The 69427-nt window shown below is 37.2% G+C and overlaps 1 protein-coding gene across 1 annotated transcript; it reads right to left on the bottom strand.

The window, feature by feature from the left end:
- Positions 1 to 15584: 15584 nt before the first annotated feature.
- Positions 15585 to 49168, bottom strand: DCN (decorin). Its single transcript, XM_062491448.1, has 7 exons — positions 48456 to 49168; positions 33222 to 33334; positions 23200 to 23413; positions 22898 to 23011; positions 21629 to 21722; positions 16872 to 17010; positions 15585 to 15779 (listed from the first exon to the last, which is right to left on the bottom strand). The coding sequence occupies exons 1-7, from the start codon at positions 48661 to 48663 to the stop codon at positions 15585 to 15587; spliced, it is 1077 nt and encodes a 358-aa protein (XP_062347432.1). The 5' UTR covers positions 48664 to 49168.
- Positions 49169 to 69427: the final 20259 nt, after the last annotated feature.

Below are 69427 nucleotides of genomic sequence, written 5' to 3'. Positions count from 1 at the left end.
ACAAAATCATTTTGTATTTATGAACCAGTTTTTCTGTATGTCAAGTGTCCACCCTTTTTCTCATTCTGATAAAAGAAATACAAAACATGCATATCTTTATAGCTTACAAATCTTATGAAGTAAACTGATGGTATTTTGAAGTTAGCATATGGTAGAAGCTTGGGTCACATAAAGTTCAGCTGGGACTTGTTCATTCATGTAGTTCCTGTCTTGCTGACTGTTTTAAATTAGCTATGGAAATTGCACAGTCAAAATGAAGAACCACAATGCCTTCCAAGTTTAAGATATAAAACAAGAGATTTTCCTCCCTTTTAAATAAGATTTTTGCCATCTCTCCCATCTGTTATTTAATACTGTCCCTTTGGCATAATTTTTATGCTTTTCTTAATCTTACTGTTCTGCCTCGTGAAGCTCTCACCTCATGAACCTCTGTTTGGGAGAGCAGGTAGGTACTACAACCCAGCAAAGGAAGGCACTGCTTCTTCTGCAACAGAGGGTGGGACTGTGGTTGGGTGATTTATTTTTTTCTGGCCCTAATTTGTGCTCTGTGAAGGGGCTCTTTTGGTAGCTCTCAGAAATCATTAAACAGCATGTGAATTAAGTCTAGATAATTTTGAAGGAATACACAAAATAAAACGTAAGTTCATCTATGCCATCTAAGTTGCAAACTGGTTATGAATATGCTTCACACAGATTATGTCAGGACATCTTAATATTTTACCTTTACAAATACTATACTCCAGTTTGTCTTCAAAATTTATTTTCTTTTGTACCTTATTCATCTTTCTTTGATAGGAAATATGATCAAAACCTATTATAATCTAATTTTCTTTGTCTTGTGATATATGAATAGAAATATTTCTTTTATGTGATCCAAAGCTCTTTTCTTTTTTTTTTTTTTTCCAATTCATATTTTCATGGCTGGAGAGGGCCAAGTCTTATAGGCTATAATGAAAGAATCTGAAAGCATAATTCACTGCAAGTTTATCAATTTGAGCTGGCTGAAATCTAACCATCAAATACTGTCGAGTTGCAGTGTCACCATTTTGTTTCTACACTTATCAGTGATATCCTCTCTGCTTTTTCTCTCCAGTAAAACTGCCTTCTTTATAGCTCCTATACACTTCTGCATAAATGGAAGTGCCTCCCAATCAATTTGCATTTAGTATCTTTTTCCCCAAAAGACTCAGATTGCCAAAACTTAATAGATATTATCTAAGCCAACTGCTGCTTTGCTTTTGTCTTAAACCTTTGCATGCATCTGGTACACAGAGCCAAGAGATTTGGGTGCCCAGTATCAGGAATAGGGTATTTTTGCCATGGGAACATATAGCTGCAGAAAAATTCCTCCTATAACTTTTCACACTGCCACATAAAATGAACATGAGGTTTTACCTCTGATCACTCAGAATTTAAAGTAAATATTACTCTCAAGATGAAATTAAGATTAGCTCATTGTAGATGGCAACCTGCAGCAGGGGTTAAGAAAGCTCCATTAAGGGAAAAGGCTGTTCCATGGACACCATGCAGCAAACCACTTAATTATAAGGAGCTAACATAATGTTTATACATGTTTTCTATGTCTCTAAACACTGAAAATACAGCCTGGTAACCTATATATAGTGAATAAAAAATATTATAAGATTAAGTATTTCTGTAAATTTCTGCAGCTTTTTGAAAGCATTACTGCAGGCTGACTCATATTTAATGAGTTCCACTAAAAACAGTTCTGTTCCAGATTCTGGAGGTTGTAGGTGCTTATTTTCATCTGAAAACTTCCATTTCTCCCAATTGAAATTTTATTTTTTCAACCTCTACACAGGATTTACATGTTAAATGGAAAGTTTTAGAGCACATACTATAAGCATTACCAAATTTGTGGTGATCCAAATCCTTCTTTTGCTTTCTCCTAAAAAGGAAATACCAGCTTTGGAAACTTACAAAAATGGTAATAGTGTCACAACCTATTAGCAGACCACAATAGATACTTTAGTTGAGCATGAATCTTTGTTTTTCTCCTTTCAAAAAACTGCTCACTGTTTTTCCTCAAACTTGACAGTGTCCATGTTCTAGTACTCTTATACTCCTCTCTGTTGCTTTTCAGACTGTCTTTGGTTTGATTCAAATAGTCAACAGCAAAATTTCTTTGAGTTGATCCAAAGTCTGATGAAAAGTTTTTTGGTTTTTTTTTTTTTAATGAGGACTAAACATGAAGGCAAGAGCCTGTTTGTTTTGTCATAGCATTTAAAATCTGCTGATCCACGTGTAAGAGAAAATTAGATGGCCTTGGAGCATGAGACAATTCAAATGGTTCGCAGTGTAAAGAATCCAAGAGTATCTCAAGGAGCTGTTGAATTTGTAAGTTGTGGTTACAGGTAAAAATTATAGCAGCACCTCTGTATTTCTGTATTGTAGACAATACAGATAATTTATGGAAAAGGGAGAGTTGGACTTGGCAGACTTGGTTAGTTCACCACCTATTATTTGTTTATGTTAATGCAGTACCAAAATAGACCTGCTTTGAAAATCATTGGGTGCTAAACACCTTCCCAGAACCTGAACATTATCAATGTCTGTTTGCACTCAGATCCCTACAGTTTAAGGTCAGAAGGGATGTTAAATCTTCTGGATTCTGCCATACAACTGAAATATAGCATTTGGCCTTCTCCTAGTTTATGTGATCCTGGACTTAAACAGATCTACTAAGTCATAAATAATCTTTGCCATGAAGGTGGGACAGTTTGGGAACCATTTAATCAGCAGCTTTATAAATACTGCCCACTGTCATTTCTAAAATAAAGCACCTTGGGCAAGTCTACTGCAACTACAGAAGATGCTTTTGCCAAGTTCAAAACCTCTTGTGCAAGTGAAGCTTGATAGATTATAATTATTATATAATTGGCTACCAATATTGGAATATATTTTACATATTAGTTGTCACTTAGTTCATTACCACCTGACTGGTGTATGTGATTTTGACATTATTTTGCTGAGGACTGGTGGCAGGTTATTAGCCTTGAGGTAGAGACAGCATCTACCTATTTAAAATCCATGAACAGTAACAATACATCAGTGTTCTGACAGTCTCAGGCTCATGAAAATGGACTCTAAATGAACCAAATATCTCTTACATGTCTTCCTGTCAAGTTTAAGTACAAACTACTATGACAAAAAAATCCAAAAGTATTTCTCACTATCAAACTTTTTTTTTTTTGTTTTTTATTTTCCGTTAGAAAGAACATGATATAACAAAAATACATCAGTGTGAAAAAAACCACATCTACTCCCCTCCAAATGCAGAAAACAATGATTATTCATTTTCCATTGCTAACCTTTGTCTTGGTCTCTTTAGTTGTACTTCTATAACATTACTAGAATTTATTTTCCTCATCCAAATCTCCATCTTCTTTGAACTATCTTCTGCCGTGCTATCTGTGGATTTGTCTCTGGCATATTCAGTGCAACTGTTTTATTTTTTTTTCTTATTACTAATATGTACAAGGACACTATTATTTAATCTTAACTTTTCATTTTTTCTTCATGTCTCATAATTTTTTCCCCTTATGATTACATTTTGGTTTTCAAGTGAAAAAAATAAAAGCCAGTTATGGTTAAAACTGGCCTTTTTTGGGCGTTATATCAAGAAACAAGAGGTATTTGAGGACACAGTCTTAATTATGTTAAAATGTAGGTATTTTTATTTTTCTTATATTTTTTTTCTTCCAGACAAATTTGTTCATCCTTTTCCTGTTTGGAGACTTTGAGCTCCTCTGAAAGACTGGCTGGAAATATGCTTTTGACCATATTAAATGGTCAGCTTTGGCAACCACAGATTCCAATCCAGTGATTTAATTGTCTTTATTTTTTATAGGGAGATCCAGAGCGGATTAACCTCATGCTGCATGAAACACCTTTTGTCTTAGGAATTGTGCATTATTAAGAAACTCTACTAATGCTTTATACAGGCCACGTGGCACTGTTAAAAGCATCTCACAAAATCAAATTTCTCATTAGAAAAGCTACTTTTTAAAAAAAGTTACTCCACGTTATATCTCACTAAGTTTGCATCCACTTCTCTGCAAAATGCAGACTGTCTATTACTATAAACAGTGTCAGGTGTGGGACTCATCTGACATTTTGGTCCTGAGAAACAGCTGACACAGGCATCTTCATGTGTGATAGGAGTCCAGGCACTCCTCAACATCAGTGGGGATGTAATAAATGGTTGTGGAGCCTGGGGAGCGTTTCAATTCTCCAACAAAGACATTACAACAGTATTGACTTACCTAAATGTAGGCATCCAGTATTATTTGAGAGGCTCTCAGGTGTCTAATTCACCTTTACAGATCGTGGGAGAGGACTTTAACACTTGTGGCCTTTTCAAATGGTAGCTGATGGCAAAGCAAAGAACTTCACATTACTTGATAGGAAGACATCTGCATTTAGGTAATTGCCTGTGATCAAGGGGTTTCAGTCAGGTGGTGCAAGGACATCTAACTGCTCTCTGACATGTCCTGGGCTCTACAGCACAGCCAAGGGAGTCGGGCTACTTTGACTCTAAGGTGACCTGTCCTGTTCTGAAGTAGCAGCAAGATGCCAGGCACATACAAAGAATCCAGAATAATATTAGACACTTATGTTTTGGAACCTAAATTGTGCCATTAGAGCTCCAGTCCAGGAAATAATCAGTCTTCTAAGTAGTAGTCTCACTTTTTGTAAACTGTCTGAATAGTATTCTCCAACAATTTTCTCCACAGTCTTCTCTTAGCTATGTATTCAGCAGAATATCTGCAAGGAAATGTCACAGAAATAGAGCCAAGCAAAATGGGATGTACAAGTCTGGAAGCAGTCATGGTCTATTAACCCACAGGTATTTTCCATTTTATTGCCACCTCTAAAAATCACAACAGTAAAAAAGCCAAAACAAACAATTCTCTGAAAGGTCAACTAAAAACTTAGAAGACCGTTCTCTGAATCTATTAGACCATCACCTGAGGCCTCACTGAACAGTTTTCTTTTTTTCAGTCAAGCAAAGCTTTTCATACATAACTATATAAGTTATATACATTGGAAAAGAGAGAAACTATTTAGGACATTTTGTGTCACAGGTGTTCAAAAACTTATTTTGAATGGACACAAATGTGCTTAAGGTCTAAGTTGATCTCCATCCAACTCAAGAACGGTCCAGCTGCACAAACTTTTTCTCATTCTGCAATGTTTTAAGGAGAATACAGCATTTCCCAATTAAACTTGTTCACCTCCCCTAGATTTCAGACCTCTGTCTACTTAGCATAACTCTTTTTTCTTCACCTCATATTTTTTCTTCACCTCGTATTTTTTCGGACTTCAGCAAGCACTTAGTGATTGTATTTGGATAATTCTGTATCTGTATATTTTTATAAATGTATGTCTATTTGTTAAATGGTAAACTGAAATGGACCAAAAGCTGGAATCAATATCTGGCCCTTTAGCTTCCCAGTAGAACTTTTAATGCTTTCATAATATTTTAATTTTTATATATATATACATATATATACATTATGCAACAAAACAGATCAACATTTTGAAAGATGCTGCATCTTTTTTTGGAATAGTGATAGAAAGCTAACTCAGAAGGAATGCCTTCCCTTCTCTCTTCTCAACTGGATTGCAATGGCTTTTGTGCTGTGGGTATGGAAAGTAAAGTACTGCAGTCAAATACTGTAACTCTTCCCAAGTCTCAGTCAGATCAGAACACCGTATTATCAGCTGTTCAAAGATATAAAAAACCCAAAGGTGAACTTTACCATGAAGGATTGCAGAAAGCACTACAACTGACTGAGTAGAAAAAGTAAGGAAAGCATTCAGATAACAGGAAGATTAACAGCATTTTCAATATTTGTGTAGATAAATGCAAAATATTAATGTCACTAAAAAAAAATTATTGTATGAAAGGAAATTGATGAGTTCTCTCCTCTTTAGGTTTTACTTACACTAATAAATCACATGTCCCTGACACTGGCAAGTTATTCTTTGCAGCATTAGGATATCAGAATGGGTTTTTGCATGATTCTAACCTGAGCTAGATTCCTTGCCAGGGTTTGGGACTTATCACTCTCAACAAAGCTTAAATGAAGCCACTTTGTTTCAGGAGGCAAGAAAGCCTTACAACAGAGATGGGACTAAGCCATGTTTGAAAATGGCGTGATTTCACTTAATAATACAGATGTAGCCATAGACTCTGGAATACAACCTAAACCATCAATAAGAAAACAGACATTCAGGTACTCAGGTTTGCTGACATTCCCTGATCCACAGCATGTTTTTATCAAATTATAATTTCACAGTTTCCACCATTTTTTCAAAATTTATGTGTGTTTGTATGTGTGTGATTATATTTATATACACTTTTGCCTTACCTTAAGGTTTTGAAGAAGATACAATGGATTATTTTTAATTTTCAGAGGAGAAACAAATATGCATGAGAAAAAATATCTGATTCCAAGATTAAGAAGAGTAATAAAATTTAAGTGGAAAAGATGGTTTCACATAGAACTGCTGGCATGAACTTAGCTTCTAGATAGAAATAGATAATATGACTAGTCAGCTGGGGTATAGCAAACACATTGCTCCTATTCAATTTCATGAAAATAGAATGAGACCTAGGATCACATATTTGTAATAACTTCATTCACAAAGTGAAGGGTTTACACTGTGTTTTAGCAGTTAAATCTTTGCCATTATTATGGACCTTTTAACACAACCATAATCGAATAACCTTGAGACCCATCAGATATGCGTTGTCTCAGAATGCTTATCCAGGGAGCCCACATGAGGGACATTCTTTCAAGCAAATAAGGAATAGATACGCATGTGATAGCCCACAACATTTTGACTCAAAGCTTGGTGAAGGCAAGAAGGTGTTTGCCTTACCAATAAGCAGGAAATCCTTCTTCTGAAAGCCCCCACTAATGACTTGCCACATACTCACATCAAAACATTTTTAGACAAGTGCCTTCCAAGGCCTGGGAAAACAGGGTTTGGGTTCCTAATTAAATCAGGTGATGGTGAAGATTTTACTCCAGCCTCATCTACATTCTTCAGCCACACTGCCTCCACCCATTGTCCAGCTGCTGAATTCCAGCTGAATCCCATTCCTAGCTCTGTTCTAGGTATGCTATGCCTAGTTTTGTACCTGGCATTGTATTTATTGACCTGCAATCTGAGCTTGCCTTTAAGCCTGGCCTCTCGGTGGACATCTGCTGCAGGGTGGTTGCCCCACCATGGTTCCAGTCACCCAAACAGCTTTGCTGTGTTCCATTGGGTGCTGTGGCACTGCTACCTCACTCCTGAGGCTGCTGCCCTGCCTTGTGTAACTGCTGATTCCCACCTTGCCTTCTCCTGCACTGCTGCTCACTCCTGCTGAAACCCAGCTGTAAGCTCAGGGGAAGGACAAGGAACTGAGGTTAAATGTAGCTCCTGGACAATGAGCAGTAGAAGTCTAGGGTGGGCAGAGGCTCTGGAAGAGCTGCTCATGGCAGCAACAGCCAGCTGGTGTACTCAGGGCCCTCTTATTATTGCATTTTGAATCACAGAATGGTTTGGTTTAGAAGGGATCTTTAGAGACCATGTAGTCCAACCTTCCTGCAATGTGCAATACCTTCCGTGAGGCCAGCTTGCACAAAACCCAATCCTACCTGGCCTTGAACGCTGCCAAAGACAAGTCATCCACAGCTTCTCTGAGAAACCTGTTCCAGTGTCTCACCAGCCTTAATTTAAAGAATATCTTCTTCACATCCAACCTAATTCTACCATCTTTCAGCTTACAACCATTGCATCTTATCCTGTCACTACAGGCCGTGGTAAAAAGTCTCTGTCTTTCTTAAAAGCTGTTTTATATAGTGGAAGCTGCAATAATGTCTCTCCTTAGGCATTTTTCCCTGGAACAATTCCAATTCTCTCATAATTTCTTTGCGGGAGAGTTTCTCCAGCCCTCTGACCCTTCTTGTGGCTCTGCTCTGTCTTGCTCTATCAGCTCTTTCCTGTGCTGGGGAGCCCAGCACTGTATATGTATATATAAGTATATATATGTGTATATATGTATATCTATATGTATAACTACAGGTGAGTGGTTCAGGAAAGTGGAGAAGAGGAGCGAATCAGCTCTCTGGGTGTGAAGGCCACGCTGCTTTTGATGCAGGATATGTTTTAATTTCCAGGCCACATGTGCACACTATTGGTTCATATCCAATTATTCATCCACCAGTATCCCAAAATTCTTCTTTGCAGGACTGATCTCAGACTATTCACCACCCAGTCTGTACCAATGCTGGGATTGCTTTGATCCTCATGAGGTTCACATATGTTCATGTACAACATGCTCTCATACCAGCCCAGAAGCACTCCATGAGCTAACCAAAGGCTAGAAAGCTCTTTTATCTCAACTTCCTCACTTGAAAGGTGAGGGAGGGTGGAGCTGGGCTGGAGGCATCCTCAGCTTCCTCCTCTGTAGGACAGAGCTTTGGTAAATGGGACATGTGCTCCTCAATTCCTATTGCTATTTCTTCCTCAGCTCTGCAGAATAATCTAAAATCCTTGTGCTGTTGCATTTGTTTTTCATAGTGTGAAACCACTCACACTGTTTAAGAAGTAGGAAACATGACAATCCTGTATCAGAATTCTAACAAGACAGTTCAAAGGAAGTATTACCATTTCATTGTAATTTAGTCCTTTGACAGCAGTAAAGAATTAATATATTGAAGTTTTTCCATAACAATCCAATTATCTGTATCTGTTAAAGAGAAATTCACACAATCTTGCCTATCTCTCTGTAATCTACACATGCAGAGGCTCCCCTGTATACAAATATTGGTATGTCTTTAAAGAATTTGGTGCTGAAAATGTGCCGTAAAGGATAGAAAACTAAAATATAGCCAAAATGCTAATGTTTTTGTTTAATTTTCATGATGGCATGATGGAATATTAAGTCACTTGAGGTTTAGGATCCCTCAATCTCTCTCTGTTAGCCAACACTCCAAAGTCAGTGCTTTGTTTCAAGAATTCATTGCAATATTTGTGTGTTTTCCTTCCATGTTAGAATGACGTGTATGGACAACTTCTGAAGGTTTATTCTCATAAGGGAATAAGCCTTTTTAAGTGTTTCAATTGTCTAGAGTTTCTGGCATAAGCAAGCAGCAGTTAAAATTATTCTGTCTTTCATATTGAGATTATTTTATGCATCTTGAAATTTCATTTTTTTCTATACTCTGGAATTTGGTTTATTCTTCACAAGTCTTTGATTCCTGCAAAGAATCAATACCTTGAAATTAAAAGTTTAAAGCATTCAGCATCAGAATGCTACATGATTAGCTTTAATTGGTTCTGAGTTTTTCCTGTTGAAAGGGCCTTCTAAGATGTGCTTAGTAGCAGACACATGGTCCCTATTTTCCCTGACTTAAGGGATTTGAACACTTTCAAAAATTACTGTGTAGAACAGGACTAGCCTAATTTATCTCAATTAAAGTCTTCATCTGGAAACAGTAATGTAACATGTATAAACTTGTAGTTTCAAAAATAGCAACAAAATTCCTAACGCTTTTTTATTCAAATATAATATATGCTTTAATATACTAGTTGAAAATAAATTAAAGGTGTAAGTATGAATTATCACAAAATATATACTCAATGCTGTTGAGACAATAACATAAAGAATTGGGAAAATTTTGTTTGTTTTAATGTTGGATATGAATATAGAAAGTTTTGTGAATTGTAATCATTTATATAGAATCACAATTGGAGGGGACCTCGAGAGCTCGTCCAGTCCAACTCCCCTGCCAAGGCAACTTAGAGCAGGTTGCACAGGAACTTGTCCAGGTGGATTTTGAATCTGCCCAGAAAACTGAGATTGCCCCCCAACCTCACTGAGCAGCCAGGTCCAGTGCTCTGCCACCCTCAGTGTAAAGAAGTTTTTTCTCATGTTGAGATGAAAATTCTGGTGGTTTAATTTACGGCCACTGCTCCTCTCCCTGTCACTGGGCACCTCTGAAAACAGTCTGGCACCATCCTCTTGACATCCACCTTTGAGATATTTACAGGTGCTGATCTGACTGAGAGGTCCCCTCCCAGTCTTCTCCAGAATAAACAGGCCCAGCTCCCTCATAAAAGAGATGCGCCAGACCCCAAATCACCTTTGTGGCCCGCCGCTGGACCCTCTCCAGCAGCTCCTTCCCTTTCTTGTGCCGAGGAGCCCAGAACTGGACACGGCACCAGGACTGTCCTGCCAGGGCTGAGTGGAGGGTCAGGACCACCTCCCTCGACCCGCTGGCCGCGCTGCTCCTGACGCAGCCCCGGATCCCGCTGACCCTGCTGGCCACCAGGCTGCTGCTGGATCACCGTCCTCTCGTGACCCACCAGGGCTCCCAGGCCCGTCCTTGAGGAGCAGCTCTGAGCAGGTCAGCCCCCCTCCCTCAGCCTGTGCTGGCACTTTGAGCCGTTCCTCCCCGCGTGCAGGACCCTGAATTTGCCCTTGTTGCACCTCGTTAGGTTCCTCTCTGCCCAGTTCTCCGGTCTAACAAGGTCCCGCTGAATGGCAGCGCAGCCTCCAGCTGATCAGCCAAAAAAACACAACCCCCCTCCTCAGTTTTGTATCATCAGAGAAATTTCTGAGGGTACGGTCTATCTTTTCCAGGGAATATCCAGAATAAAGCAGCGCATCTGCTACCGCCCATTCTGCCAAAAGCTAGGAACAAAAAAGTTTATCAATTAACATTTGTGCATCTAAAGAAAATATCTTGCCATTTATGACTAGAAATCATGATTTTCAGATATTCACCTTCTCTCCTTCTGAGTGTGGGCCAAAGGAAGTACCTGAAACATTAACTGGCATGAAAATTTCCTGGATAGAGGTGTTTTAGACAGTTCAGGGTTTTGTTTTGTTTTGTTTTGGTTTTTGTTTGTTTGTTTGTTTGTTGTTTGTTTGTTTGTTTAAAAACAACCTTTTGTATTTAAAGCGTGGACGGCAACTTCTAAACATTTTTCAAAATTTACCTTCAAAATTGATGCCAAATTTTTTTCAGGTCCTCCGAGTGAGAATATTGGAGCTTTTCATGTGGGGAAGTGTTTGCAGATGCAAGGGCTACAATTATTACCATGTTTCATGCTACAGAAACACACATGGATACAGAAACACAACCATCACTGCTTCTCATCACACTGCTATAATTTTGTTCTTAATTTTCTGCTGTGGTCTAAAAAGGTGTGCGAAATATATAAATAAATAAATAAATAAATAGAACAATAAAATTCCTCATAGTTTTTCCATTCTTTCTCCTGCAGATTTAAATCCAATTTAAGCAGGCAGTAACAGAGCATTAACATTCTTCTGCTCTGCTGACTTAAGACACCCACATAGAAGAAATCTCCAAAGCTTTCAAGCAGCATAACGTACACAACGAGAAAGAAAACTGCCTGACAAAGCAGTTATGAAGAAACTATTTCTTTATATCTCAGAAAGGAAAGTGTGGTGTTTAACAGGCAGGGTAAACAGCCTTCTGTAGTGCCTGTATCCAGACTGATCCTCCTATGCACTTGGAGCACACTAACAGCCCTGAGCTTCCAGAGCAGGAAGCGGGGCAGGAGGCCAAAGGCTGGTTTGTGTCACTTAAAATGCAGCCATTGATGAGTGTGGCTGTTTGAGTGTTTGTGTTGAGTGTAATCCAAACAGCTAAACAGTTTCTGTGCCTTTTCAGGACATCCACAGAAATTTTGTTCTTTTGCAGATGGAGCTGCTGGGGCATTGGTAAAAATTATCAACTTTTTAACATTTCACTATTTCATTTTGAAGATGAGGTAGTTAATATTGAATGTCTATCTCACAGCCCATATTTCCCCTTCAGTGCTCTGCAACTTTTCACTAACATGACTCTAATTTATTTTCCTTTTTTTTGAATGAACTACTTTCAGCTAAATTAGGGCAACTCTTCTGAATGAAAAAAAAACCCAACAAAAACCAAGAAACACAGATGTAGGCAAGTCTCTGAAGCAGAACTCACTTCAGAGCAATGAGTGAATACAGAGAGAACGAGCAAAAACCCATCTTGTTCAAAGCAAAAATATTTGATGGTGGGTGTACCAAAAGACTGTTGATTTCACAGCTCTGCACCTCTGACTTAAAAAAATAGAAGACAAAAACAGCAGTGTATGTGAATTTGAGCACCCTCTTCTCATAAAGCTTCATAAACCTTTTTCTTTCTGGTTTTCTCTAATTAGCAGTAACTTTGTTGCTCTCCCTCAGTGACACTAGATGGCACTTCAGAGTAGTGGTGGGATCAGAAAGTCCATAATCTGTTTTAGTTATTCTGCATATGATATAAGAAATACATTAAATAAATGCTTGCTTTGAACAAACACACTTTGTCAGCTTTCTCCTCTTTTTTACATATGAGTGTGAGGTAGAAAATGTTATCTGTTTTCAAGAATAGCTGACATAAGCAGAAATAGATTATAACAGAGTGGTTCACTAGCAGCTCAAAATAAAACAAAAACAAAATCAAAACACACAAAAATCCACCAACCCCCCCCAAAAAACCTCAAAAAACAAACAAAAACCCCAACAACAAAAAACCAAAAACAACAACACAAAAAAATCCCAAACAACGAAAAAAGCCCCAAAAAACTCCCAAATCAAATTATAGGCCAAAGAGCTCTTGCCAGACCTTGTGCTTAGAGAATTTTACAAACAGTGTGTGAAGGCAACTGAAAAAAAAAAAAAAAGTGTATGGTCTTGGAAATGAGAGCAACACAGTTGCCAAGGATTTAGGAGCCGATGCTTTCCTGGAAATGAAATTAGATTTAGTGTCATTTATACATCAGCAGTTGAGTTTCTGATGACTGTCCATCACTGGCTGCACTGCAGGGGAAACCAGGCTAAGTGATGGCCACACCTTTATGGCAGTAAGGGGTAAGATGTTTTAGGCTGCACCAGGAAACAAGGGTATTATTCTTTATGTGTTTGAGTCCAAGTGTTGTGACCATTTTACTGCCTTCATACTTTATGAAGAAATTGAGGATGCACTGCAAGGCCCAAAGCCTTTCTACTTTAATTCTCTTATTTCTTTCCACCCAGTTGTTTATAGATTGTTTTGTGTTTGTTCTTTTTTTTTTTTTTTCTTTCCTTGTTTTGTTTTTAAGATGGAAAAACATCTGTTCTTTATTTATATGAAAAGCAGTTTTAAAAGTATTGGGCTTCCCGCTGCTTTGAAGTCTCTGCAGATGCTGTGTGTGGATAGAATCCCATCAGCCAAACATTGTTGGTGTGGCTGCACAATTTATGGAAAGCCAACACCGTTTACTTTTTAAATTTGTTATGATCTTGTTAGGTCTCTTGTTATAGGATTCGCTTATTCTGTTCCATTGAGAAAGATTGGGAATCAGGAAAGTCCTACTATCTTTGCAGCCCTTGGCTGACAGAAGGGAATGCATTTTTTGAGGAATAACTTATGATTTAGCAGCAAGAAGCAAGCTTGACAGGGTATTACAGAGGAGGATCAGACTCAAAGTTTGGTCTAATTTGAAAGAAAAGCCTCAGTATGTGAGATGTTTAAAATATGGATGGAGAAATGGAAAGTTTGTTCCTATGTTTACATGATGACTTAGGTAGGTTTTTTTTGTGTGTGTGTGTGAATCTCTTTCTGTACATACAAACTCTGTGGAGTTTTTCAGGCTAAGACAATGGCTTTGCTCTTGCTTGAAATGCCAGCGCTTAGTTTTCTGTGTGAAGTCTGCACAACCAAGAACCAAAAAGAAAAAAAAACCAACTTAACTGATGATTTTCTGGAGGGTTTTCCCTCCTGCGACAGAAAGATATCAAATGCTGTTTGTTTTATTTAAAAATAACTCTCTGAAAACGTGAAACCTAGAAGAAAAACAGACAGAAAGCAGAGAAATCATTGGCTACTATATGAAGAAGATAGCTCAGAAGTGTTGAAACCCTACAGCACTAGCACTAGAGTGCTTTTTCACTACACCATGTGTAGTGGTTATAGTGATTGATAATTGTTTCCAATCATTTACTACTGAATAAATGACAGCTATAAAAAGACTATACTTGTTTGCTCCTAAAAAAATACCTATGAGAGTTAGGCATGAAAAAATTCCTTGGGGCAAAAGAATTTACACAACTTATTTTTACTTTAGCTATCATCATGACAAAGATATTCCATTTTCAAGACTTAAGTTCTGACACACTGATGTTATTTTATCAAAAGAAAATAAGAATGACAAACACTTTGGAGTTTGCCTGTATTACGTTATTCTTTAATATAAATGACATATAAGTTTTACAAATTAGAGAGATTGACCTTGGAGTATTAAGAGTCTGCAGAAGATTGTTTTCAGGTGAAGTTTTTATTGAGTATATGTTTAGCTTTGAAGATTGACAGTAGAAATGTGCAGCCTACCTTTGAGGTGCTTGCTACCTGCTGGGATGGGTTGAAGAATTCTAATTTACAGAGGGGTCCAAATCACTCTAAGTAGATACATCTACAAATGATGTCCCAACAACGTCCACAAATGAAGTTATTTCACTTTATATATTTCCATACTCATGGTTTTCCTTCTATAGTCGAAATTCCACAAATTTGTCAGACTGAGGAGCCTGCACATCTCTAATTCACAATTAATTCATTCTTTAAAAAAACAGAACCAGTAAAGGATGCTGACAAATGTACAATGCAGAACAAGTGAAAAGTGAAATGCTATGCTTTTTTTTGTTTAGATAAATACATGGATTGATAACAATTACTAAATCCTTATACCATACTCTTCAAGGCAGTACAGTCATGAAAACTGCTCTTGTGACTACGGTGAGAAGGATTTGCACTAGAGAAATTTACTCATCGAGTTCCAGATATAGGTTAAAAGGTTTTTACTGCAGACTACTCAATATTTTTTTTCATTAGGATGATGTTAGGCTAATTCTGAATAGCATTGCTCTAGAAGAATGGCAAACTTTTAAGAACTATGTGTACAATATGAATTTATTTTATTTTTCCAAAAATAATGACATTAGCAACAACTTTATTTGCCTCTGCTAAATAGATACATTCAGAATTATCTTAGAGTTATAGTGGATATTTTTAAACCTCCAGGGCTTGAAATAAATTTAAAGGAGGTAACTCTTACCTTCTCAAGTCTCAAGATGATTTGAGTCTTTTTTCCCCTCTGCTATTTTTCTGTGTGTGGCTATAAAAATAACCTCAATCACTATCTTTTTTTTTTTTAATATATCATAACTTGAAAAATATTTACTCCGAATTTCATATACAGTGGAAACTGAAAACCTGTAGCATTCAGCAAACTGAAAAATGCCACAGAAAGCATGCTGGAAAAGAAGGCTGAAATAAGTCAGTTTAAAGCACAGTTGGCAATTCTTATTGATGGTATGCTCACTCTTGTACGTCTGTAATGTCTCATTTATTCTAAATCAATGGATCATCTCCACTTTATTGTGAAGTTTCTGGCATTTGGTGTTAATTGTTAATCGTTTGAACAGGCCTATAACGAGAGATACTTTAGCTGGAACGCAACCAAACCCCATCTTTAGACATCTATTTGTAATTTCCAATCTGTACTGCAGAGCGTTCATGGATGCACCGGAAAGCAGAGGGCTGGATTTCCCAGTACTGCACGGGGTTGCTGAAGAGGCTCACACCAGAATAGCTGGCCTTTTTGGTGTTGTAGCCAAGAGGGCAAAAGTCGTTGATACCAATGGAAGCAATTTTGTTGTTATGAAGATAGACCACCTGAAAAGCATACAAGAACTGAAGTAAGAAATTGAGATATCACGGCAAATAAGATCAGTGATTTCATACTCAATGCTTCCTATGTGTTTTGGCAACATTACACAAATACATCTTCTTTCCGAACAAATCCTTGAATCTGTTTACTTTTCAAAATACCTAGCATATACCCAATTGACATAATTTCTACAGAAGGTGCACAAACTGTGCAAGGCAAGCTAGTAATGCTACTGTCAGCTGGTGGTAATGTAGCAAGAAGAGGAGCCAAAGATGTAAAATTGTTAGTACAGCGCCGTGGCTCAGGAGCATGTGCTGTATACAGAGAATGCATTCAAAGCTAATTGCTTTATCTCCAGCTCTAATATTTCCATTCTCATGAGTGCAACTATACAGGACTCAGAGCCAAAGTAACCACTAATGATGATTTAAAATAGCTGATGAATATTATTTTGTTCCAGATTCACAATTTGTTGAGAATTTTTTCAAGCTACATGCAAGGGGTAATTTACATTTGGGAGTCTTCCTTTTTTGGGAGCTTTCTTTCCTGTAAAATCTTAGTCTGGGTGAAGACAGACTTAAATTGATCCCAGGAGGCAATATTTCTAGATATCCAGCCAAAAGGACATCAAAAATACTGGTGATGTGAAATGCCTATTTTGTCTATTTGCCCACCTGATGACACAATTTTGTGACATAACAAAGGAAAGGCTATTGGGAAAGGTTGCAAAATGTTAGTAGAAGTGAAAAAAAAATAAAAAAATTAAACTTCTTAGAAATTATTTTTTTGAGTAAAGAGGAAACCAAAGTACACAAATAATCCCCCCTTTTTTTTTAGTGGCCCCTCAAACACACGGAGACAACAAATTTATGCCTCCAGATCTAAACACCTCCATAACAATTTCCACACAAAAAACCAACAAAAAAACAGAATAAGATCTTCCTGTTGTATTCAACATTTCCTTGATAATTCAAGTGTGTATGAAACTTACATCATTAAAAATACTACGCATGTTTCTGTTCAAAACTGAATAAACACACAAATACCACTAGGAATCTTTCAACTATTGCTCTCTGAGACAGTATTATAAACTTTACCTGTATATATTTGTGATCACCCAGTCCACTGGGTACTCTGACAAGTTCATTGTTGTTCAAGTGGAGCTCCCTCAGATGAGGTACGTTGTTAAGAGAGCCATTCTCAACTGAAGAAATACTGTTGAAACTGAGACCCAATCTGAAAAATATGAAACACGAACAAAAACAAAAGAAAACAAAACAAAAACAGGGGAAAAAATTGTTAAATTTGCCCACATAACTATCTTCCTTGAGTTGATTGCTTCTCCACACTACTGTTGCACAACACACCAGGCTAATTTTCAGAATTACGTGTGAGCTAGGTAGAGCTAGCTTAAATAAAAAAATAAATAAGATTGACATGTGATGTGAACGATCATAATTACATCATTCAAGTTGTGATACTGCATACTTTGATGAGCTGTATGACTAATCCTGGTGTAGATAGGTACTGAGCACCTCCATAGGCACTAGTTTCTCTTTAAAAGCTGAAACACTGAATAAATGATACTTGTAAATTTAGGAGCATTGTCTTAAACATTTAGTCCAACTACATAACCAGTATTCCCAGAACTGTTGAGCTTAAAACTCCACCACATCCTTCTAAGATAGTTAAGTAGTTAAAGCCATGTTACATGCTGGAAACAGGAGCTCAGTCATCCTTCATGATCCCTTTAGTAGGACACAGAAGGGAGACTTACACATTTCTCCTAAATTCCAATCCAGACTTTTCGTGACAAAATCATCCTTTCTGCTTTACGCATTCACATACTAGCTTTGTAGAGCAATTTAATTTCAATGTGGATAATCTGTTTCTATCTCTGTATTTCTGTGTTGATAGTATTTTGGCTTGCAATTACTAAACTACAGAATTTTTTTCCAGAGAGTCACATAATTTACAATACTCTGTGTTGCAGTAAAGAAATCAGTGACCGTGCTTCAGGAGTTGTCACCATCAGAAGTATTGTAATTTTAGAAAATCATTTCTATAAAGGCTAAACTTAGCTCATCTATTTTTCTTTAAACTAGGTCTGTTTTTCTCTAAACATTTTTTTTTTAATGTGGAAGGGGAAAATGCTCTGAGGTTAATAGCTTAATTGATAAGATAATTTATTATGGGTAATAAGAAACCTCATGTTAAAACCATTTGTTGTGGAGGAGTACTTTTAAAGAAAGTCTTCTTTACAGTTATCTAAAAACCTGTAATTCTTTGTGGCTTCTAGCAGTTTCACAAGTCAGGGTCTGAAACAAGAATAAAATCACAAAACTGAAAACTCTGCTTGATCTTTATGGCTGAAAGGATTCCTAGTATTAATTAGCATTACATATAATGCAAATAGTCTTATCATACTTATTTAAATATCGCAGGGTTTTCAAACTATTAAATGACAAAGGAGAATTTAATGAGGATGTCATAGAGATGAAGTTACTTCACTCAGAAATCAATTCACAGTATCCCATCTCCTAGTTAGAATCTGATAATAAAGAATTTTCATTAAATATTATTCAAATGAACTTTCTTTTGAAAAGAGTGTACCAAGATTTAGGAAGCCATGATGAATTGGATCCTGAAGAGCAATTAATTCAAAGTCCTACAGAATTATTACAAAGGACTTCAGTGATGGGTATTCATAGTGAATGTCTTAGAAAGGATTGGGGAAAAAAAACCTCCACATTTTGTCAGAGGGCTATAAATTCTTGTTTGACACATATCTAAATATGTGCTCACTATGCATGCAGGTCTACAAGCAGATGTGTCAAACCTGGGAGACCAGTATGAAAAAAAAGCAGTTCTGACTCTCAAATTAGTCTGTTGAAGAAACACAGTCCTTTTCACAGTCTTCTAGGGAAAGAATGAAATTAGAGGAGTTAGTAGTGAAATGTACCTAAATCCCAGGAGGAGAGAAATCATATGCAATGACATCTCCTCCAAATGTCTTACAAAAAACTCCCAGTCACTTGGGGCTATGCTTACAGATGAAGAAAATCAATATTATTGTGTAAAATAGAGGGTGATTAAGAGTTTTTGGAAAGAATATGGTCTTCATCACTCTTCTCATAGGAAAATAGGGGAATAATTTGAAAAATCACTCTTGCTTCAAACATTGATATATAATTTCCTTTTTTATTAGTGAATAAGTAATATTTTCCCAGTGTTTCAGTAGAACTCATCCCAGTGCTCTAAATCATTAAGCATCATAAGGACATCATCAAAAACATATCTCAAAATCGAAGAAATTCTCAAATACTTTTCCACCTTTTTTCTCCAACACGTCTGCCAAATCATTTCCACTACCTTTTTAAAAGAAACTTCATGATGCTCAACACCAATATTATCATTATGGGCTTGGAATAATAGAATTATTAAGGTTAGAAAAGACCTTTAAGACCACTGGGTTAAAAAGTTAATGCAGCCTCACCATGTTTACCCCTAAACCGTGTCTCAAGGTGCCACATCCACATGCTTTTTGAACACTTCCAGGAATGGTGATTCCACCACTTCCCTGGGCAGCCTGTTGAAGTGCCTGATTACCCCTTCAGTGAAGAAATTTTTCCTGATACGGAATCTAAAACTCCCTTTGTTTGGTTCCAACTTCACTGTATGGAGCTAGACCATTTCAGTGAGCTTTATTAGAATATAGACACTAGTAATATCAGATGTGTAATGTGAATGTCCTCCTGGAGCTCCTTCCTACGTGTAACCAGCAAAGTCTTTGTTGAGTTTACTTTCATAAGATCATTATTTTTTCACTGAAGGACTCTATGAAGTCTTTTGAAAGACTTAAGAGCAATTTTACAAGGAAAAAATAAAAACAAACAAAAAGGACAAATATTGTGCACCTACTAGAATTCCAGAAAACTCAAATGAGAATGAGCAATTTGCTTACAACAAGCTCTTGTATGAAATATTTTATAGTTTAAAATTCCTTAACACAGTCACAAAAATCGCCTGTTTTTCAAAGTTTATCTGTGCTTTAGGTCAACTATTAGACTGCCAAGCTTGAGTTGGCACGAACAAGGTTATCTGACCCTGTCCTAATATCTCTGAAAACTTAGATGTGTCAATAAAAACGGGGGGTTCTTAAGCTGGGCTGGAGCTCTTCCATAGCTCCCTCCTTTCGTCATCTGTCTGTTCTGCTTTGTTCAGTGTGCTCCTTGCTCACCAATCTGTGCTTTTCCTTACTTCTCACCTTTGCATAGGAGCATCTCTGACCATGCTTAGGTTATCTGCATAAATCATAGGGCGCAGAGAGGTTTAAAACTTGGAGTCTGCTCTGAGCAGCTTCACATTTCCTCATCATGGTCAACAGAATATCTTGTTGCTCCATACAGTACAGGCACAATAGAAGCAGCCCAAGTTTAGATATTTTTAGGAGTCCATTGGCACTTCCTGTTTAAAACTTCATGTCTTAAGGCAGACTTCCAACAGTGTCGTCCATGTGATGCTGCCTGTGATGTTTTCCAAGTGTGAATGAGAAAAGTGGAAAAACTGTGTCATCTGCAGAGCAGTTAACATGCCCCACAACCTCCAGTAATGTAAATTACTCTGTACTTGAGTAGTTATCATCTTGTTTTGGAAGATTTCTTCATAATTTCTCTGAAGAATGTTATATTCTATACTAAGCCTCTCTAACAAAAAATATCTGCTTTATAGTCCTCTAATCAATAATTATAGTATTTTTATTTTTTCAATAAAATGTAGGACAGATTTTTTTTTGAGTCTGTGATAAAATATTAAAATAGAAGATAATTTGAAATGTCTTAATTTATAAGCTCTGAAAAGCTGTTCTAAGCTTTATATCTTGGAATTTTCAGATTCAACGTAAGTGTACGTTGCTATATACTTCATTGTATTGAACTGCTGTCCAGTCTACTATAAATAGCAATAAACAACTTCTGCTACCCAGTAATCTTTCTCTGATTTCTCTTTTTTACCCTCATTATGAAAAGCAGAATTAATAAGATGAAAATCCATTAATTAGATCCATTAATCTGGTTAAAAGTCTGACTATCATTCTTTTCTCAAACTATTTTCATAGTAAATTTTAGAAGCATTAAGTTATAAAATTTACTTGTAGGAAAGGCCCATTTTACTGTGCTACCTGGTTTTCTACGTGAATGAATTCAGAAATCATTCTCTATAAGGACCTTTTGGCCTTTTATTTTCCTACAGTTAGAGACACATATTCAACAACATAGTCACAGATTAGCAAAGTCACTCTGACAGTAACAATTTTGCAATTAAATTTTATGATTTTTTTTTCCTTAGTCTTGTACCTGGACTCATTGCAGACTTGCCTTTCTTGGGAAACAAAGGAATCATTGTTGAAAGAAGTTTTGGTTCCCATGTACTTTTTTTCCTCAGTTTCCAGTCAAACTGCATGAGCATTGCTGAGTTCTGAGAGAATTGTATAAACCAAAGATGGACGTGCAATGAAAGAAATGTGATATAAAAGTGTAATTGTTCTTGTTTGGTTGTGGGGTTTTTTTTGGTTTTTGTTTTGTTGAGTTTGTTTGTTTTGTTTTGTTTCATAAATCAAGTAAACAGTTGTCCTGAGCATATAGCACTCATAATTGAAAACAGATGAAAAGTTTTGTCAAGAAAATAAAATGTTTGTTTTCTTGAATCGCTACGCAAATCCTTACAAGCCTTTCCTGCTAAGTTATGATTATTTCAATGATTCTAATACTCATGAAGCCCAGAATGATGTTTTATAAGTGTGTGTGGTGACTTCAGTTTTATGTTTTTAATGTGAAAAGAAGAAAATTATTCTTACTTTGCCAAGTTGGTGAGTCCAGACAGACTTTCAGCATCAATTTTGCTGATTTTGTTGCCATCAAGGTGAAGTTCAGTAAGGGATGGAGGAAGGCCTGAAAGAGAGAACACCATCAAATTACTTTTGATTAATCTGGATTCTTATATTTTTTAAAAATACTTGCACTGTATCAAGGTTCTTATTCAGTTGACAGATTTTTTTCTAAACATGCCCGTGAGCAATTCACTAAGTGAAATAAAGGACTTTCACCATAAGAGAAAGAGAAAACAGCTAGTTACAATTTATTTAGCATGCAATGAAATAAGACCAAGCTCCTAGAGTTATTATTAAACAGTCAATTCTTGAAAAATACCTAAATTAAATTCTCCTCACTCACTACTTCTAGTCTTCATGATTATGTAGACAGGACGTGTAAAGAACTCTTATTTTAGCCAGACTATCCAGATACATAAATGTGCAAACATGTGGCATCTAGATATTTAACAAGAAACTGCAGTAGAAAATGCAACTGTAAGTAAGAGGCAAAATAATTTTAATGTTAATTTAATGTTAGGGTACTACTTTACAAATTCTGTTTATCAGGAAAAAAAAGGCAGAAACATATTTTACCTATCTGAGGTCCCTCAAAAGAAAATCCAAAATAGGAAATATGGGAAAAAAAGAAAAACAACCAGTATTATCTTTCAAAAAGTTTTCAGCCATTTCAAAACAATCTGTTGGCTGAAGTATGAATAAATTGAATATAATTTCCTCTGAATTGGAACCATTCTTGTTTGTTTGTTTTGTTTTAAATAAATTACAATGAAATTGTTCTTATTTTGTAGGAATTTGCAATTGAGTGCCTTGAAAAATAGGAAAGTTTTCTGTTTTGTTATAGGGACAATATTTTTGGCTTCAAATCCACAGGCATGTGGAAGGTTGATTTTATGCTTGTATAACTTCAATTAATTCTACATGAGTTTACAATAGTGTAATGTTAATCAGGCTCAATAACCAGGCTTGGAGGCTGAAAACATTTTTTCATTTTATATTTCAGCTATGAGACAAAAAAATCAAAAAAACATAAAATGGCATTTTACAATGCTCCTCTCACGGAGCTTCTTGTAACCAAAAGCCAAAATTTTCCAAACTAGTAAAAGTCATCTGATCTAGAAATAGATACTTTAAAGACAGACTCAAAAAGCTTCCATAATATTTTTTTTCCCAGCTTGGTAGAAGTTATCACACTATACCCATGCATATCTCTGACATACTAATTGAATTTCTTACCCTTTGGGATGCTTGTAATGTTGGTGTCAGCGATACGGATGTAGGAGAGCCTCTTCATCCCCTGAAAAGCTCCATTTTCAATGCCTGAACTCTTGATTGGATTGGTGCCTAGTTCTGCCAACAAAACACGGTTGTGAGCTGTGCTGCAGTGTAGGTACCTGTATTCTTCAGGTCAAAGCTAATTTGGAGGTACAATTTATTGGGGCATCTGTTGGTTTTCTACATGTAATCACTGATCAAACTAAAAACAACATCTTGAAAAAACACCCAGTTGTGTCTTTTACAGTTTATCATGCTCATACCTAAGACAATCACTTGATTCAGTCCATTAAAGACAGCTTTCCTCAACTTGGAGATCTCATTCTCATGAGCCCGTATCTCCTGGAGAGACTTTGGCATGTTTTCTGGGAGTTCCTTCAGGTTGTTCTTGGACAGGTAAAGTCTTTCCAGTTTCTTCAGAGGAGCAAAAGCTAATGGGCTTATTTTGCTGATTTTGTTGTTGACAAGGATCAATGCCTGTGGAGTAATGATCAAGGAGATCTCAGATGATCAGGTGGAAAATTATTTGTGATGAAACATTTAAAAAAATATTATTTATTATTATTTATTATTATTATTATTACTACTATTACTATTAATATTATTATTATTCTCTAGTGCCTTTTGAGGTCTTCTGACAGCAAATTTAGTGAGCTGAAGAAAATGCAATGCAGTACTAAAAAGAAAATATTATAAAGTGAAAACAGTGAAAGATAAGTCCTATAGAACAAATACAAGTGTTACTTCATTGTTGAGACTGCAATGCAGATTCTGAGCGCATCCATAATTTATGTTCAAGAATAAGTACAATCATTCCATTTGAAAGCTGTGAAGAAAAAGACAGATAAAAAAAAATATGTAGTTTTTATTTGTTTTTTTTTTTTTTTTCCTGATTTTTTTTTATCCTAGGGATACTCTTATACCTTACCCATCACCACACAACCCTTCTAACCAGTTTCTCCTGAACAGGAAATTCTATTACTCAATAGAATGGAGGCACAGCCCAGCTTAATAAAAATATGCATAACTTTGTCTTGTTCCTCTTAGTCTTATAAAACTGCACTTGCTAGATTTCTGACTAATAACAACCTCTTTTTTTTTTCTTTTTTTTTTTTTTCCCTCCAGGCATATAAGCCATCTTTAGAGTAAGTAAAATTTTGTAATGAAGAGGAACAATATTATACATCATGCTCCAAGTCCTGCAGCTGGGAATCATGGACTATACTTACTTTGCCTTCCCTGGATGCTTAATCCAGTTCTCACAGTTGTGATATCTGGACTCAGGGTAACTCTAAGAAGATCAGATGATCTCTGTGCAGCCAGAGGAGAAAGACCCCATGAAAGCACTGTTACCTGTAATAGATGTTCTCTGCATGCCTCTGAAATTTTACATTTCTTCTAAATTTCCTTAACCAAAACACGAAAAGGGAGAAGGTCTCATTACTGTCAGGACATAACACAGTAATGGAGAGTATTTCATTACTAATAGGTACTTGAATTGCTCTTATCATTCCATCAGTTTTCTCTCTACTTATCAGATTTACAGTGCTGCATGTTTGTGCACTGGATTAGGTAGAACAGGCCATATAAATATGGATATAATATCTACTTATATTTATTACTAAGGCATTTTTTTTCACCATCTCCATTACACTAGTTTCAGAAATGGAAGACAATAGTTGTTATAAATACTACAGTGAATATCCAGAGCATTTTCGTACACTTTTAATATTTTCAGAATTACACTTTAGTCTGTTTCTTGGAGGAAAGCTGAGTGTCTGACTTATTCCAAAATCAGTTCTTATTAAAACAACAACACGACTATCAGCCTCTGTGACTATCAGCCCCTCTCCATCACTGAAATTAGAAAGAGAAGCGGGCAGATTAAAATGGTGATGTGCTTTTCCCCAATGGGCTCCTCCTGCAGATCACCTTGAGCAAGCCAGCAGTGTACTGTGCATGTTTCATTGAGTGCGTGTAAAGCTGAATATACCTGCTTTTAATTTCGTATGGTACCTAGAAATAACTCAGATGCAAGAGGAGGCAGAAGAGGTTGCCCACAGTTCAGCAGAGTATTTCCCTAACAATAAGCCTATCCCAAAATAAATATGTGGGTCAGGGGAAGCCATGGCCTCAACTCTCTTTTATTTGAGCCTGCATTATAAAATCTGACATGAGAACACATTGGGAGTGGTTCTCTGATTCATGATTTTCAGATTTGTGATGGAGATGTAGAAGATTCTGCCCATGGTGAAATCCAGCTACCTGTAGAGTATTAGGACATGGCAAATAATCCAGTTATTTAAAACGTACATTTGGAATTATGCCAATTAGTCTCTTACGTAGTTTTTATTTCAAAAATCTAATGTGCTACTGCTAGTTACATTGTTCTTTATTTTTATTAATTTCACCACGTATTTATTTTCCCTAGATCACTAAGTCAACACTCAATGAGTTTGGGCTCATGTTATGAGTCTTTAAAATTTTTATCCTGCATCTTCCTTTGTACTGTTTAACCATTTGTTTCAGCTAAAATCCTGCCTTTTTTGGATTTCTTTTTACTTTGTTACCTTTTAAATAAAAAATTCTGGGCAACATTAATCACAGCTGATGATTTGGTGTGAAATATTTTTTGATGGAATTAGGTAGGCATACATTCAGCTGGGCACTGTAAATATTTTCTGAGTAGTTGACTGTTATATCTCCTCAGAAAGGAACTGATACCCCTGACAAAAAAACGGAAGTTCTCTAGGTACCTAGGATTAATCTGTTATTATTAATTAATCTTAAAGAAAATAATTAATAAATAATAAATTCAATTTAATATAATTTAAAATCATAATTAATCATAAATCTTAATTAATCTCTTCCTATGCTTTCTCCTGTATATGTTAATGTTATCTTGGGGACACATGCAGAATTGTTGGTTTATTTAAACGCTCAAGGCGTCTCTCACTCAGAAATGATGTTGTTCTATCAAAGGTATGTACAAAACCACTAAGTTCTCAGTGGGAACATGTATTTGGTGGTATAAGATGGGAAAGTACAAGTCAGAGTTTACAATTTATTCTGTACCAGGATATTATTTCCACCTAGACCCCTCTCTGCAAGTCCCGCTCCCAGTATTCTAAACCTGCATTATTTTTCCATTGTTGTGCAGCTGTAAAAAAGGAAAAATAAAACCCATACTCCAGTTTGTAAGAGATGTTTCGTTGTCTCCCAGAGCAACTACAAATGATGAGGATAACACACCAGTATAGCACCTGGCAAGCCATATCCCTGGTTTCCTTTCCCACTTCACAATGACTCTGTTATATCCCATACTTAAAGAACTAAGTTATTAACCCTGCAACGATGCTGTTTACTTTCCTCAGAATGTGTCCCGTATGGTTTGCATGTAACAAAAGCTAAACCAAACCAAAATAAAAGAAAATTAAAAACTCAGGGGATTTAGAGGTCAATGAAAACAGGAACTAGGGGACATAAACCTAGGGAAAACATCTGCAGGCAGTGTTACAGAGGAATAGATCTTAGGCAAAAACAGGTCACATGGACCAGCTATCCAGAATAAAGCCCAGATGGCATGATGGGACAGAGTGTTAAAGGACATATGAAATTTTTTTACAGGGCAAGAAGTACTTGGAGAGAAAAATAAGGGTCATCCTGAAAGTGCTCAGAGTGCTGGAGCCCTTGGTCTCAGATACTACTTGCAATGCTCTCGGGATTAAGTGATTTGGCAGAAATGACAGCCTAGAACAAAAGTGAAAGGAACTGATTTGAAAATTTACCTTCTTCCAGACTTTCACATTTTGTTAAGGAAAAAGGATATTTCATTTGGAATGAATGTGCTCCCTAAGCCCTAACTTCCTCTTCCCCTCCAAAAAAATTTGAAGTGTATCACAAATTCACAATACAAAAGACTGAGCACACAAATGTACATCTTTCAACATGACCTGATATGGGTGCAAAAATGTATGGCCTTAAGTAAAAGAAAAGGCAAGAAAGAAAGAAAGAAAGGAAAAAATATAGAGGCAGAAATACATGAGTATCAATACTTCAGTTTGTTAGACTTAGAAGCTTCATAGTAATTTCCCATGGATAAGAAAAAGCTCAACTTCCATCCTCATTTTCCAGTGATAAATCTTTTTTCTTTTGTCATAATATAGCACGTAAAGTGCCCAGTAAGCATTGACTCAGTTATAACACTGCAGCACCTTAACATGACCAGCAGTTTAAGTGGCGTTCAGAGAGGAAAAAAAAATTAAGCTTTGCTCCAAAGATTACTTTCTTTTTCAATGAAACACCTCTGGTATTTATGTAGTCAGAAGAAAAAATAAAAATCACTGTATGACAGCAATAGATGCTGGTTATGTTGGAGTCAGTGGGAGTCTGGCCATTTAGCTCCCTCTGACCTGGTTTCTACCTCAAATATTTATTCCCAACACAAAAAGGAGGATTCACAATTCAGGGGAAATTTGGAACCCTTGTTGGCAGACTTTTGTTGAAATACACCCTGACAAACTGCAAAGGCAGCATGTGGCAGTCAGGTTGGAATTAGCATAGGGTTGTTTTTCTTGCAGTTACTAAAACTTCCCATTTTTGCCCTGTCTAGGAGTGGGGAGAAGGGAAATAATTTTTCAGGTGCAATTTCATTATATGAGAATCTTAGGAGACTGTTCTGAGGGGTTTCAATCTTCATTCGTCTTAATTTAGTATAGTTTGAAGTGAGAGCCTTGCCAAAACCAGAATTACAATGGAAAATTACCAGTGAACTTTCATCAGCTATATTCCATGGTGATATACCTGTTTAGCCAGCTGGGGATGGTACTCTTATCTAACATCAACTCTTTACTGATGCATGTATCCTTCAGGGTTTAAAATAAAAAGTCAATCTCTGACCCAATGGAATTTCTTTAATTTCCTGAGTTATATATTACATTATTACCTGTTTTTTATTACAGTTCTGCTAGGAACAGTTATATCTTAAGAACTTTAACCTCAGGAGCCAGGCATCCCAATAAAAATAATAATAAAAATTCATCCCTTTTGTTTACCTTACATTTTCAGTCATGTCATACTTATAACTTTGACGTAGAGGCGAGGTTTTCATCCAAATTACTAAGGATGCATGTACATTTATGTAAAAAACTAAAAAACCCAGACACCCAAGAACAAAATGAAACAAACAAACAAAGCCCCCCAAAAAACAGAACTTGACATTCTTCTCTAATCATCTGAACCTAGGATCGAGAAGACACAGCTAAGAAAAGTAAGGGAAAAGGGATGTCATGGCAGCAATAGAGATGAATAAATTGTGAAGGAAGGAGATGCCAAGGTGTTGAAGAAACAGGCTGTCAGTAAAAACAAAAGAAGCCTGCAGAAAGTAGTTTGATCACATACAGGACCTTGTTGAATAATGTCACAAAGCAGAGGAGCCTGCTGCAGAGCCAGTTTGCCTGGCCTTTGAGCTCTCATTGGTACTTCTCATGCAACATGACTTGCACACATCATGAGGAAACAGGTGGTTCTGCATTTTCCTTTTTTCTTTCAACCCTGTCCTTGTATACTGTGACAAGAAATTTTGGTCATTCATTAAATTCATTACAATTGATCTATTTTTTAAACTATTTTCTATAAAAATTCCCTTTTTCTTCACTAGTCTAGTGTGCTGACTCTCTCCAGAATTTTAAGGACCTCAAAATACTTTGTCCAATTTTCTTCCACATTTGAAAAAATCCTTACCCATTGAACAAAAAAAATGTTTTCTATGCATGTGGTCAGTTTTATACTTTTTCAGTAGAAAATCTCATTGTTACTTAAGCACAATGAAAAGGTGAGTGTGAGGAAATGAAAATTCTCTAAGGGAGTGCTGTATTTCAGAAGTATTAACCTTTTGTTCCCCCCTCTGAATATTTGTTAGGAAGCTAAAGCTTCAGCTCAGTCCTGGCACTGTTGATACTTGGAACTGGGTTCAGAGGTAGAACTTGGACAGAGATATGTGTCTTTGTTTTTTCACAGTATGATGGTGAGAACTGATTCTCCTTTCTGTGATTTTAAGAGATTAAGTGTTTACTTAACTTCTTTTTTTATGCCTGGGAAAGGGAACTCAAGCTGTAATGAGTCATCAGAAGATTGAGTTATTTAATTAATATTTTTTGATCTCTCAGGGGGTTTTCTCTATCTCTGAAAGATCTTCTTAGACTTTTCCTCAGGTTTGTTTGGTTTGGGCGTTTTGAGGTTTTTTGTGTTGTCTTGTTTTGTTTTGTTAAAAAAGATGGCATGAAATTTTCTATTGCCATACAATATTTTCCTACCTCCTATTACTACAAAGAAAGTTTCTATTTCTCTGCCTGCACATTAGTGTCGATAATCCTCTAGCGCGGATATGGTCATAACTTTAAGTTCCAAGTTTAAATCTTTTATCTCTTAGGTCTTTTCCTTCAGTTTGAACAGAGTTTAGCATTGTTGTATGCACAGCCATGGCTTTGAACAGTTCTGCTGCTTCAATTAAGTAATGTTCCATTTGATTTCAGGCCAATAGTGCATTGATCTTCTTTCACTAGACTAGCACGGTGCCAATTGAAAAATTCTTGTTGGAGAAGCATGCGGTCACTATCCCGTTGTTTGTGCTGCCCTTACAGTGATCTAACACAGAGCAGTTTCCTTCACCTCTTTTTCCAGGTGCCAGGCATTCTGCTGGTTTGCTTTGGCCTTGCCACATGTCCTGCAACCCCACGTGCTGTTTGTGTAGGCTCCTCCTTTACTCTGCATGAGGGCTTACTCATGTAGTATTTTGGATTCTTTATTGTGTCCATCGGGTCAAAGTACTGAGCCCCATCCAGAAATGTCAGCCTGCCTGGAAAATTCTGACAGTTTCATAGAAATAGAGACATTTTTCCTGGCTTTTCCAATAGCTTTCCTGTCTGACTTTTTTGCCACGGGTCTAAGTCATAAGCAAGTTTTTTTACATAATATCAGACAGTTTTCTGAAAACACGAAACTCAGTCCTCAGCCCTTAACAAAGTCTTCAAGTTTTCCCCAATTCTCTCAAGTCCTGTGCTAAAAAAAAATAAAACCAAAAATACACAAACAAACAGTCTTTCATTTTCAAATAGAAGGAAGTCTCACTGTGTTTTTATAGCACAGTATTAATAGTTTGGCCACATTTTTCCTAGATAATTTAAAACTATAAAAATATGGAGCACACTATAACTGTTGACTGATGTTTCTTGGCAGGAATCTATTATTTGCAGGTAAATACTCCTTCAGCTCCATCCTCTCTTAAGTGTTTGCCTTATTTCCACAGCTGCAAATTTTAGCTGCTCTTGGGAAATCTACCCATAAAATTTTTTGATACAAAGAATATTTTGATAGGTTCTAATTTCTCTTTCATCTCCAGTGCTGTGCACTCCAGTGATGTGTAGTAAAAACAGCTGTATTTGTACTGAAAGAGAAGCCATGAGCAAGTTATAGGTAAATCCTTGCTTTTCTCACTACTTATTGTGGGTTTTAGTACCAGCAAAACCTTGGGTTCAACCCAAGTTGTTAATGAGAACATCTTCTAAAACTGATACACTTGTGGTTGGTGACAGCTATAAGTGTTAAGAAGGTATTTTAATGGATTATTCAAAAGTAACAAACTGTATAAACAGCTTATTTTTTCAAGACCTGTGAAAATTGGGGTTTAAAAAATTTTTCCCTTAAGTGATCATTTAATGCAAAAGGTTAACTCCAGTTTCTCCTTTTAGATTTTTGGAACAATAATACTTTTAATTCTTGAAATCTTACTTTAATAGAGTACAAGAAAGATTAGTAATGTCTTAGAAATTTTTGAACATCACACTGTAAAGTGTGACTAACCCAAACCATGTTTCTCAGGAAATAAAATTAAAAAATACATACATTTTATGTCAGTACTCATATACCATTAAAATAAATATTATACTAGAGCTCTGTCAACAACAATATTTTTGAGTTTTACTTTCTAAACACAATATTCCGTGTGAAAAATATTTAATTGAAAGTTGGGGAATGGGAGTAATTCCCAGTATTACACAGGAATACTCCTGCTGAGAGCAAAGATGGTGCCTAGTTACAAAAATATATTGTATTACTAAATTAATATTTTGGGGACAAAGTCACAGAATCGTGGAATGGTCTGGGTTGGAAGGAGACCTTGAGAGAATCATTATTTGCTCTTGATTAAGTCCAGGAAAATTGCAGTTTTGAAGATTATTTGTTAAAATTTATGCTAATGTATTATTTCCAGTGGTCCCTAAGCATGTAGTGGGTACTTTGGTGAGTAAGCCAAACAAATAATTTCTTCCCTTATTTAATTCACTATTAAATTGTATCTGTTGTAAAAAAAAGAAAAAGAAAAAACAAAAATCAGAACAAAGCAAAATAAAGAAAACCCCTTAGAGTTAACTGCAATGAGATAGAATAGCTCACAAGAGCATAACTCACAGCAGGATGTGTAACTGAGACCTGAACCCAGTGCCAAGTGGTAGAAGTCACTGGGAGCAGTGATTTTCATCTGCAATACCATGCTCTGACTCATTTAAGGCAGTGTGATTTCCCAAAAAGATTAATTTCACTGTTAAGAATTTTGTCTCTTTTAGCTCCTTGTAGATAATCTTTACTGAAAACACAGAACTTCTTTCCAAGGTGGAAGGAAACCAAAACAAATGGGTAGAAACTACAGTGTCAAATCTGCCCTGTAGCCAAAGAAGGGAATTGGAAAGAAATTTTGGGGAACAAGTTCTCTCATTCTTAAACCTAGACTACTGAAATGTGATGTGGAAGAATATGTTTTGCTGACTTTAGAGGTTATCTATGGAATTAGATCAATTATAGACACCTATGCTAAAATTAGATGACTTGATGAACCTTATCATGATCCACTCATGCAGATCCTATTACTATGTACAGTGGCATTGATATTTTTTTAAAAAAATATCTTCTTGATGTGCATTGTAAGGAATATTTAAAAGACACTTAGGAAGAAATTAAAAGAGGCAGAATTGTATAGTTTTGGTTTTTTTTCCAAGTACGAGTGATTGAATGCAGATTCTTACTTGAAACTGTGATACTTTGGGTGATGATACTGGCACCAGTATTGGATTAAAAGTGGGAGTTGGCTTCTTATTTGTGAAAGGAATGGAATAGGATAGGATAGGATAGGATAGGATAGGATAGGATAGGATAGGATAGGATAGGATAGGATAGGATAGGATAGAATAGAATAGAATAGAATAGAATAGAATAGAATAGAATAGAATAGAATAGAATAGAATAGAATAGAAAATAAATAGGCTGTAAAAAGCCTGGCAAGAAAAGCCAAACAAGATATTGTTCATAATAATAAAGAATCAAATGGAGGAATATACAGAATAAAATGGGTTGTAAAAGACTAGAAAACTAATTCAGGCATATCCCTGAATTAGGATATTACTTTCAAAGACAGAGAAGAGCATTTTCTGCTTTATAAAGAAAACATTTCAACAAAATTTAGGCAAAAGTAGGGGATATTATTTTAAAATGCTGATGAAAACTGTAGATGGGGAGAAGGACCTCAGACAGAGCAAAAAAATTTAGAAACAGAGGAAGGTAGCTGTCTGATGGAAACTTGGAAAAGAAGAGGTGAACCAGAAAAAAAAATAGTCACAGAAACCAGGAAGGAAAATATTTCAGCAAAGAGGAAACCAGACAAAAGTGTTAGAAGACACTGGCAGGTAAAGAAGGATGTGAAGCTTTGCTAGGAGAAAGTTATTGCAGAAACACAATTTCATTGTAGTGCAGGAAGCAGAAGAGTAATTTGGAAGGATTCTTGAATTAAGATTAGTACAGAATTTCTGATGACAAACGTGGCACATAAAAATCTCTGTGAGCTCAGACATAGGAGGGAAAGGAGTGCAGTAAGGAGTGAGGTGGCAGGGTTGAGATGGAAATAACCAAGTAACTGTGCCAAAGAGACTGAGAACATAAATAAATACGTGAGAGAAGTTATGGTGGAGATCAGGGGACTGAATGGACAGGGGACAGGTATGCAGAGCTGAAAAGATCCGAGAAACTTCTGTAGTTTGACAAGAAAGCTTGCAGGAGAAAAATAGGAATAAAAGTGGATATAAATAGACTGGGCTGGTGAAGGAATTTCACAAATTATTTAATCAGTTTTCCCTAAAGAATACATTACGAGGCCAAAACCACATTTTCTCCCCACCCCTTTTTTTTTTTTTTTTTTTTTTTTTTTTTTTTGTAAATGCCAGTTCATTTATACACTTACATGAAGATTCTTCAGGTTCTTGAAATCTCCTTCTTTAATTTCAGTGATTTTGTTGTTCTGTAAGTCCAACAGGGTTGTGTCTGGGGGAAGGTCTCTTGGCACCTTTTCCAGACCTAGTGACAACGGAGAGAACAATTAACTTGGAAAGAAACTTTAAATAAGGAACAGTGCCTTTCTTAGTAGCATTTTTCTTTCAGTAAACACCATTTTTAGAGCTAATTTCCTGAAGCAGTTTATGAAGATTTATTTGAAAGTGTTTCTGTCTCCAGACAGTCAAAGAGAGTTTTATTTTGATAAGTTGAACCAACATTTATTTATTCACATTTCCATTATGCCTTTTCTGTGAAAATATCTGAGGTATAGCTTGAAGCAAAGGATTTAGTTTGGGGAAAATTGTTTCGAACATGTTTCATTCCACTGAATTGTGTGAATAAAAAAAAGAACCTTTTGGAAAGAGATATGGTATTTATTATTTTCTCTGGGTGTTAGCTTTTGTGGACAGAGAACCTTTGCTGCTTTTAAAATGTGTTAGGCTTTTTGAAAGAAGTATGACAGTTAATTATAATAATTTACAGAAAAAATACAGTTTGTTTGACAGTAACGGAGTAAATTGCAGCAAAGTCCACCTTAAAAAAAACAACCCAAACTACCAATCCACCTCCCCCCTTTTCTTTGAAATGAAACTATGTCCAAGTTTTCTGGAGAACAAATCTCTTGGTTTCACTACTACTGCCAAAAGAACATCAGACAGTTTAAATTAAAGACTCTCTTTGGGACTATTTTCTGAATAGCTGATATGTAAGTCTGATGAAGTCATGGAAATGAAATTATTTAGTGTTAAATAACACTTGCTTTACCCAGCTTTCCTTTCATACTGTGACTTGGAATAAAACAAATCTTTTATAGTCATTCTGATTTACCACAAAATTAAAATGTTCTTTCCTAGCTAGTCTTTTTTATTATCATTATTTAACAGAATGTGAAATGCTAAATGAATAGTTGGTAGGGAAATATTTCTAGACCCTACTAAAGTGTCTGTATGGGCATGTATCAGAAGTGGACTTCTCTGGGTAATATTGTCTTTTTTACCAGTAAAGGCTTAAACCAGTATTCCTGAAGCAATATTTGAACTCTTCTGGGAAAGATCTCTGTGCACGTATTTCCAGAGTCTGACCAGAGAAAATGGTGAACCGCATGATATTTGTCTCAGAGGAAAGATATATACCTTTCAAAATTATCTTTTTAAACCTATTTATTAATCCCAAGCATGGCATTGCAGAGATATGCTTCCCAGAGATAAAATGCTTTGCCCACCATGGCTGTGGAGATTCTATCCCTGCAGATACTCCAAAGTTGTCTGGACACAGCCCCAAGCAATTTCCTAAGCAGGGGTGTGGTCTAGATGGTTTCAAGGGTTGGTGTCCAAATTCAACAATTCTGCTATTCTGTGATACTTGCTGCTCATCAAAAATGTGTTTTCACTCACAGAATGTCTGTTTCTCTGTCCAAATCCTATGTGTAGCAAAACTCCTTCTCTTTCAATCCTTACTTAGAACACATGAATGTACATGTAAATTGAAAGTATGGTAAGATAAAAAATATTAAAATATTTGGATCATATTTTTTGTTAAAACTGAGCGCAATAAAGATTTACCTGAGTTTTAATTACACCAGAATTAAAAAGTTTTAAAAAGCAGTACCACATGGCCGGGGTGAATTAGTAAAAGTTTCATAAACTGACAACAGCCAAAAATCACATCTCATCCTGTTTACCTTACTGATATTCAGTGCACAAATATTTGATACAGATTAAGATTCTTCGTGCTACTAAAATAACTTTTCCTCATTTAGGCATGGACATTGTCCTTACTTCAACAGTTGCAAAACCCTCATTACTTCCAGAAGTAGTACTAGGGTTCCAAATATATAAGAATGTGATACTGTATACTTTGTATGTTGGTTGTCTTTGGACAGTTTCTGTCTTCAGAGAACATGGCTGATGTCAGAAACTAAAATATTCTTTCCCAAAAAAACCTGCTTTTTCAAGACCATAATTTTGTTATAACTTCCTACAGTCCAGCAACTTCTCTAGTGTTCATCACATATAAAAAAATAAAACAAACTAAAACAAACCCAAGGGTTTAATTACTTATATTCCAAGTAGCATTGGTATGTTCTGGTTGTCAGCACATTGATATTAGTAGGCATTTATATTAGGTGCCTCTAATAAGTGTTATGGCAGATAATAGGGTACAAAAGCTATACAGCCATGTGATGCCCTTGGAAAATACTTTGTAAGAGCACTTGGGGAACACTTGGCTTGCCACTGAAGGGATAATTTGCCAGAGCCTAAACTTCAAACACAACTTCCAGCTGTAATTTTCAGTTTCTAAAATCTTAAGTGTTATGCATGAATATGGTAGAACTGATTATTTCTCAGAGCAAAAAAGTTAAACTTTCAATGTTTCATATTGTTGAGATTTTAAAAATTTAATAATCAGAAATCCACTTCTGAAAACCACTTATTACATAATTTTCCTGTCTTGCACTAGAAACTAGAAGGATGTACAATACAACAATTAGCTCTGCATGCAGAATATAATTCCCATCACTTGAAGAGTTGAACATTTTTATTACCTATCCCATGTATATTGTAGTTCATTTGCTGAAGCTGTTATTTTAAAATAAATTTCCCAAACTGGCCATTGATATTATTTTTTTTTTCTTGACTTTTGTGGGTTTTGAAGAGCGAAGTGTAGATGAGTACAGCTGCTGAGGAGACCTTGCATTATCAGTGAAAGCAATTTAATATGTCCTCCAGCTGAAACCATCTGAAGCTCTCCAGTGGAGGAAGAGTTTATAAATGAGTGAATCTGGACACTGACTTGCAAAATCAGCATTTAAATAATTCTGGACTGAACTGCATTTGAGGTGTAGACCAGAACCACATCTACCTTGGCTGGTGCTTCATGTGGGAGGTGCATTGGTGGACTGCAAACTAATCCCTGTGTTGAAGGCTCCCAGCCTGGACAGCAAAACTTCAAACCTTTCTGGTCAACAGCAGCCAGTTCAGATGAATGGGGGAGCCTGAACTGATGTGACAGTGTGACAGATTTTAAATCAAATTGAGAAAATTGTAACACCACTGGAAGATCAAATGGCTCCTGGGATAGAATTACCATGTCTCAGAAAGGGTTTTTTTTGATTCTTCTGTCTGGGAAATAGAAGTTTAGAGGGGAATTGTGGGCTGTCCTTACTACTCATTTCTGAGAAACTCAAGTGATGCCCACGTACTTCTGAAGCCACGCTGCACAGTGTGAACACACATCCACCTACAAATGGCTTCTGGTGGAATTTATGTAATGCCAACCAAAAGGAAAACTGGTGTCAGAAAATACCAGTTGAGTCTCCTCTCAATCATTTTAAGAACAGTATACACAGCTATCCCAGTGTTTGGCTGTGATTTTTTTTATACATTAAAACTTGCTTCTTGAAAAACCATATGAAAAACTCTCATAGCACCCTAAGTTTTTATCTGAATAATCAGTGTTACACGGCTTGGTATGCAGCTCCCTGGAAGAATTTCAGGCTTCTAGTTCCTAAGATTGACTTATAACTGATTAAAAATTTAGATTTTTTTTCCTGCTTTTCCCACTGTATGTTAAATTGAAAATATTTTTTTGGTTTTTTTTTAATTTTGGTTGAATAAAACTAAACCAGTTATTATTAAAGTTGATAAATATTTTTTTTAAAAAAATCAATTTATTCTCAAATAGGAAGAAATGGTATAGCTCCACCCTTCCAAAATTCTTGTTTACACTGAGATTAAAAGCTTAAAGAGTCTGGAAATAAAAGAGATATAATTAACCAGCTAATGCATTATAGTCAAAATACCCTTTTGATTTGCACTAAATATATTTCTTTGGGAGAAATCATTACTTCCTTATAGAAGCTTAACAGCCATCAGTTCCTCTAGCCCAGCTCAGATCTCTAACACTCCTTATGAATTTTTATAAACAGATATTTTCTACTGTTCCACAGTATCAGCCTGGAGCAAACAGTTATTCCCACCAGTATACGTTTATGTGTGTAAAAATGTATGCACATTGAGGGACATGTAGAACAGAATAAGCCACAGAACTTCAAAATGGCAAATAAAAAGGTGTAAATTAGAGTATTTCCTTCTGTTAGGATGAGATGAGCTTTTATTCTTCATGACAGAAATTTTCATAACTTTCTGTACACTTCGTTGTTACACAAGTTTTTGAGATAACATACACCATCAAAGTGTATTCAGTAAAAGCCAGAATAATTGGACCATGAATCAATTTCTTCTCACGCAAGAAAGGCTCATCCACAGTCACCTTTGGTGGGGAGATGTTCCATGGACCAGGAATCCCTGCTCAGTGGGAGGTTGGAGAAGGTAGCTTTGCAGAAACCAGGCTTGTGTCTGTGGGATCTCATCCTTGGGAGTGTACCCTTGTATTATAATTTCTTAAGCAAATGACAGTGTCTGGCTGTTCAGCTGTGATTGCCTCACCTCCTGGAGAAGACAGAAGGCTGGAGATTTTATGAGACCGGAAATTAGGCAGAAAAGGACCAAGAGTAGTATAATTCATCCTTTATCTGGTCCCTGAGAGAGGATCAATCAGTGGCTAGCCATCCCCTGTGTAGCACTGCAGCAGCCCAGCTAGCACATGCTGCTCTTTAGCCAGCCAAACAGGTGTGGGAGATGTAGCAAGAATGTGGGAATAGTGTGAGGATGTTACGGGTTTTGGTGTACGCGGCAGGCTTTACTGTTTCTGCAGCTGAGGGAGTGACCTGCTCAGCTACAGGAGCTGTGATCAAGTGACATCTTTTAACCCACAAAGGAGAAGGGAGAATTTTGAACCCTCCTGGCTATGCAGAGGTTCCAGTGCACTGCTCCAGCTTCTCGGCAGCGAGAGCCACAAGTGAGCCTGCATCTTGGCATGGAGCCACATTTCTGCTGAAGCCATACAACTACGTAGAAAAGGAATGCAAGATTTATGGGGCCAGTGAGGGAGACTAAGAGAGCAGAAGTCCGAGTCTGCAGCGCAGAGATGAGGACGCTTTCCTGAGAATTGCATCTTTCCCACACTGAGACCGCAAAGTCTAAATAGCAAATATGTGAACAGTGACAGCGATAAATAATCTTTACCATTTTGTGGTTTGATTTTTTTTTTGTGTGTGTGTGTGTTTAGGATATTTTGGGAGATTTTTCCTCCACCTATCCATTTTACAAGCAGAAGGGATGGGGCTTATTCCTCTGAATAAACCTTTGCTTTCCCAGCTGGAGAGCATGGGCTAAAAGGCAGAGAGACATCTGAACGCTGTAACTCGGATACATGTGTTATTACATTGCAACACTTACGATCATTATCACAGGGGCCATAAAATGGGGCTCGTTTCACGAGCCTCAGTTTTTTCAAGCAGCTGCTGCCAGCTGAGGAATTTGGACTGAGCTCCATGTAATTCCCAGCCGTGATCATCAGTGGCTGCACTCCCACTGGAGCAGCCTCTCCAGCAGCTGCCTGGGCTGTGTCTGCTCACTGCTGGGTGCTCTCCCTGCTCCAAGCCCAGCTCTGCTGCATCCCACTGATGGGCAGCAATGCTCCCGGGGTGAATGACCTTAGCAATGCCCTGAGTGGACTCTGGGGCAAATGAGGCTAAAGGCAAGTTTACAGGGTCAGGATACTTAGTCACGGAAAAAATAGCTGGATCCAAGGATTGCTTTCTGGAAGGATGGCAAGGAACTGCTTTGAATGCTTTGACTTAGAAAAGTTTACTGATACTTTCCCAGGCTATGTGCTACAGTATTTACTGGAAATCTGTTCTCTATTGTGTGGGATTTGAAATAGGAATAATTTCGTTATTTGCATACATGAAATAAACAATTGTCTTTTTCTACGGACAAGTATCTGCGGCCTCCTCTCTCCCACTTTCAAACTAAAAGTTTGTTCTCTATTTTCTCCACTCTTGTTATGAAATCAGCAGTAATATTTTTTTTCCTAACAGATATAAAAAAACCCATTATGGAATGAATAACATTCTTAAAATATATATTCTTGAAGGTGATTCACAACAATTTCTTAGACCGTTTTCCTGTTCAGCAGTTTGAAAGTCTCATAAGATCCATTTTGGGCTTATTTTTATTGCAGATCATTGTTTTTGTATATGTCTGACCCTTCCCATAGGAAAGAACAAGAAAACAAATGCCATTCTCTGCTGAGGTGGACCCCTCACAAGGGTAGACCCACCGACCTATTACTACACCGTTTTTTTTCCCCCAAAAAACATTTATAATATTGCTTCCCAGAACAGAGTATGTAACACAGAAGAATAGAAGCAAATTCACATACGTTGTGACCAAACTCAATATTCTCCATTGTGATAGTGTTAATAATTATAAAAGTCCTAGCAAAGGTATAAAAGTGAATGCATGGCTTTATCTGCTCTTTTCCACCTCCACCCACTCTGAGTAGTGAACACATATTACAAAGCATAGCGGATATTGCAAGCCACAGATGTTATGAATTATTTTTCAGAGCTAGTCACATTTTTGGTACAAATAGAGTTATTCTTCTGGCTCCAAAAGTTAGTACCTAAGAGTAATGATATATTTTTGAAGCTAAAAACTCAAGCAATTTCTACTTCTGACTTTTAATTGCAATGATCTCAAATGTATATGCTTTCTGAAGAACACCAGCATTTTAGATAGGCAGAAAAATATTCTGAAATAATCTTTAGACTTCAGAGATTAAGACATTAAGTGAAATAAAAATCAAGTACTATGAGTTTTCTAGTTGACTCCTAGAACCATCAGCTTTACATTTCCCAATGCCATGGTTGCAGACAAAATGCATCCCATCAGAGAGCAGCAGCTGAGCCGTGTGATTGAGGCAATCTGCCAGCACCGTGTGCATAATGGCTTTACTCAAAGTGGATGCAGTGCACATGTACTATCTGTGAGCGCTCACGCAGTAAGGTGAAACAATTATTCCTTCAGTAGTCATAAGAGAGCATTTCAGTGGCTCAGAAAAGTGAGTATTATCTAACAAATTATGTTTTGAATGACCCTTTGGAGTAATGTAATTTGATGTTTACCTCTGCTGCAGTTTAAGTTAGCAACAGGCAACAGATGACAATTTGAGGATAGTTCCCTCAATTTTTACTTTGGGATTTACCAGAATTGGCTCTAACATCATCAGAATCATTTGTGGGAGGTCTTCTCTGGTTTCAAGTAAACTTACCCCTTCCTGTTCTGACCACATGGTCATTACACAGCCCTAGTTTATAACCTGAGGGCAGAGATATGTTCCTGGTTATTTCAGATACTTCTAAACGTAACACAGCTATTTTTCATAATTGTTTTAGAATTTTTGTCAACCTACTCTCACACAAACATAAAATGGAAGAAGCTGCTGTGCTCATGTCTGGACACAGTGAATAACAATTAAACAAATTTTGGAAGAGAATTTCCTGACTGAATCAGGAAATCTATAGACCTGCTACTTCCCTCTTTCTACTACAGGATGTTATATATACCCTCATAACTCTTAGACATATTTGCTTTGTAACTTTTATTTTGTCAGACTTTCATTGATAGAGCTTCCCTAGGTCTTCTGTAACTCTAAGAGTCATCTCCTGCCCAGAAGATGCAAACTCTCTGTCACAGAGGGAAAGAATAAAGAAGAGAAAGTAATTTTTTCCCATAATCCTGAAAACATTAAGATTTAAATTCAGTTTTTTGCCTTTGCTCTACATCTCTTAGGTAGAGCTACTCAGCAATGAGTTTGATTATTGCACCGCTATGGACAATTTTCTTCCATGTCTCCCTAAAATATGAATTCATTGAGAAACTCTTTAGTTTCTAAGGTCCACTCTGGGGCAGTAGAAGGCAAAACACTTACTCCAGCATAGAAACTGAAATCATTCTAGGCTTTCACATTTTAGGTGGTAGAGGAGGTGCAAGCAGAAACTGCTTCTGGGATGCCTTATTGAAAAATTCTGTTGTGTCCAGGACCAGACTGTAGCCCCATTTACACTTATACATGTTTTAAAAGCTGTGACACTTCTAGAAATACTTTGTCTATTTGGGGATTTTTGCCATTAAGTCTTTAAAGCTGCCATCAGGTTGGCAGAAGTGCTCTCTTGCTTTCACTGCTAATCAATTTCTTATCAAAATTAAAACTGCATCCTCTCCTTAACAGATTTTTTTTAAAACTAAAAACACTCCAAGTAAGTCCCAGGTAACAAACACAAGGATGGTATGGGATGCTCACCTGGATACCCTCTCATATGAGCATGCATGCAGAGAGTACAAAAAATTCTTTAAATACTGCTTTTCCCCTTTTTCATTTCCTATTGACAAGGTTTGCAGTGTAGTTGCCTATACAGCAAATGCAACCTTACTAAAATCAGGGTCATTTGCAGACAGCTGCTTGAATCTCATAATTGGCTCCGTAAGCTGAAAACTACAACACAAATCCCATCTCTTTTTTTCTTTTTTTTTCCCCTTCTTTTTCCCAAAATACCCATGCAGGCATGGTCCTTGGTTTTGAGCTCCCTGCCTGTCTGTTTATTTTTTCCACCTCAATCTTTTCAGAGAAGCCCATTAATAAGTCCTAGTCTTTTTTCCAGCCTGGAGAAGAGGAGCCTGAGTGGAGACCTCATTGCAATTTCCATCTTCCTCATGAAGGGAGCAGGAGGGGCAGGCACTGATCTCTGCTCTGTGGTAACAGTGACAGGACCCTAACGTTGGGCTTTAGAAAAAAAGCTTTTCACACAGAAAGTGTTTGGAGCAGGGAAGTGGTCACAGCACCAAGCCTGACAAAGTTCAGCAATAACTTGGCAACTCTCTCAGGCACATGGTGTGAATCTTGGGGCTGTTCTGTGCAGAGCCAGGAGCTGGACTTTGATGATCTTGATGAGTCCTTTCCAACTCAGAATATTCTGTGGTTATCTACCAACTTTGCTTTCATAGTGTAAAGGACAACAGGGCTCTGTGTGAGTATATTAAATACAATACAGCCAAAGAGACATATAATTCCAGCTTTTGTCAATATTTTTTTTTTTGTCAGGGAAGACATGGAAAACAGGAGGGATACATTTTTTAAAATGACAATATATTTTAAATAATACAATTTTTTATTTGAACTTCAGGAAGAGACTAAAGCATATTCTGAGAAATATTTTATTTTCCTGTAGCCTGATTATCTTCTTTTGGACCACTTCCTTTTAATCAAAGATTCAGGGTATGTGTAAAGCAAAATATAGACCTCTGAGTCCAAATTTGATAAGGCTAGGACACTCTAATCTGGGTTTGAAACTGGTGTTCTGAAAACCAGCTTAAAACTAGATTTACAAAATACCATGGTAACTGGACAGTGTGAACAGTTTTTCTGGAGAGCTGGGTGCTAATACCTGAAGTTTCTTGATGTTATCATCGGTTACTTCACAGGACCTGAATTCCTAGATCTCCTCCCCGTTGCTATGGGTTCTCAGTGACCACTGGGAAGGAGCTTTCATGCTCTTTATCTCTTCCTCAGCTGGGAACCCTCCACAATTAAATAACTGAGGCTTTTTATTGTGAAAACACAGATTTTTTAAAAATAGTTATATGTCTTACCAAGTAACACTCCCTACAAAGGTGTTAAGAACAATACTCATACCAGTCACACCAGTTAGTCCATAACACTAGGTCAGGTAAGGAGTGATTATTTAGCATGTTTAAGACATTGTAATCACCTATAATCACTTATCATTGACTCACATTTTACTAGCTATCTATTGACTATTTATTAGTGCATTGGGAGATTTTAGAAATGAACCACTGTGACAGAACAAGCCAGAAAAGAGCCACTTCTTGCATCACTTAGACTTGGCAGCCTGGATTTCCATTCCTGCCACTAGGCTTTCATAAATGGCATTTCAAAGACTGAAGCAAGGAAACAAAAAAAGCAAACGTACAAAGTTGGTCACTGTTACCTTGGAGTAAGCAGCAAATGAGGAAGGGACATACTTCGAGTGGATTTATTTTCATCTAGGCTCATGTTTATCAGCTGAAACTGGAACATCAGTAATTCAGGTGGTAGTGCAAGAACGCCTGTCTTTTACTGCCATACTGGCAACAGATAATGGCTTTTTGTTAATATAAAGTAGTCTACATCCAGGGCAATATTTTTTTTTCTTGAAAATTTTTCAAGAGTGTTTTCTAATTATTGGGTTCTTGATTTAATAATTTTTTCAGAATGCACTGAGCACAGGGTTTGATTAATATCATTTAACTTCCAGTGCCTCCCGAAAATTGTATTGAAGCAGAATATATACAAAAAAATTAATAATCCCTGCCAAATATATCAAAAAACAAAGATGGCAGCATGGGTTTATTTTTCCTTGCTTTAATTTTAACACACATAACTTGGTTAATCTGAAAGCGAGTTGTATAACCTCCAGGGGTTACTGCCACGTCCTGGCAGTTTGGTTCTCCAAGAGTGATGCATCCTTTCTCTCACTGACATCCACCCTAGACAGGTGTACGGGCAGCCTAACTCACCCCATGTCTGTGAAAGGAAAGCAGACCACTCTTAGATTCTGAACAGGCTGTGATAATTCGTATAGATCCTCCAGTCTGACCTCCAACACACTAAGAGTGTTCCAATTCACACAATCAGCTTGTGGAATGCCCAGTGGCTTGTGCTTGCTGACAGCCCAAGTTATGTTGGCCTAAAGAATTTCAGTTTTAAGGCCAGGGTCTTGTGATGTAGATGCTATTCTCGATATAAGTGACAGAATACTTTCCCAAATTTCATGGCTCCTTTTTTAATGATAGTAATTTTGGAAAATGATCCAGTTCTGTGCAGCCAGGGGATTTCATGAGAGTATCAGCTTCTATTAAGCATAAAAGGAGCAAAACTTTAATCCTCATTGTAGGAAGAAAAAATAAAATAACTTTTCCCAAAGGCTCATCAGTGGCAATGGAAATACACAATTTTTTTAAATTTAAAAATTACATTTGTTAATGTTTGGCCATTTAAGGATGCATACTTTCTTTTATTGCGTGTTTAGTAACCTATAGGATTTTGAGTTGAATATTTAGCTTTAAAGATTATGTTTCAAACCAAGGTATATTGCAAAGGAGATAATCTCCTTTATAGTGGAAAATGAGGTTCTCACGTGGAACAAAAATCAGAAAATGGGTGTTCAGATATTTCTGGAAAGATTTCATACGGTGAGATAAATTATCTTTTGCCAACAAATAAATTGCCATGTTACAGTGGTTCAAGTGTTGAAGAGCCATCAGTTGATATATTGAGACACTCTATTTGTTCAGATAAAACTGCCTCACATCACCAGATCCCAGTGATAATGCTTTAAATATCTGTGAGCTTTTCATTTCCTGATGTCAAAGTGCTTTCCAAACACACTCCAACATCCATGCTGAGATGCAATGTACTCTTCTTTATGTAAGCTGGAGAAACCCTGCATTTCTGAGCTGTGAGCAAAATTTGAGTTTTAGCTGTAGTACTGCTTGAACTTTGTTTGCTGACATCTCTCTCTCACACACCTTTTGGAACCCATAAAACCTCCATGGATAATCCCAGCAAGAGAGATGGAGAGACACCCCCCCCCCACACTACGTCCTGTAGGGTCTCCAAGGAGGGCAATCTCATCCCACCCTGTACAGAAACACTGCTCATTTAGAAGGGGCTGCCAGACTTATCTGAAGGTGAAATAAAGCTCTGACCACCACCTCTGAGAGTGCTTATGAAGCATTCTGCATCTGCTGCGGGGATGAGTAATCACACATGCATCCTCCTGCCTACCAGGGCACTCTGGGATGAACTTTACTTGAGACTCCCTTTGGGAGGATGAGACTTGAAATGGAACTGTTAATCCTTGCTAGGTTTTTGAGAGGCATGTTTGCCTGGCCAGCTGACTGCACATCTTCCCTGTACATATTACTTTAAAACAGGAAAAGTGGCCTCTGAGCAGCTACATCAGTTACCCCCACCTGTACTGTGCTCTAATAAGGAAGACATTTGTGATTACTATGGAAAGTCTGGATATAGCATAGCAATGCCTGATACTGAAGCATGATCAAAAACTGAACCTGTGGCTTCCTTTTAACAACAGGAGGCAGATTCATAGAAGGCAACACTTTTATAAATATAGCACAGTGGCCTTCCTTGATGAGATTCTTGAGCCTTTTCACAAAGGTAATACATCTCATGAAATGTTGGCACATGACGTTCTGCTTTTGATCCATTAGTAACCAAAACTTAGAGAGAATTCTTTTTCAGGATGTGAGAAGGCAGCATTCTCCTTCTTGTCAACTCAGCTCTTGGCTGGAAGGCAAAATAAATTAATTTGTAGGTGTGTGCTTAGGAAGATGTGACTGAAGTTTGAGACTATAGGAATGCAAAAATTCAGCTGACAAGAGCGTAACTGGACCACTGGGCATTTTTATCCCACTGTTTTTATTGAACTTGGATTTTATTTTTTTTTGTTATTCCCATCCAGTGCTCATGAGAAAATGGGCAAACCTGATCTCTGGATTCTGGATCCAATAGTTCTTCTGTGGTTTATTCACATAACCTTGTGTCAGATGGTTGCTTTTTTCCTTATGAAGTAAGAATCTACAAATAGCAAATGCCCATTTAGGCACAAAAGAAACAGGCTGAGGAAGAGGAGACCTCTCCATATGTTGCCCATGTTAGGGTCCTCCAGCTGCCTTGCTCTGGCATGTCCCCTGGGCTCATGGCTGTAAACACTCCTTCCATGCTAGAGAGTGAGCAGGGGGAAGGATCCTGATTCAGGTTTCAACTTTCCTTTGTGAGAATTTATTTAGGAGGTCTTAATACGTTCTTGTGAGGATCCTTGTTATTTCCTGAAATTTTTCTTCAACTAGCACCCATGGGATTAGATGACTACATCTGATAATTTTGGAGGACGGATGTAGCTAATTTGGTTGGGTTGGAAATGCCCAGAGCTGAAGGGAGAGGCAGGCCAGGAGCACAGGTTTAGAGGGAGGCAGAACTGTCACTGCTGGTTTCATGCCTTCCGTGTGCACATTGCCCTCCTGATCCCTGAAAGGTGAGCACCCTTCATCCCACAGCTCAGGAGCACGTGAGGTCACCTGCACAGCTTGCAGCAGAGGGCCAGCAGCTGCCTTTTCTCAAGTCAGTAGGTAAATATGACTTAGTCTGGGTCTGTCACACACAAGTGAATTCAGAAGAGTAGAGGGCAGGTTTTCTTGTGAGCAGGTGACACACAGCTCTCCTGTCCCTGCTTGCAGAGCAGCCAGCAGAACCTGTGTGCTCATGACAGCTGGGCCATGTCCCATCAGGGGCTGTCACATGCAACAAACATGGGTGAAATTTAAGGCCAAGGCTGGCACTGCTTGATAATGACTTCCTTGAGCTCTGCCAGGGAAATATTATTTATTTTTCAGGGCTGCATATTTTGAGCCCAGGGAGATCTCTTTTCCTTTGTACCCAAAGGCTGGATGTTATCAGTGCAGCTGATACAAAAGCGCAATCTTTTCAATGCCTGATATGCAGAATGGGATTTAAAGAAAGCTCAAAATACATCTCTTTTTTTTCTTTCATCCCTCTTGAAATTATCTGGGAAACACTGAACTGGGGCCTTGATTGCTGCATTCGTGAGTCTCCTTGTCAGTATGGGACTCCACCAATACAGAAATACCTTATGCAATGGACTGTAAACCACATGTGTGAAGTGCATGACCCCAGGAGCAAGCACAGGAGCAAAGGGTCCCTGTATCAATCTCTACTTTTTTACCAAGTGAAAGCTCATTATATTCTGCAGTACTGAAGCAGAATGAGAACAAATTCTCAAAATAACTTAAATTCCACCGGCATTATTAAGTGCAACAACAATAAAACCTAAGACTTTCATGGAATGTGGGGCAACCTCCTCCCCACTCTCCACTCCAAGTTTGCTCTGTCTTGCACCTAAACAGTTAAAAAAAGAAAATACTTTTCAAGCAGGACAGTACCGCGCAAGTTTTATGAATGCATGGCTAGGTTAACCCACAGTTTTGTGCAGCTTGGCTTGCATCGTTCACTGGGTCTTGGCCAAACATATCTGTTGTGTAATTATGTGGCTCACTTTATTAAATTCACAGAAGTTTCTATGGGTGTAGCTGAAGTTTCCCCTCCTTTCTGTAATTACACAACCCCCACCACAATGAGGCACAGATCCTAATTGGTGGATTTGTGCCGTGACTTAAAAGACTTATCAAAGCCAATGTTATAAGAAAAATGGAAACACCAGCTATACATTTAAAGAGCTGGGAGAAGACTTAAAGAAAAAGAAGCTCTATAAAATCATGAGAAGCTATTTGTCTGTTTCCTTGTGAGCAAAACCAAATCTAATTGATTTTCTGCACTGTACGCTAAGATTGAGTAATACTGGTTTAAACTAAGAGTAGTCTCACTGAAGTCAACTTCATTACCTAAGACTTCTGCATGGAAAAGTCAAATAGAGTCATGGCAGACATGGCTTCATATCCTGCTACTCTGACTGTGCACACAAGGCTTTCCCTTACATGAGGGAGTAAGGAAGCTTTGTGAGAAATGTTCTCATGGTTTCAGCTTGTGTAGTGTCTAAGAAAGATATTTAATAAGGAGCTCCATAAGGTGCTCATTATTTTGGAGTGTTTCCCAGCTCTTTACTCCAAAGAGCTGGTTCCAGGATATATGATTCAGCTGATCATTTCATGCTCATGTATTCCTATGGAAATGGGATGACTTCTGCGTTAAGGTACTAGGCAGTATGATTAAAAGTGTTGGACCTTGGACCATGCAATTTAGAACCTTTCAGAAAGTTTCTATCCCCACATCTGACCTCACTGCCTTAATTTGATATTCATCTGAAGGAATACTTTTGAAAAGGTATTTTCTCTGCAAGAGAAATCTGTGTCATTTCAAAGAACAAAAGAAATGTACACATTCAAAATATACATTAAAAAAATATATATATATAATCAAATATTCTTCATGGTTGCAACGAATACCCATCTTTCCAGGGCTTTGTGGCCTACTTTGTACAGTAAATTCTGGTTAACCGCAGCCGTAGCATATTTCTTCGAAAAAAGCCAGTTAGGGAGTGTCAGTCCATAGCAGCTTCACTGTCCTGGCTGCTAGCCCATGACTAGAATGTGAGTACAGAGGACGCCCTTGGGCTTACCTAGGTCAGAGCACTGCACCACGCGGAGATGGCACTGGCAGCGGAAGGGGCACACGGGTCCGAACCCGGAGATGACGGGATCATCCGTCGGAGCCATGTCGGCCGAGCCCTCGTCCTCCAGCATGAAGTCAAAGAGGCCCTGCTGGTGGAACGGCTTGGCCAAGCATGCTGGCAGCAGTAGGACAAAGAGCAGAGCCAGCCTCTTCATGGCTTAGTTCATCGACTCCCAGCAGAACCTAGGATTCAAAGCAGTAGATTAACAACAAAAGTAGCAGTTTTCCATCGCTGCACAGTTCCTCCTGAAGGACGTCCAGCACATCCCACCAATTGCATAACTGTTCCTTTCAATGAAAGAAAACTGAATTGTAAAAATAGGACAGTTATGTGATAGCAGTCTGGTAACTGCTTGTCAATAAGGTCTTTTTTTTTTTTTTTTTTTTTTGAGAGCAGTTTGAAGGCAACTGTAAACACATCTGCTTGCATATTTAGAGTAATATTTATTAGGAACAGGCAGCGCTGTCAATTTTGTTATGCAAAAGAGTCAAAGCAATAAGCTACATTTTCCATGTGCCTGTTTTCTGCCAACATAACAGTCTATTTGATTTCATTAGCATTTATTACATAGCAATGGGTTTGACCCCTGGGGACAAACCTGAGGTTCCCAAACTGACTGCAATTCAGTATTTCATGTATAGAGAAGTATTTTTAAGTGTCAGTTTGCTGTGTGTTTTAAATTATAGCCTAGTAAAACTGACTGAGAAAGAGTAGGATTTAGTGACAGGGTGGAAAGTGAGGGGAAGATCTTTAGTTGTTTAAAAACTATACTTCTGTCCTAGTTTAAACAGCACAATAAAATGGACTACAATGTTGGGTTATATTGAATATTCTTGGCTTTCTTTCTAAATTTTGACATCCACCCCGAGAATCCTCTGCTTTGCACTGCATAAGTTTTGAATTGATGCTTGCAGTGTTGTGTGCACACTTTCTAATAGGACTTCAGGGCTTCACTCTGCAGACTTTCACAGTCAGGAGCAACTTTACACAAGTATGTATTGCCATAGATATTAACAAGGAAAGCTGCTTAAATACATGCTCTCAGGTCTTAGGCCTAGATTCATTTCAACACACTCTAGGTTGTGCTAGGTTCAACAACATGTCTTGTTGTGTGCTAAGGAGAAATTACACAACTGTTTGCAGATTTTGAATCAAGACTGTAAAGACTAGCTAATTTCTGAAAATTATTTTCTTTTACTGGTTATTTTATATAATGAAGTTCATACTTTACTAGTTCTAATTGATTTTTAAAATCCATTAAAAAAAAAAAAGAAAGAAATATTCCTTCAAATTGTCAAGTAACTCAAAGCCAAACTTTTCATTTATATAGGAGCTTATTCCTAAAATGGATACCACAGTCCTAAATACAGATGCTGCTCTGTAATGAAAGCAAAAATGTCCATTTGCTTCTTCAGGTCGATATCTTAGAAACACCTTGCCTGTGTGCTGGCTGGGATTATTTCTTTTTCTAGAAGAAGTTATCTAACAGTTAGGGGTGTGGTAGAGCATTTTTCAGCTCCATATTCATTGTTGCATAAAAAAACTGAAAGAGGCAGTGGAGTAGGACTGTGTCCCTCTCTGCTTTGACATATGGAACCTACCAGGTAGATGGCAAGAATGAGCAGATGATATCAGGTGAGAGTAGTTTATTAAAGCCTGCCTTTCTAACATAACACAACCAGGTACTCTAGAAGGAATGGTTAGTGTTAAGAAAAAACCTAAATATATAACAAAGCCAAGAGACTGGATTTAGATATTATTTATATTGTGCCTGAGTTCATCTTGCTTTATGAATTTCTACCTACAGGCACCGATAATACAGCTCTCCAGAAACCTTTAGGTCTGTTTCTTGAGAAGATGATTAGGTTGCCTAATAAAATACCCTGGTATCTTAAAACCATACCCTACATTCCTGTGATCTACCTGACAGGAAGACATGTATCTAACATCATCAGATCTCCCAAAGACTTCAAAGTGAAATCACATGGAGTAAAACACTGTTTATGTTGTCTCTTTAAGACATATTTGTTTTTCTTAGTTGGATATGGAAGTACTTCTGTTCCTGGAACAGACACCTTACTTCCTGCATACACTGAGGGGGATCCCAGACCCCAACATCAGCTAGAGAGTTTTTAGTATGTCCTGTCAGCCAGTGCTATGCAAACTCATGACACGTAGCAGGGGCAGGCTGTGTCCCCGTGTGGATCATCCTCCTGTGCTTCCTCCTGCCCTGGCTCTCCACTGGCACTGGGGCTGTGTCCCTTCCCCTACAGCACCCTGCCAGTGCAGGCAGAGTGCACAGGGACACGTCAGGATGTCAAAGCAAAGTGCTGTTAATGCATGGCACTGAGCTGTTACCAGGGTTTAATCTAAAACATGATTTCTGAAATAGTGATCATCACGTGTAAGTTACTGTAAAATAGCAATGCAATTTATTAGTACTCTCAGATGAGAAGACAAATTTGCTAAGTCATCACCATTCATCACAACAAGCTGCCTTGTGAAAATGACCAATAAAACATTACCCCAGTATAAATTATTTTTCCGAGTATATATTAATAACAACAAACATTGAGAATGCTGCATGGTAGAGGCAGTCAGAACCTCGTAAAGACCTTCCTCAGCCTTTTTTATGTATTAATATGTTTTTTTAAACATTTTAAAATTCTTTATTAATTAAAAATTTCTTTATTCCCTCTCAGGGTCACTGCTGAAGTACCACCCATCCCAAGAATGCACAGTCAGGATTTTATCCTGTAGTTCAATTACTACCACTCGGAAAAGAAAAGGGAAAAAAAAAAGAAAAAAAATGCAAAGGCACTTTGGAAGTACCTTCACATTTTACTTCTTGTTCACATTTATATTGATGGCTTAGTTTATCTCAGTTAAACCCTGTAGCAGGCCTTTCCTTTGGCCCCTATTTTGTAGAAACTGCAATGAAATCAGAAAGAGCTGGCTATAAAGGAAAGCTGCAGGACAACAAAGGATATCAAATATATAATCTGAGGATACAGCAGAGAAAACAGCAGACACAAACTACATGTTAATCAGGCTATAGGAACAAATATCTTCAGTCATATATGCATTCATTCTGCAGACACATGTATCTGTTCCTATTGTTTGCATATGTAATTGAACATAAACAAAAGAAAATATATACACCAAACTGTACTACCAAGAAATGTTTACACTTCACTTACAAAAAAAAAGGAGAGAAGACAAAAAAAATCTGAATTCTGTGACACAATATTTATGTCTGAGGGCATAAGTGTTTAAAATTCCTTTAATTATGTGTTTACAATGAAGAAGAGTTTTCCACAAACAGAGGAAACTATACCATAGGCTTGGCCACATTTTGTTTTCAAATACCGCTGAAAATATGCTTCATAAGTTCACGTCACCACTGTACTGGTGGTCTTCTTGTCAGTTTACCTTCATATTAAGGTTAAATTCTTAGTTCACCTACTGCCAGAACTCTCTCAAAATTCCACAAAGACATGCTCAACTATATGTCCCAGTTTTAAAAAAATCCCCTCCATTTTATGTTTTTCCCATTTTGTGTAATAAAGTCTGCATATGCAAACATAGGAGTTGGAAGTTTTAGGGAATAAAACTCTGTTAACATGAGTTTCAGCTGAATTTTCTTTTCTACTATTTCATTCATAAGAACCTTCTTTAAACATGATTCCCTTGTTTGTACCCTGTAACATAGCACTTTCTAACATTACAAAGGCATACACAGAGCTTGTTTAACTTACTACTGTGCATTTTCTCTCTAAAATTGAAATTATATTCATCAGTGTGTGAAATATATATGAAAAAACACGTGAGAAAGAAATCACAGAGTGCAGTTTAAAGCAGAAATGTAAGCATACATGCATTTTTTACACTCTCCGATTCTAAACACTGGACTGCAGAGAATATACTGCTGCAAAAGTTTACAGCAAAGAAAAAGAAAGAACTATAGCAGTGCTCATACAAATCCAAACAAGAGACAGAACAGTCAAATAAACAGTAGGAAATCTGCTCAGTCTTTGAGAATGAATTCTCGTGTTTCCAAGAAACAAAAGTGCTGCATAGAAAGCTCGACATTATTCAACATTTAGTAGGATTTTTAACTTGCTTCTCTTAAAATTCAGATAGTTCTTTCCATAGACTTGCCGAAGTTTTACTAGTGCAGCATAGTTCAGGAGAATTACTAAAAACCGTACCTTTTAATCCAGGGATTTGCAACAGGAGCTCTCAAAGCTGAGATGTAATTAAACTAAATATTCAACCCAGGCAGAAGGCTTTGCAGGTGTGGAAAGGAGGAGGGGGTAAATTCAGCTCAGTGACTGTCACTTGATGGAAAACCCTCCTGCTTCTATTCCATAGCACAGTTAAAAAATGTTTCTCTCAATGAACACAATCCAGGCTGACACCCACATTAGATCATATGGTAATGATATGTCTCCTGTATTGTAGCCAGAAACTTTATCAGCTCTTTTGCTTTCTTTTCCTCCTTTTTCCTTTTCATTTGCTTTATTTCTCTTTCATCTGTTTACAATCCCAAACTACTTGTACATTATAAAACAGACTCTTAGCTGTAATTCATCCTGCTTACTTTATTTATGTCCCCACGACTTATATTTAGGAAAGTTTTCTTGGTTTTAACTATGGGGGGTTTTATGACTCATTGAAAAAAAATGCTTAGCTCTCCCTCTTGTTTATAGTATCTGGAAATCAAGGAAATGATATAAAATTAATCTTTGAGTTAGGCAAAGTGGAGATAAATATTAGAAAAAAAAGAGTTAGCTTTTAGTAAAACTATTTAAACAGATATCAACCTGCCTTTGCTTATGCTATAATCATTGTCAAACTAAGCAGTATATAGTTTAATATATTATTATGTTGTCTAATAATAGATTTTATATGCATTATTTCAAATGACAGCATGGTTTTGATATATATGAAAATCATGTTTTCATTAGTAAAAGGATTCTAAAATTTGTGGTTAGAGCTGCTTTACATAAACTTTGTTGTTTTGTTTTGTTTTGTTTTTTTTCTTCATTGCCTTCTCATCAGGACAGCAAAACAGAGGGGAAATTAGCTTTAACTGTTTAGGTTTTGTGTTGGTGGATTTTTGTGGTTTTAATTATTTTTTGTTTGTTTTTATTGGTTTTGGTTTTGTTTCTTATGTTAGCTAGGATTTTTTTTAAGAGACAGAGGAGATTTTTTTTAAAACGTGGAAGGAAAAATGTAAAAAATTGTATCTGACTTACTGTTTAGATTTAGATTTTATTTTAGTAATTTCTGTTTTTCTGCAAATGTCAGTGGAAGCTAAAATGCAGTTTCTTTATTCCTGCACAATTTTGAAAGTCTGGTGAACTGAAATGAGAGCAAATACAATAATTACTATTTATTTAGTAATCCATACACATTGTGAACATGTGTAGTTTCACTGTGCTGTTAGCTGTCCTATCTAAACACTGAAGGCTGTGTCTCTGTGTTTTGACTTGTATCCTTTTTATATCTGCCCCTAGGCAAAGACCAGGTGCAAATCTGAAATTAAAGCCTGTGAAATGATTCTTAAAAGAAGTCAGAATTTTTAGAAACACAATAGGTTATTGAAATTTTAGCTTTCGTCCTTATTTAAATTCAAGAAGAGCCTTTATAATAGGTCTTCAAATTGTTCTCCTTTGGTGGAAGAAAGCATGGTAAAATAATTGTCTGTAAGCTTTGGTCTCTGTAGAACAAAGGAGTAATCAGACATCTTACATTACGGATTCCTTATATAGCTCGCTCTAAAAGTTAAGGATCAGTTGTTCACCCCTAGTCCTTAAGGTAACTTCTTTTCCCTGCCTCTCCACTGGATTCAAGACTGCTAATGGTTTTTGTTGTGACATTTTCCTACATATGATTAGTGGTGTTCCAAGCTTTCATGCTTACAACAAAGCCTTATCTTTGTCTAGAAGTGTCGCCATGAGGCTTGCTGAAATCTTGGCTGCATCTTAGTAATGTCAGTTATTTGAACCTTGGTCACCAGCTGCATCTGGTGTTTAAAAACATTTCAAAGCAAGATTTTGATGAGGAACAGGTCAGGGTAAACTTGTTGTCAGTTTGCTTCACAAAACCCATTCATATCCTTTCCCAGCGAGAGCCTTAATACGTTTGTTCTGATATCTACCATGGGGTTCGAAGGTGTTGTAATTTAATGCCTCAGTAATTTCTTTGGAGGCAGAGGAGAGATGAACAGCCATCTCTCCTTCTCCTTGTCTTAGGCATTAGGGAGATTCAAACCAAAATATGAAGATAAAGGTGGGAACAGGTGGAGCACAGGGTGCCTGCTGGATGAACTGGGGGCAGAGTTTTCTTTCATGAAGTGCCTTCCAAGAAGCTCAGAGGGGAAAAGATGTTACCAGCTTTAGGAATGATGAAAACAGTTATGCTACCTGTTGATACCCAGAGGTAGAAGGTGTATGTGTTAGGTATCCAGCCCTTCCTGAAATGGAAAGTGCAATTAGGTGGAACAGAGCAATTGAATGGGAGACGACTTATGAAGACATTGTATATTGATGTAATACCCTATTAATTGTTTTGAGTAAAGAAGCCACAGAATCATTTAGGTTGGAGAAGACCTCCAAGGTCATTGAGACTAACCTCTGACTGACCACCACCTTGTCAATTAGACCATGGCACTTAGGGCCACATCCAGTCTCTTCTAGAACACCTCCAAGGATAGTGACTCCACCACCTCTCTGGGCAGCCTGTTCCAATGCTTAATAACACTTTCCATCAAGAAATTCTTCCTGATGTCCCACCTGAACGTCCCCTGATGCAGCTTGAGGCTATTTGCTCTTAACCCATTGCTGGTTGCCTGGGAGAAGAGGCTGACCCCCACCTGGTTACAGCCTCCTTTCAGGGGGTTGTAGAGAGCGAGAAGGTCAGCCCTGAGACTCCTTTTCTCCAGGTTAAACAACTGCAGCTCCTTCAGCTGCTTCTCTTAGGACTAACTCTCTAGACCCCTCACCAGCTTCATTGCTCATCTCAGGACACACAATATTCGCGTGCTTTCATGGGAATGCAGATCCTTTCTGATACAATTATTCCTTTAATTCCACTCCTTGCCCCCTGCTGTGCCATTCAGATGATAAACAACCTTTAAAAAAAAAACAACAACCAAAGAAAAATATTAAGTCATTATGTAATTTTATGGCCCTTGACCATACACAGGGCCTAGCATCAATCAGCTATCCTTCTCAGTCTGACCTGCTTTGGCTACTGCTTAATCAATAAAAAATTCATTATTAGAACAGTCTTGCTTTCTATGTGATTTTATTACTCCGATTTAACAACTTTTAGGGCTACAAGATGCTCCAAGTACTGGTTCCCAGAAAGTTACAAGCAACTGTATGTTAATGTTATTTATATAACAACATTTTTATTAAATTTTGATGGATAGCATCTGCTTCATTTTCTTTTAGCTTATTTTGTGGATCTTTCAAAGGGCAGTGGTAGGAAAGAGGGCAGGAAGCCTGCCTGCTGGTAAATGCTCTGCCTGGGTCCAGTGGAAGTCTCTGCAGGAAAGAGATGAACACTGCCTTGTAAGGACAAAGCATTTCCTGGGGAAATTGTTCCTTGGAGCATGGAGCTGAGCTGGGAGAGAGGCATATCCAGCAGGTACCCAGTGCTGCCAGAACAGGTTGAAGACTCCTCATAAGGAACTGATATAATCTGTCCCTGGGTGTGGAAAGAAAGGCTTTTTTTTAGGGAGTCTGGGAAAAAATGGGTAACATTTACTGCAATCCGAAAAGCTACTGTAATGAAACCAAAGCAGGAGGACAGGATCTGTTATGCAGGAAAATGGTGTCCCATGTTCCAGAGATACAGATTCTTTCTAATTCTAAGTTTTCACTAGAGAAGAAGGCATTTTCTTGGGCTGCCTTCTAATAAATCCCAGCTTTGATGATCAAAGACTGGTCAGCATTGTTGTGGTTGCTGGAAAGAAGGGCAGGCAAGTCTGCCTCAAAGTCCTGGTTAAACAGCCAGTTAAGTGCCAGCCCCCATCAGGTAAGTGCCAATCCCCACCAGGAAGGGATGAAAACAGATCTCCTGCTTGGCTGCCTCATGGGAGCCCTCTCCACCTCCTTGGTTCCTCACACCTGGGCTTTTATGAACAGCTTCCTAGCATTTCATCTTCCACACTCACTAGCGACTACAGCATGTCCCTTCTTTCTACACTAGGCATAATAATTTCTTCCAATTAAGTGTAGTAAACTGCTCTTCACAGTTAGCAGTGGAGTTCCTTTACTAAAAAGGTGAGTAAATATGCACCCCCACTTAGTAAACATTGATCCAGGTAAATATTGACCCAGGCACAGCCTAAAAAGGTAGTTAAAGAGAAGAAATGTAATTTCTGGATATTCTGGGTATGAAAGTTCCCTTCAGTGCTCTGTGACCTCAAAAATTATCAGCCTGAACTCCTTCACTTTTCTACAGATCAAAAGGGCTAATGTATCATATTTTGGATGCATGCTACCAGTAGCATTTTATTTATGCTTCCATGAAAAGCAATACTTATACAACTGTTTAAAGAAAATGCATTCAAGCTCCAAAAGACAAAGCTCTCCCTTTGGAGGAATAGCCTTTTCTGTCACTGTCTGTCTTCCCATCTCTCCCTTTCCCACTCTTCAAGAGCATGTACTGTTACCTCTAATGGTCATCTGCCTCTTCTGAAGGGAGTCTGTGGAATTCACAGGTCACTCTAGGAAACAAATTCAGATTTGTTTGAATTCCTGAATCAAATAGTGCTGTCCAGGTCTGTCTAGCAGCTGCTGAAGTTAACCACATATTGATGTAGCCTTACTGCTCACTGTGATTTCAAATGCTCTGAACTTGACTTCTGCCCTTGAGGAGGAAGTATTTCCTTCCTAATCCTCATGTGTTTGTAGCGTAGATGTACATTTTGAGATTGATCTTACCTCTCTCCCTTAAAAATGCAGGAAATAGGTAAAACTAGACTTTGTATGAGTCCTACCAGCTCCTGTCCATACCGCAAGCAAAGAATGATGGAAAAGTAAAAGTGATTGTGGACCAAAGATCCCAGAACTTCACTTTGACTCTAGGTCTTCACCGTTAATTCATGAAATTGAAGAAAACGTAGGCAAAAATGTTTCTTCTGACCCACATTAACAGACAGAATATTCATACTCAGGTGTTCCCTTTGCTGTGCTTCAGTGACAGTCAGCATTAAATTTTGCTCCTTCCTGGTGAGCATCAGCCTCCTGTCCTCCAGAAAATCTCTTATATGAAAGATAGAGTGTGCTGGCATCAGCAAAGGTTCCAGGAAAACACAAGTCCCCTTGAAAGACACTTTCCCAGAAAAGAGTGTCACTTTGGGAGCGTGGGCTGTGAAAGAGGAAGTGATGACTGAAGAGGAGAGAAGATTAGTTTAGGTAAGAGGGGATTAAATTTCTTTCCAGTGAGCAGCCTTTTCATCAGATTTTGGTCTTTCTCTATATTTTGCAGTATCTTAAGTTGCAGTCCAATTTCCAAGGTTAGATGAAAAATACAAACCTTAATTCTCCTTTTCATGGCCCTTAGATCATGCTCTGGACCAGCTTCGTCATCCCAGCTGAATTAGACAATGCCCTAGGAAAGGATGACAGTAATTCATGCAAATGTTGTAACTGTATTCCTTGCATGTACTCTTTTAGTCATGGGTTATGAACCAGCATTCGAAATGAGGCACATCCTGTGAAGCTCTGAACAGCCTATTCCCAGATTATGAAAAACATGTGAATACAAGGTTCAGCCTAGATTTCCAATTTAGTCATCACAGAGAGTAAACTTGTTCAGGGGGAGCTGGTGACTGTTTTACCGAGGAAATTCCTGAAAAAGGAGTGGAATGGAAAAGAAGGCCTTTACAAAAGGTTTTATGTCTTTTTCTCTGTATTAAAATGCTCATTTCTGCCAATCTGTTAAGTAAAAATTCTAACTTCAGCTAAATATACAAAATAGTGACTTTGAAGATATAAACAATGTCATCACATAACTTCATAACTTACAATTTTCTATGCACTGTGTTTCATCATTATATAGGATAATAGGGTGAAATGGAAGTTTATAAGAGTGCGGTATAAGCTTCTAAATTGATTTTCAAAATGTAATTACGAAAAATTAAAAGTATTGGATATTTTGAGAAGATTCTTTAAAATATCCATTTTATTTACTTAAGCAATTGAAGAGTCATTCACTTTAACTCACCTGAACTATGTATGAGCTTTTCTTTGACTACTATTTAAAGTGTGTGTATATATATATATATATATATATATATATATATAACTTTTATTCTTGTAAATAAGCTCTTTAAAGTGTTGTGCTGACTAAGAAATCGCACTGATGTTCCTTAACAGAAATTTTCCATAGCCAACCTGGCTAAAACATAGTGATATTTGCTAAATGAAACAGAGTTTAATTCTACATCAAAAAACTTTTAATGTGATGGTAAATTCCTTCAACAACTGAATTGCAGTGGAATGTTAATTGGTAATCAGAAAAAAAAATTAAGGCTGTCCTTTGTCTAGACTTTTCTCTACATTATTCATTGTTTTATTTATTTCTTTACAATTTGTTCCTCAGTTACCTTCAGGAATATTGTGTTCCAAAAAAGCTGGCTACATTTTAGTTTAGAGGATAGCACACATCCATTGTGTTCTAGCTGAATAAAAGTTAAACTACTCCTACTATTAATATTCTTGTTTCGCATTTATTTGCCTCACTTTGGATTTTTTGGTTGGTTTGTTTTTTAGATCTGCATATGTAATAGATTAATTTGTGAGCATGCTGGGACATAGCTCCAGAAGACACAAATCACATCATCTTATTGAAATTGCAGCATCCTGCGTTTTATGCCATTTCAGAGCTTACATTCAGATTCAGAAAAAGCATTTCAGATTTTCTTGACTCATCTTACCTATCAAAATATATGTGGAACCCAAACCCTTAGAGGTCTAAGATTTGTAAAAGTGAATTGCAGTTTTTCAAACTACCCCTGATAAATTTGATTTTCAAAGAAACTTTCAAAGTGCAGTTTCTGAAAATCAGGTGCTGCATAATGCACTGGAGGATGGACACAGGAAACAGCTAGGCATCCACACCATCTAACAGCTTTTCAAAAGATCTCTGCATTGTACCAGTTAGAAACTACCTACTAAATTTAAGGATCAACATACTCTGCTTTGATTGTAAAAATCACATAGAATTTTTCAAAATTAATACGTCAGCTTTTTATTGCAAGATGGAAAGTTTGCCTCTGAAGCAGCTACATGGACCTGCAAGGAAAAATCTGTTCAGAGACAGTTCTTCACTCATAAAACCAAACCCACTCCAAACTGGATCTTGAGACTTGGATGGGTTAGAACAGTTATATCTCATAGTGTTGCTCACTGTGTTCCTGCAGACTGTATGTCCTTCAAGTAGTTTGAATCCACTTCACAAGAGGAATAACTTATCTTTCAGTCACAGTTAGAAAATTTATCTCTCTCAGGAGTTCACGGTGTATCTGACCCACTCACAGCCTGCAAAGCCATTCATTCTGGTGTCAATTTAAAATGAGAAAGAGTTGACAAAAGAAAAAAAAGGAATTAAGTCAGAGAAAACTAACAATTATTATGCAAATTATTAGAAGTGAGAAAAACAGATGCTTTAAAAACACATCCAAGAAAATGCTAGTAACTTGTAAATGCTGTAGAACTTTTTAGGCCTCACAAAATCCTTATTTTTGTGGCTTTGTTTTGTTTGGTTGGGTTTTTTTCACCACAAGTTCCACTTTGACCATAGGTTAGGTCATATTTTAGGCTGAAGGACACCTGATACTTAGTGTGAAATACCTAACTAATAATCACCATCTATTTGTCAAGGGCATATCCAGGATGGAAGCGTATATGGTTTTGAATGACTCCATTTTGCAACCCTCTATTCCTGTGTCCCAAAGAGGTTGCATTCCCCCAGCTTCAACAGAATCTGTATTATGGAATACAGGCTGGCAAGCACAAGCTAGAGTTACTTAGGTTTAGGATTACTTTAATAGATCTTTATTTTGTTTTGTGGCTTTGAAGGGCTAAACCTGAAGCAACTGGGATCTCTTCTCCACTTTGTCATAACTGTTCCCAGGACACACAACAGACAACATTGCCAGGCTGAGAGGCTCAAAAACCTGATTTTTCTGGTGAGCCCAGGTATCCACCTACAATGACAAAAAGGACTTTGCTTTGTGTGTAGATCTCAGTTTCACCCCTTGTCACCATGGTACACAGACTTCTTTCTGAATATGTTCTCCCACGCACAAATGTTGGTGGTCAGCCATTTAATATGAATTTAATACAGAGTTGTGGAGCTGGCACCATCTACTGAAATTCTCCCATTTTTTCTGCAAGTATCCCCACAGCCTCTCCGTTTTTGTGTTCATTGAAACAGTTTTTGGTTAGCTTTTTTCCTAAGCTAATCAAGCAGCTTCTTTGTATGGTTTCTTTTTCAAATAGTGAACTCGTAATTTATTACAGTATGCTTCAGATTAAAAGAGAACAATATAAGTGATGGCAAAAAATTATGAAATGTAATTGTCAAATACACCGGAGACAGCAAAATGAGTTTTGTAGTTCTTAAAAGTACTTGAAACTTGAAAGAAGGTTCAGCCTGTTTTAGATTGCAATTTTTTAAATGGCTTTTCTTAAAAGGCGCTTCTCAGTATATTTTATTTCTAGAAACCAAAGCCATAATATGACCCTCTCTTTGTAACAGAAGTTCAGCGCCTGTAGATTATGAAAATTCACATTGCTGTATTTCAGGTCAGAACCTCTAAAAGTAATACTAGATATCTTTCATCAATGAAAAGGAGAGTCAAATTACAGCATTACAATGAAAGTTTGTACAGTATTTACCAGTCTGAGAATTCTTGGGCCGATTCTGAAAAAATGTGGATTTTACCTTTTACATACTCAAGTTTTTAACCATACTTTAGTTTTTAACCAATTTTTCATCTTGTCTGGTTAAGATGTGATGCGCATTTAGGGATTTGCCAATTTGTAGAACAAATGAGAAAGAATTGTGCTTGGGTGGTGAGGATAAATATGCCTTGTGTTGGGAGCTAAATGGGCCTATAAAAAATATTGTGCTGACCCTATGACTGTGACTGTGAACTCTTGACTTAGGGAGGCTGGCAATTTTATAGTAAATTAATACAAAATGTGATTTAATGAAATACGGCATTTCTAGACATTCAGAGTACTTTACCCTCCTTTTTTCCCCCTAGCTTCATTTTGATTGCATGAAGCTGGTGAACAGAAGTGACTGATGTGACACGTGCAACCGCTTTACCGATCTCTGACCTACAGCACCTCCTTTGCCCAGACTTCCCAGGCTTAAGTGTAAGAGCTTAATTTTGGTTTAGATCGACTGCTTACTGAAATTTGGATTTTTGTGTCAGCTTTTCAGAAGTCCAAGACTCGTAAGCTTTTGATCACATAAGATATAGAAAACTGTGCATCCATTTCTTCTTTCCATCTCTTTGCTCTTGGAGAGCAATATACTCCATATAGGCAGTAACTGGACAAAAGAACATTTTCTATCACCATGAAAAGTGTTTTTACATCAACATGTATTTTGCTTTAGGAACTGTAGAATTAAATTACTTTATCAGAATATAATTTTGTTTGTCTTTGTAATCATCCATCTCTTTGGAGAGAAAAAGACACAAAATCATCAGAGTGGAAATCTGATCTTCCAAATTGTGTGTTAAAAAAGTACAATAATATTTAATAGAATCAAAATTGAGTTTGCATAGTATTTTCAAAACAAACAACACAATCAAATGGAAAATCAGTGAAAAATTATATTCTTACTACAAGCCACTGTTCTACATCCTGTTCCATGTAAAAATTCTGTGAAAACAATTTCATTCAATACTTGGTTCTTATGGATTCTGAATAATTCCTGTACAAGCACATTTATTTTACTCCTGTTCAACTCAGTTACTCAGCTTTTCTGATGGCTAGCAAAGCTTTCCCAATATCAAACATATAGCCAGGAAACTTTAAAATTGCAGCTCAACAGGAGTGTAGAATCATAAAGAGGGTAAAATTTTTTTACTGGATGTTTGAAATCCAGTTTGAAATCCAATTACTTGTGAAAGCCCTTCTTGGAGGGTGGATATGGAAAAGGCAAAGTAGTTATATTCATTATATTTTGTAAGAAATGTCACTAAATGTAAGGCAATCCAGTAAGCAAAAATATGTATGCCTTGCAAAGTTTATGCTTTAGTACATAGTGTTATAAATATTGAATGCTACCTGGGAATAAGCATCTCTTTTGAAAAAATGCATCACGCAGATAATTGAATGGGAATCAATTACATTAAAATATCAAATAAATTAAAGGAGGAAATCAGAAGACAAGACAGAAAAGGGGGAAGGATAAACGAGATAGAGAAAGATTAAAATCCTAGCTGCACCTATAGCTCACCAGACTGAATCACTTAAGGTTTTCCTCCTCTGAAACATATATTCTTCTGATATCTTCTCCCATTATTCACCAGTGAGACTTTAATAATATGTACACTAGAATATTCCCACAGGGTAAGGCTTCTTTCTACTTTCTCTCATACTGACAAATTTCTCTGTTCGCTCCTAGAAAAAAGTAACCCATTCTGTTACCAGGCAAATTCTACGTTCCACGTTTCTAAATTAAAAAGTGGACTTTCTAAAAATGTCTAAATGGCAGGTACCTGACAGTGGAATGAGCACTGGAATAATATCATTAAGCACTAGACTCCTTTCAAGCCTGCATGTGGCACAGAGGCCATTAAAAGGAACCTGTCTGCCCCCTGACCACTGCTGGACAGGGCTTTGGCTGGACACTTCAGCTGCTTGCCTTGGCTCAGTTTTTGGGTTTCTCACAGTATGATAAGAACAGGAGGGTGAGAAGCTATCTGAGGCAATTTAGAAAGCTTTTGTAACTGATGTAGGATGAGCCCCAAGGGAAGCAGAAGTCTCATGGACACTGATAAATTAGGAAGCAATTCTGTTTACTAGACAGGCATTGCATTTTTTTTTTAATAAGGCTTTTTCCTTGAATATTTATTTCCTATATTTGACAACTTTCATTTAGTTTATTTAACAAATAATCCGGCTCTTTTGAGTAAGTTATTCACAAAGTAATTTTTTTTCTCCAAACTCATCCAGTTTAGCATATAATTTAAAAGAAAACATTTTTTTTTGCACAAGCCACAGGAAGTTCCAAATGCTTATTTAAAAGAGGGCAATGAATGCTTTCTAATATGATGGAAAAGTAAAATAAATACCATTCTCAGTCACATATCGTTCAGACAGACACAAAACAGATTATTTGAGAGGCTGTGTGAAAATTGCCTGTATTATTAGGCAGAGAAATTAAAATAGTTTGAATAGTATTATTATAGTCCATTTGGTCATTTTATTTTTTTGCATTTGCTTAAGAATATTTTTATTATTCTCCAGATACACCTCTTTTGCCTTATTATAGAACACTGGAACACTTTTTTACACCCAAATTGTTTGGAAGGAAATTTTTTGTTCAAATGTGATATTCTGAATAAGAAATATAGTAATATAGAGATATTTTTTATCACTGTTTTTTATTAACAATAAATTAGAATAAGAAAGACTCAGAAACACACTTCCCTAAGAGTCAATGATCAGAAATAACAATTTTTCCCCAAACCCAAACTCTTTAACTAAATTCTTCTTCTTGCATTTTAAAGATTCTTTTCACAAACTTTTGTGTGAGTGAGTGCTTAAATTTAAAGAATGTAACAAACTCCTTCATGTTATTGCACACAAGAGATTTTCCTCCTTTATTTCAGTTGATCTTGGACAGGATCATAAATAAATAGGTCAATTTTGCACGTTGGCTCATCTGTGCTTATTCAGTGGGTCATGTGGGAAAATTCAATACTTCTGAAATGAGATCACAGATCTTGATATAAGCACATATTTTGGGAATTGTATTAGAAAATTTAAGCCACTAAGGAATCATGTATGAATAAAGCATTGCAGGAAGAATGAGTAGATATTTCATGTACTGAGGAAGTGTTGTCTTGCACACACTTTAATAAAGGTTTGTGCTTTTATTTCTGCAGATCATGTCTAGAAGGACCATTAATTTCACTAATATGGATTTAGCACAGATTGCATTTTTCTCCACTAATAATAATTAAGAAACCCTTTCACATCCCCCAGCTCCAGTATCTAATATCCTTCCTTAGCCTGACATTCTTCATGTAGGGAATCTATTTGAAATAGCATGGAATATACTGCTGTGTCTTTATGATGGTGAGTTGTGTGTTATTACCATGGGCAGAGTAGCAGGCATTTAAGGTGAAATCATGTTTAGTAAATTACCCAGTCACAATGTACAGGCTTCTTGGCAGCATTGCTCTTTTGCTTATTGCTTTTCAGTGTACTAGGAGTGTTTCTAAATATCAAGTAAGAAAAGTTTTTTATGCCAGAAAACATATTTCTGCCACCTAAAAATTGAAACAATAGAAAATTTAAGGCTGTCAATTTTGTTGGGTTTTGACTGGAAGTGTTTTTTATCAGGTTTTTAGCTTGTAATATGAAAACAAGGCTTATTTGTCATTTCAGTTCTCTAGGAGCTATGATAAAAATCTAAATATTAAAATTGTATATATTTAAGTGACATTTGAAAGGCTGACTTTTATGTTTCATCCGTGTGACTTTTAGGAATATGTACTTTGTTTGAATTTTGCAGCACTCATGAATATACAGCAATATTGACAAAGGCAGCAACTAGAGAACAGCAAAAATCGCTGATCTTGAGTAACATTCTTGGCCTATGACTTGTCTTTCAAAGATGGATAATTTCTGCCTTTGAATTGTTCACTCTCAGTGATTTTAAAATATACTGACAGTTGTTACAATTTCTGCAAGAGGTAGCATTCAGGTGTTGATTTGAACAAACTTCCATGTGCATATAAGTTCAGTAAAAACAAATACACACACAAAAAAAGAAAAATTGTTTAGAATATGTTTGAATGTTTTAATATGTTTTGCCCTTATACACACCTAAATATAGTGCTAACTCAGAACTCAGTCTCTGTTAAATACCTTTAAGTTCCCATAGATGTGTGCAATTTCCAGCTCGTGTTTCTTCATACAGAGATTTCTATAGACAGGTGCTGAATCTTAGGAGCAACTTCACATTTTCTAAATGCGTTTACAGCTGTTTGAGATTTTAGATATGATTCATGGAGACAGGCAACCCCTAGGATCCCACAGATAAATTATTGCTTGCATTAGTCTGGGTCAAAATTATACCTTATAAGATGGTCATAAATATTAGTCAATCCACTCACTGTACATATTAGGTAACATACTGGTTTTGACATGCACATTCATATTTCTTGATCCACCTTGTAGATATTCCCAAGTGTGGACAAAAAATAAAATTGAAATTATTAGCAGGGAATAATTTTCTTCTTCTAAACACTAAAACGTAACCCACGTATTATTAGATATATTGTCTTAAAGCTTAGCCCAGTGCTGGTTTGCTCATTACTGAACAAACCTGTTGAACCATATCTGTTCAAATCTGAAAATTAAGGCATTTTACTGGGACTTGCTGATGATTTCCCAGCAGCTGAGTACACCATTGAATGGATGGTTTCTCTTTATTTTACTTAAAAGCCATTGAATCATTCTTCAGATTGCTGTGACCACATCAGTGTAGGTTTTTAAAAAACAGGAGGCTGCAAACTGTTCATGATCTCACAAAATATATGGTTTGCCTGCTGATAAATGTTACAGACAGTAAAATGCCTGTTTTAACACCTTTAGCACTGCAAATATGCTGCCTTTATAAGCATCCTTTGGAAATGTTTTGCTGCTAATTCTACTGGACCTTCATGAACATCATTTGTAAACAGATAAAAAAGGAAAATGTTTGAGTTACTAAAAAGTGTTTGGGCTTCCTAACTAAAATCATGTTAGCATTCTTTGTGCTTCCTTAAAAATAATTAATGGAGAGACAGCTGGCAAACTAGTAATGAAGATAAAAAATTGGGAATGATTGACAGAAAGTAAATGAAAGGCAGTTTTATGCATCTCAGCTACAAAGAGTAATAAAAGCATACTTGTACTATGACAGTTGCTTAAATATTTAGTAAAACGAAACTATTTCTGAACAAGAGAATTATGAATACAAATATAACTGCAGTCAGGAAACTGTAAAACTAGAAAAAATTGAATTTAAATTGAAGCCAGAAGTATGGAGTTGTCCTGTTGTCCTTTTTTTTCCAGTGGGGGGCTGTTTTTTCATATGTGCATATCAGCAGGGAGCCTTGGCCTCTCCATGGGTGTAGGGGTCTGCCCCATTTTGTCCATTGCCAAAGAAAATGAGCTTTTCATCATCACTGACAAATACGTTTGCTATTGATTAGTGATTCAGAGTTCTGTCACTAATTGCAAAATTTTATTATTATGCCTTTTCCTACGGGTACACAGACAGCTTTTCATTGTTTTGTGTTCCTATGGGAAATGGGACAATTTAAATTGTCAGCTAGAACTAACAAAAGGAAAAGAGAAACTAGACATGAAAAAATTCAAATCAAAGTTAGAAGAGGACTAAAAGTTACTTCAATTTCATATATTCGCAGTGGTTTGTGTTGGAAGAGACCTCTAACAGGATCTCATTTCACTAGACTGGGTTGCTCAAAGTCCCATCTAACTTGTCCTTGAAGACTTCCAAGAATGGAGCAGATGCAGATCCTCTGGTTAACCTGTTCCATTGTCTTATCACCTTCACAGCGAAGAATTTCTTCCAAATATCTAACCTAAAGCTAGACTCTTTCTCAGTTTGAAGCCATTCCCCTTTATCCTGTCACTCCATAGCCTTGTAAAAAGTCCCTCTCCATCTTTATTCTGGGCTCCCTTCAGGTACTGGAAGGCTGCATTTAGGTCACCCTAAGCCTTCTCTTCTCCAGGCTGAACAATCCCAATTCTCTCAGCCTTTCCTCACAGGAGAGCTGCTCCATTCCTCTGATCATCTTGGTGGCCTCCGCTGGGTTCTCTCCAGCAGGTCCAAGTCCTTCCTGTGCTGGGACAACGGAGCTGGATGCAGCCCTGCAGGTGGGGTGTCACAGAGCAGGGCAGAGGGGCAGAATCCCCTCCCTCACCCTGCTGGCCATGCTGCTTTGGACGCAGCCCAGGACACCTTTGGTTTTCTGGGCTGTGAGTGCACATGGCTGGGTCGTGTCCAGCCTCTCACCCATCTGCACCCCCAAGTCCTCAGCAGGGCTGTTCTCCACCTGCTCATCCCCGAGCCTGGATTGGTACCAGGGGTTGCCCCGGGTGCAGCACCTTGCACTCAGTCTTATTAAACCTCATGAGAATCCCCATGGACCCACTTCTTGAGCTTGTCCAGGTCCCTCTGGTTGGCATCCCATCCTTCAGGTGTGTCAACCACACCACTCAGCTTGGTGTCATCAGAAAATGTGCTGAGGGTGCACATGATCTGTTTGTCTACATCAATAATGAAGATATTAAATAACACTGGTCCCAGTACAGATCCCTGGGGGTCACCATTTGTCACTGATGTCCATCTCTCTGAGCCAATGATTGCTACCCTCTGGATGCAACCATCCATCTACTTTCTTATCCATCTAAGAGACCACTCATAAAATCCATTGCTCTCCAACTAAGAGAGAGGGATGTTGCAGGGGGGATGATGTCAAAGACTTTATAGAAATCCAGATAAATTACATCTTTGTCCTCTCACTTGTCCACTGATGGAGTCACTCAATCACAGACTATCACTCGGTTGCTCAGACAGGACATGCCCTTGGTGAAGCTGGGCTGGCTGTCTTGAATCACTTTCTGGAAGCTGAGTAGACTACAAGTGAATATAACCTCTTTAAGACCAACATTTTTCCTTATTTCAGGTAAGGTGAAGCATTTATACTAGTTAATGCATTGAAACTGTTCCGGGTGCTGTGCCGAGTTCTGAATGAGTATGATGATGAGAGGTTCAATTTCTTCCTTAGCCAGAAAGGAGGTAAGATAATAGTACTTTCCACATACAAAAGGTTAAGTTTGGGCCTCAAAATGAAACTGAAGTTTTATTCCTGTTGGGAAAAAAACAGCAAAACAAACTTTTTAAAAAAACTTTTGTCACAGACAAAGTGCCTCTTTCAGAGTAAGGCCAAGGCCATTTTTGGGCCCATAGGAGGAAGGGAATGCCAGCAGTAGTGAGAGCCACTCTACAAGCCCCCTAATGCATCATTTTGAAAAGCTGGCTTTCATTTCCTTCCCAGATATTTCAGATTTCACATCTAATTCCACATTCTTCCTTTTTATTTTCAGAAAAACAACATAGTATTTTGTTTAAAAACTATCTGAAGTGAGGACAAAATGTCAGCTTTAATTATTAATGTTCTGCCTGTTTTATGGCTTACAATATTTCCTTATGAAATATAAAGACATTTTGTGCCTCAGTAACATGAGTACTATATTCATTGTTTTGAATTACTTAGATGTCAGAGGATTGTCTGAGCATCTGGAATTTGAAGAGCACATGTGAAAATATTGTCTAAGGAATAGTATCATATATTTATGCAAAAAAGGTCTTTTAAAATGCAACTTTCAGCTAATTCCGGCATATTAGTAGTAGTCAGATCTCAAGACAGTCAGTGGATATGAAGGTAGAAAGTCCAATACAAACAGCAAAACAGGCACAAGTTCCTTGTAAACCCAGTATTATCCAAAGCTGAAGGAAAAATATACTGCTACCACTACTTATGCAGCATTTCAACTCTTAAAAAAGCAAAATAGTACTGTAGTTTAGGTGCCACACCATAATCAAACAGCTGGGTTTGCGGAGTTTTA

Source organism: Cinclus cinclus, chromosome 4, assembly GCF_963662255.1.
Source record: "Cinclus cinclus chromosome 4, bCinCin1.1, whole genome shotgun sequence".
In the NCBI taxonomy this organism is placed as follows: Eukaryota; Metazoa; Chordata; class Aves; order Passeriformes; family Cinclidae; genus Cinclus; species Cinclus cinclus.
This window is presented reverse-complemented; position numbering and strand designations above follow the sequence as displayed.

Bases quoted from the DNA above. Each gene is read 5' to 3' on its own strand.
- DCN (XM_062491448.1), bottom strand. From the start codon at position 48,663: ATGAAGAGGCTGGCTCTGCTCTTTGTCCTACTGCTGCCAGCATGCTTG. The intron at 17,011-21,628 runs GTAAGAATAATT...CATATTTTTCAG, and splicing joins GGACTCACCAACTTGGCAAA to ATTGGGTCTCAGTTTCAACA. The intron at 15,780-16,871 runs GTAAAGTTTATA...TATGCTTTTCAG, and splicing joins GTGATCACAAATATATACAG to GTGGTCTATCTTCATAACAA.